Source organism: Ovis canadensis, chromosome 2 (assembly GCF_042477335.2).
Source record: "Ovis canadensis isolate MfBH-ARS-UI-01 breed Bighorn chromosome 2, ARS-UI_OviCan_v2, whole genome shotgun sequence".
Taxonomy (NCBI): domain Eukaryota; kingdom Metazoa; phylum Chordata; class Mammalia; order Artiodactyla; family Bovidae; genus Ovis; species Ovis canadensis.
In genome coordinates this window covers 131917800-131989888 of record NC_091246.1, presented here as the reverse complement: position 1 = coordinate 131989888, position 72089 = coordinate 131917800, and the positions used below count along the sequence as shown (strand labels likewise).

The following is a 72089-nucleotide window of genomic DNA, read 5'->3' as shown; positions in this document are numbered from 1 at the left end:
CATTACTGTGGATAAATTGGCAGTGAAAATTCAATAGCATATCTTAGTTCTTTAAGTCAAGAGAAGATGCTAAATTACTCTCAGATTAAACTGAGATTTACGTTCTTCGTAAAACCTTCTCTGACCACCGTATTTCAAGCGGCTCCCATCCTTAGCACTTACATCTACCTTTCCCTGTTTTATTTACTGCATATCCTTAATTGTCACCAAAATTGTACGTATTTTTATTTATTTTGTTGCTTTTCCCATCAAAACTTGGGCTCCCCGGGAGAGCAGAGATTTTTACTATGTTGTTTATCTGTACCAGTGTGTACCCCATAACAGGCACTCAAACATTTCTTGTCAGAAAGAGAGGGAGGGGGGAAGGGAGGAAAAGAATTGATGCATGTTGCTGTGCCAGCTTAACAGTACCCACTGCAGGTCATAATTCATGCTCTGGCAAGTGAGCTGCAGTGTACATCTGCAGCCCTGGCAGACAGTGCCTGAGAGCGACAGCAGGGAACACTAGTAATAGGTCTGAAACAGGACCATATAGGACTCTACACAACAGAAAACATGAGCGTCCTTTTTAATTTCTGAATAATTTGCTTTCTCTTTTTTGGCCATGCCCACAGTTTACAGGCTCTTAGTTCCCTGAGCAGGGATTGAACCCGTGCCCCCTGCAGTAGAAGAATGGAGTCCCGGCCACTGGACCACCAGGAAATTCCCGCAATAATTTTCTACCAAAGTTATTTAGAAATTAAAAGTTGATCAAACATTCAGCAAGAGTATCCAGGATATGGTATTTTGCTTTCACTCAAGATATGAAAGAATAATGGCTTATGTGCCAATTACCCATTTATTAGCTCCAACTCCACTCATAATTGTGTCTATAAAAAGGAAGATGGGCAATTTACATACCTTTCTCTTGACAGTGGCTGTGATGTTGAGCTTTCTCAGTAGAAAGTGCTGTGTGTTGGAGAGCCCTTTCAAGAGGAAGGGTCATTTCTACTGGGCTTGGTGTGCTTCCAAGGCAGGCTGCTGCAGTTCAGATAGCCTCCAACAGTGCTCATAGCTTCTCCGCCACCTAGTTAGTCCTCATTACTCCAGTCCTTTTATAATTAATAAACTTTTATATTAAACTTTCCCACTCTTATTGTGTGGTTTATCTCCTGATGGACCCAGGCTGTCTAGCCTATAATTTACAGTCAATTATTTTAATAATTGTCCTTGTGGAGTGTTTCTAGCAGCAGGTCAAGCTATGTTATAGCCATGCACCTTATAACAAAGCCTCAAATGGCAATTAATGTTGTAGGAATATTTTTTGAGAGAATAATTCTATGAATATAAACAGTGTTCTGTGTAAGAAAGTAAGGGTATAAGCACAATGACCTGATTTTGCTAATGCTTCTTGTCTACAGAGTGGTGAATTCTTCAAAGTTAAAAAGAAAGCACATAAATGGTGTAATTTGCTATTGCTCTTATGTTTTCACCCACTCTTCCCATTTGTATATCATACCAGGAGGAGAGGAAATTGCTTTCAGTGCTTGAACTGAATTCTCACTGCCCTCTTTGCATAGGCCAGTTGTGCTACTAAATTTGTGAATCCACTTACTAATAGTTGCAATTACTGCTAATGCAACTTCAGGAACTCAGGGAGTAAATGAAGACACCTAATGTCTCACCACTAGTGATGTGTGTGTATGTGATGTCTATACACACACATATATATATTTATTTTTTGTAATAGCAGATGCTTGTATAAGTGCTCACAACCAAAGAGTTCCCTACATTTTCTCTAGAATTGGCATACAGCTTACTATGTATAAGTTATAGCATTCTCCCTTTCCTCTTAAAAAAAATCTGGTATAATAATTGCCTATCTTCAGTTTTATGACACTCTCACAGCATGTCTTAAATATAACTGATCTTGCTTTGAGAATATCACTAGCAGATTTTCCTAGTATTTCTTCAATATAAAAAAATGATTTTTTTTTTCACATTCAGGGACTCCCCTGCATGTCAAATACTGTGCTAGGTGCTAAGCATATGATGATAAGCAAAACAGTAAAAAATCCTTGCCCCCATGGAGCTTGCATTCAAAGTAACACCACTGTATAATAAGCAGACACATCTACATTGATTGCTCAGCCTTCTGCTGGTTAGATTTTTTTCTGTTTTGACATTTCTGAACCATGGAGGTCTTTCTTTACTAAGGAGATGTGGGCAAATTACCAAGGGCAGAATTTTCTAAGGATCTCCCAACACAACCACTCCTGGTTCTGCTAAAATAAATAGTAGCCTTAAGAAGAAACACAAAAACTCCTCCTCACCACCATCTACCTACAATAATAACAATTAATAATAATTACCAAAGTTTAAAGAGAACAATTTCCTAGTAATCACCAGAAAAAAATTGTCTATGGGTATAATTATATATTCTTTCTATTGCAGAAAGAATATTATATTTTTTGAAGTATAAATATTATAATTAAAATGTTATAAAAACTTTCTTCCCTAATGTGCAGTTTTGATCAAGCTACAGAAACATACACACATATTCCTTTATAGGCAGTGAATGTGTTTTATAACTGACTTTCAAAACACCTGTAATCTTTTAAAATATTAATCAAGCTGATAATTACGAAAATAAGAGTTGATACTCTTCTGTTCTGTCAAGGTATGGAGTCCTTGGATGACCACATCTGTATGGGAGAAACTTATATGCAGGTCAGGAAGCAGCAGTTAGAACTGGACATGGAAAAACAGACTGGTTCCAAATAGGAAAAGGAGTACGTCAAGGCTGTATACTGTCACCCTGCTTATTTAACTTCTATGCAGAGTACATCATGAGAAACGCTGGGCTGGAAGAAACACAGGCTGGAATGAAGATTGCCGGGAGAAATATCAATAAGCTCAGATATGCAGATGACACCACCCTTATGGCAGAAAGTGAAAAGGAACTCAAAAGCCTCTTGATGAAAGTGAAAGAGGAGAGTGAAAAAGTTGGCTTAAAGCTCAACATTCAGAAAACAAACATCATGGCATCCGGTCGCATCACTTCATGGCAAATAGATGGGGAAACAGTGGAAACAGTGTCAGACTTTATATTTTTGGGCTCCAAACTCACTGCAGATGGTGATTGCAGCCATGAAAGTAAAAGACGCTTCCTCCTTGGAAGGAAAGTTATGACCAACCTAGATAGCATATTGAAAAGCAGAGACATTACTTTGCCAACAAAAGTCCATAGTCAAGGCTATGTTTTTTCCACTGGTCATGTAATGGATGTGAGAGTTGGACTGTGAAGAAAGCTGAGCACCGAAGAATTGATGCTTTTGAACTGTGATGTTGGAGAAGACTCTTGAGAGTCCCTTGGACTGCAAGGAGATCCAACCAGTCCATCCTAAAGGAAATCAGTCCTGGGTGTTTATTGGAAGGACTGATGCTGAAGCTGAAACTGCCATACTTTGGCCACCAGATGCGAAGAGTTGACTCATTGGAAAAGACCCTGATGCTGGGAGGGATTGGGGGCAGGAGGAGAAGGAGACAACAGAGGATGAGATGGCTGGATGGACATGGGTTTGGGTAGACTTTGGTGATGGACAGGGAGGCCTGGCGTGCTGCGGTTCATGAGGTCGTAAAGAGTCGGACACGACTGAGCGACTGAACTGAACTGAACTGAAACTGTTAATTAACCGTCCTCACAAGAAAGTTGAAAGAATTAGCAATTTGATGTTTATAAACTTTTTTTGTTTGTATGGAAAATATTGCAACTATTATTACAATACTAAAGAAGTTGCAGTAATAGCACCTAGCTTAATAGTAAGTTCAATTTAAATAAAAAATTGAAGTAGATTTCCAAATGATGAGTAGCCTAGAAATAAAATTTTCTCACTATATAGTCCATATCCTTAGGATAGATCAAGCACTTATTTGTATCTTAAGAAGCTTTTCTTTTTCAGTAAGTACTAATATTTTCTACAATTCTCATTCATTCCAGACAAAAGAAGCCATTTGTTAAAACTTTGTTTAAGAAGAACATTTTCTTTTCAGTAGAGTTAAGAAATTGAGAAATCAATAGAATTCAATTCTGTGGTCTTTTCCTATTCAACGAGAAAGAATAGCTGTGGACCTTGTTCACAAGTAATACAGCAAGCTAACCAACTGCTTCAGTGGCTCCTTGACATTTCATATTCTTGGTGCTGTTGAGGGTAACTCCACTCAGATCAGTTAACAGTTGGTCTTCCCTTGCAAAACTTCAGAGGCTTCCCTGGTGGGTCAGATGGTAAAGCATCTGCCTACAATGCGGGAGACCTGGGTTCAACCGTTGGGTCGGGAAGATCTCCTGGAGAAGGAAACGGCAACCCCTTCCAGTACTCTTACCTGGAAAATCCCATGGGCAGAGGAACCTCGTAGGCTACAGTCCATGGGGGTCACAAAGAGTCGGACACGACCGAGCGACTTCACTTTGCAAAACTTTGGTCAAAGGAGTCTGGAGCAAATGGAGAGTCAAGATGTTCTCTTTTATTACCTGTTAACTTGATGTCATCTCCCCTAATCAATGGCTCTACAATTGAACTGCATGAAACTATGTTTTCTAAAACTGTAGAGTGCTATACTGCTAGTATTATTGTGTTGTTACTTCGAATTAGGAAACATTTTTTAGTCATTCTGGACATTCTTCAGATGCTGCTGTGCTTTTTCTGTAAAATATCTGTTGGCAGTACAGGATATATTGAGCCTCCTCTATAACACAGCCTTCCCTGATTCTGTAGCAAAGAGAATACTAGCCCTCTCCTAGCCCGTAGTTCAGGGCACGTCAGTATTACATGTGTATCTACAAAGTTATACAAACGAAAAACAGATTAGTGTTTTCCAGGGGTTAAGAAGGTGGTTGCCGCCTAGGGAACTAGGTGTGGTTACAAAAAGGCAACAGGAAAGATCCTGGTCAAAATGTAAATGTATCAAAGTTGAGTATCCTGGTTGTGACATTGTACTATAGTTTGGCAAGATGTTACCAACGGGGGAAACCAGGGAAAGGGTACATAGCATCTCTCTACCTTATTTTTACTTCCTGTGAATCCACAAACATCTCAAGATAACAAAGTTTAATTTAATAAAACCATTAACAAAAACCTCCAAGTACCCGACTTTATGAAGCTCACAACTTAGCTGGGGGGAATAGATAATTTTAGAATTATAGAAGTATATATTTCAAGTCATAATCTGTCAAGTTATAAGGGAATGCTCTCCTGAGCGATGTTTGAGATAAGTGCTGAAAGATAAGTAGGGTGTTGAAGATCTTCCAGAACTGAGGAAACAAGGCATGTAAAGACCCAGGGGTGAGAAAGGGCATGACACATTAGAATTTTCGTCTTTTAGAGCAGTAGATGGGATGGAAAGATTTTGATCCGGAGAACAACTTGCTCAGAACGTTATTTTTAAAAGCTCACTTCAGCTGTGCTGTGGAGTGTGGATTAGGGAGGGTAAGACTAACCAGGAAGCTAAATACAGGTATCAGATGGTAAAGCCAGGATTTGGTGAAGGCAGTGAAAATGCAAAGAAGTGGGTGCATTTGAAAGGTATTTAGGGATTATTATTCGCAGGATTGGATTGGATTGGTGTTGAAAGGGTTGGTGTTTAAAGACCACGTCAAGACTTCATTCTTTAGCAACTAGATAGCTGGTGGGGTCATTCTCTGAGATAAGTAATTAAATTTTACAGAAAAGGTAGTAAGTTTGGCTTTTTATATTTTATTTTGAAGTGCCTTGGAGATATTGAAGTGTAGATGTCCTATAGGCAATTGTATATGTAAATTTGGATGTCAGAAAATTATTTGGGTTGGTGATATGAATTGAGAGTTATTAGGACAATGGATGTGAATACTATTATACAGAGAAAGAGTTTAGAGTAAGACCAGACCATGAGATTGAGCCTAGGGAACATTTCTGGGGTAGATAGGGAAGGATAAGCTAAGAAAAGAGACTTAGCCACATGGTCAGAGAGGTAGGAGAGAAAGCAAGACAGTCAATTAGGGGGAATTTCAAAGAATGTTTACTGTGAACTAATGGTGCTAAAAGTTATATGAGATATAAAATGACAATGTCTTGGATTTAGCCTTATGGAGGTCTTTGGTGATGTTGGAAAGAGTTGTTTGGTGAATTAATGGAGGAAGAAGCCAAATAAGCTTATTAAAAGCTATGTAATAGGCTGAGTGACATAGAAGAGCGTTAGGATAAATTTCAGTTATTGAATATATATTATATATTGAATATTGAATATTAAATGATATTATATATCACTGAGTGAATAAGTCAATACATTGTAGCTACTATAATTTCCACTATTCAGATTAAAAAATTAAGTCCTAGAGTTCTTAATGTTATATAACTATTTCTGCTGCTTTCCTGAAAGATGATGCTGTGAAAGTGCTGCACTCAATATGCCAGCAAATTTGGAAAACTCAGCAGTGGCCACAGGACTGGAAAAGGTCAGTTTTCATTCCAATCCCAAAGAAAGGCAATGCCAAAGAATGCTGAAACTACCGCACAACTGTACTCATCTCACACGCTAGTAAAGTAATGCTCAAAATTCTCCAAGCCAGGCTTCAGCAATATGTGAACCGTGAACTTCCTGATGTTCAAGCTGGTTTTAGAAAAGGCAGAGGAACCAGAGATCAAATTGCCAACATCCACTGGATCATGGAAAAAGCAAGAGAGTTCCAGAAAAACATCTATTTCTGCTTTATTGACTATGCCAAAGCCTTTGACTGTGTGGATCACAATAAACTGTGGAAAATCCTGAAAGAGATGGGAATACCAGACCACCTAACCTGCCTCTTGAGAAATCTATATGCAGGTCAGGAAGCAACATTTAGAATTGGACATGGAACAACAGACTGGTTCCAATAGGAAAATGAGTACGTCAAGGCTGTACACTGTCACCCTGCTTATTTAACTTCTATGCAGAGTATATAATGAGAAACGCTGGGCTGGAAGAAACACAAGCTGGAATCAAGATTGCCGGGAGAAATATCAATAACCTCAGATATGCAGATGATACCACCCTTATGGCAGAAAGTGAAGAGGAACTCAAAAGCCTCTTGATGAAAGTGAAAGAGGAGAGTGAAAAAGTTGGCTTAAAGCTCAACATTCAGAAAACGAAGATCATGGCATCCGGTCCCATCACTTCATGGGAAATAGATGGGGAAACAGTGGAAACAGTGTCAGACTTTATATTTTTGGGCTCCAAAATCACTGCAGATGGTGATTGCAGCCATTAAATTAAAAGACGCTTACTCCTTGGAAGAAAAGTTATGACCAACCTAGAGAGCATATTGAAAAGCAGAGACATTACTTTGCCGACAAAGGTCCGTCTAGTCAGGGCTATGGTTTTTCCTGTGGTCATGTATGGATGTGAGAGTTGGACTGTGAAGAAGGCTGAGCGCCGAAGAATTGATGCTTTTGAACCGTGGTGTTGGAGAAGACTCTTGAGAGTCCCTTGGACTGCAAGGAGATCCAACCAGTCCATTCTAAAGGAGATCAGCCCTGGGGTTTCTTTGGAAGGAATGATGCTAAAGCTGAAAACTCCAGTACTTTGGCCACCTCATGTGAAGAGTTGACTCATTGGAAAAGACTTTGATGCTGGTAGGGATTAGGGGCAGGAGGAGAAGGGGACGACAGAGGATGAGATGGCTGGATGGCATCACTGACTCGATGGACGCGACTCTGAGTGAACTTCGGGAGTTGCTGACAGACAGGGAGGCCTGGCGTGCTGCGATTCATGGGGTCGCAAAGAGTCGGACACGACTGGGCAACTGAACTGAAGTCGCTTCAGTCTTGTCCGACTCTGTGCAACCCCATAGACGGCAGCCCACCAGGCTCCCCCGTCCCTAGCATTCTCCAGGCAAGAATGCTGGAGTGGGTTGCCATTTCCTTCTCCAGTGCGTGAAAGTGAAAAGTGAAAGTGAAGTCCCTCAGTCTTGTCCGACTTTTAGCGACCTCATGGACTGCAGCCTACCAGGCTCCTCCATCCATGGGATTTTCCAGGCAAGAGTACTGGAGTGGGGTGCCATTGCCTTCTCCAACGTATAACTATTAAGTATTTTTATTAAGTCAAGATTTGCACCTCTCCTCAACAAAATGCTACTTCTCTAAATGAAGACATTGTCAAGTAGGAAAAGAGTAATTTTTTCATTGGTTTTTCACTCTCATTTATTCACATAAACTGGGAGAGAATGTATGATCTTTGAACACCCTAGTAGTGTGCTTGTGCTTAGTCGCTCAGTTGTGTCCACCTCTTTGCAACCCCCATGGACTGTAGCCCACCAGGCTTCATCTGCCCATGGGGATTCTCCAGGCCAGAATACTGGAGTGGGTAGCTTTTCCTTTCTCCAGTGGATCTTCCCAACCCAGGAATTGAACTGGGGTCTCCTGCATTGCAGGCGGATTCTTTACCCTCTGAGCCACCAGGGAAGCCCAAGAATACTGGAGTGGGTAGCCTATCCCTTCTCCTTATTGCTTTAAAAAAAGAATTTAACTTGGGAAAATGTCAAAATACACAAAATTAGAGAATACTATAATCAGTTGGCCATCAACAATGATCAACTCATGGCTTTTCTTGTTTAAAGGATGTGCTCAACTATCCTCTTCTTCCACTGCTTCTGCCCTCCCTTATTACAGAGGATTATTTCAAGGAAACTCCCAGACAAAGCTTTCTGTAAAGTAAATCCTATTTTTTTCAGTATTGTCCATTTTTCCTGCTAAAACTTCCATGGGGCTTTTAAATATCTGATTAAACCTATCTAATAGTTCACATATAAAAGCAGGAAATGAAATCGTATTTATAATATATTTAATTTATAAAAAATAATTTATAAGACCTGAAAGTTATGTTTTTTAGAACAGTTTTACATTCATAGCAAAACTGAACAATAGGTATGGAGATGTCCCACATACCTTCTGCCCTCACACATGTTTAGCCTCCTTTTTTTATCACATCTCCCACCAGAGTGGTACATTTGTTGTAAGTGGTGAAACTACATTGAAACTTCATTATCACACCCTGAATCGATAGTTTACATTACTTTGGATTCACGCATGGTGTTCTACATTCTTTGGGTTTGACAAATTTATAATAACATCTGTCCACCATGATAATATCATACAAAATAGCCTCACTGCACTAAAAAACCTGTGTTCTGCCTGTTCACCATACTCTCCTATAGTTATATGTAAGTTTTGATGTCTTTTTACTTCCAACAGGTATTAGTGAGTGAGTGAGTGAAAGTCTCTTAGTGGTGTCCAACTCTTTGTGACCGCATGGACTATATAGTCCATGGAATCCTCCAGGCCACAAGACTGGAGTGGGTAGCTTTTCCCTTCTCCAGGGGATCTTCCCAACCCAGGGATCGAACCTAGTTTTCCCACATTGCAGGTGGATTCTTTACCAGCTGAGCCACAAGGGCAGCCCCAAAGAGGTATTAAGAACCATCTAATCGGTTAAAAGACAAGTGAGTCAGCTAAACTGATATATCTTTTGATGTTTGGCTACCCTCTTTCTGCCAGTTGTTTACTATAATGAAATCAGAAAACACTGGTAAGTTTCCAAATATAATATTGATTTTAGTTTATAAAGATGTAGCTTTGGCCATTACTGTTTATAGTGATCAGACAATGCAAATAACAACCAATTGATTTGCATTTTTTTCTGGACAAAATCCCTACATCTTAAACACCATAAAGCTCTTTTGGAGATCACTTGTCCCTGGGCCCTATGAAATCATGGTCTCTCCATATGCTTTATGTGACATCACAATCTACATCATGGCCTGTCCATGCTACACCAGCTGCCAAAAGCTCAGAGGATGGGAACATGAGTGCCACAGTGTTGCCTCTCTTGGCTCTCTTTTCAAAGGTGACAAACTCTATTCTTTCCCTAAATTCCTACCAAAGATGGATATCATTTTTCTTTGCTTCAGTGTCAAGATTCTTTGTTTTTATTTTTAAAGTAGACTAGGAGTGGGATTTAATAATTTAGGTTTATATACAAACATTGAATATTGATAGACATTTATAAATAGGTCGATGAGTATTTAGTGTGTATAATAGACACACAGTAGTTTGGCTGCAAATACATCAAATATATTGAAAATTAATACATTTTGAGGCTTCATGTCTCAAATACATTTGTGACTTTTTAAAAATTTGTGTTTAGAAGAAAGTTGAAATGTATATAGCCAGAAACTAATCTTCAGATTGGACTCTCTGTAGCCGTAGGGATTTTACCCAAGTGCTTCAGGGGTCATTTGAAGGCGATCATTGACAGCTGAGGGGGAGAGAATCCTGAGTTAGTGGGGCTTGCACTTTTCCTGTTTTTTTTTTCTTCCCCTCAACCAGAGTAGGTCTGTTGTAGGTATTAAGTATCTGCACAAAACCTTGTTAAATGAAAGATTATTCCATATAAGTCTGAAAATCAATGATCTACAAAAATAACACTTTGATGGAGTCATGTGTCACTGGAAGGCAGCATTCAGAGAACCACAAATCCAGAATAGAAATAAGGAACAGGTGTTCCACTTTGACATTTTATTTACCATGTTCAGAAAAGAAAGTAGGAAAGCAAGTATTGCGATTAAGATAATATCCATGTACGGAAGACTATGATGAACATGCAGTATTTCTAAAGATTGTAGTTTAACAAGAAACATAAAAAGTAAAATTGTGCTATACAATGGTATTCATTCAAGATAACCCATTTTATCTGATTTTATAGAAATTTCATTTTGCTAAAAAAGGATAAACAGAACTACAAATAGGTCTTCCATTTATAATATGTATAATAAGCACTTCTAATAGAATTAATGTGTAAAATTATTATTTTAAACATTTTAAAACATGAAAATTGCATCAAATAAGTTATATCAGATAATTACACTTATTCAATGTTTATATACAGTTTGTCATTAAAATTTGTTCATTCATTTACTTTTTCAACATAGTTTTGTTGGAAAGTGAGGAAAACAGAATAGAAAATATTACGATCCTGTCCTCAAGAAAATTCATTTAGTAGGGCTGAAAAGAAAACTTAAAAAAAAAAAAGTATCTTGTAGCAAATGAGTTGCAGAAATGATGTGTTGTACCTTTTGAGATGAAACGATTATTAAAGGATGGCAGGGCTGGAGCAAGTTTCATGGTGGAAGAGAGCTGCCACTTGCAATAACAGGAATTTGTAAATTGCAGTGGAAAGCAAAGAGATGCTAAACAGGGGTGCTGCTGTGAGCAAGGAGTATAATGTGAAGATCTTTCACAAAATGTTGAAACAGTTGCAAAGGGGAATAATGGGAGAACTGATTGGAGCAGAAAGCTAGGGTGAGAGAGTGAAGAGACTGTTTTGAAACTGAGGTTCTCGACCAACTCTGGTGAAGGTAGGGTGACCATATATATTCCTTTTAGGGTGCCTGTTGAATCAGCAAAAGAAATGCTCCTGCTGTCCTCTCTCAGTTTGTTTGGGCTGTTTGCTTCCCTGGCGGCTCGATGGTAAAGAATCTGCCTGCAATACAGGAGGCATGGGTTTAATCCCTGGGCTGGGAGGTTCCCCTGGAGAAGGGAATGGCTACCCACTCCAGTATTCTTGTCTGAAAAATTCCAAGGACAGAGGAGCCTGGCAGGCTACAGTCCATGGGGCTGCAAAGAGTCAGACATGCCTGAAGTGACTGAGCACACACACAGCAGAATACCGTAGACTGGGGGGAACGTATAAACAACAGAGATTTATTTCTTCAAAGTTCTGGAGGCTGGGAAGTCCAAGATGGATATGGCAGATTTGGTGTCAAGTGGGAGCCTGCTCCCTGGCTTACAGACAGCATTTTATTGCTCTATGCTCACATGACCAAAGGGATTGGGGAGCTCTCTGGATGGTTTCTTTTATAAAAGCGCTAATCTCACTCATGAGGACTTAACCCTCATGACCTAACCACTTCCCAAAGTTCCCAACTCTCAAATAACATCACACTGGGTGTTAGGATTTCCAACAGATGAACTATGGGAACACAAATATTCAGTCTATAGCAACTTCCACCCCCAAAGGATTCTGATTTTCCTCTCTCTTGTTGCCTGGGTGAGAATGTATACAGTGTAATGGGAGACACTATTGGTTGGCATGTGCTGCACACGTGAAGCTTGTGAAGCTGAAGGAAATGAGGCTACTGTAGGGAGTGGGAAGTCAGTGAGAGTTTTGGACAGCCGACTAGTGTGTACAAGGAAGGGAGCATTGGATAGTGGTATTTGGTGGGAGAGATTGAAGCCATGGCGTTGTTAAGAGTTGACTGCATTGTCTAGGCATTGAGGAGAGAGAAAGAACAGGACTTGGTATCTGAATGTTTGATGGAAGGGAAAATGGAAGGCAGAAAAAGCAAAATGGACCAGGCACTGTACTAAGCATATTGTAATTGTTAAGTCACTAAGTCGTTCGAATTGTTTGCACTCCCATGGAGCCTACCAGGCTCCTCTGTCCATGGGATTTCCCAGGCAAGAATACTGGAGTGGGTTGCCATTTCCTTCTCCAGGAGATCTTCCTGACCCACAGATTAAACCCACCTCTCTTACGTCTCTTGCCTTGTCAGGCAGATTCTTTACCATTGAGCCAACAGGGAAGCCTGTACTAAGCATAACCATCTTTCATAGTAGGTATTGTTTCTATTTTACAATCTAAAGAGATTTAATACAAATTGAAGTAATACAGGATTTAAGTGTATGAGCCGGACTTTGAATAAATGTCTGTATCATTTTAGACTCTAACATACTGTGATTTTGAATTTCTAAGAAGTCAATAGAAAAAGGGACAGCTGGAATGGGGCTGGTTTTAAGGTAAGATGATTTTATTTTTGAGGCTTGATGTGCTGGTAGATTGTTCATCAAGCATCTGGGAAAGTATCAGTTGGCTTTAGAGAGAGCTCGGGCTTACAATATTGGAGGTTTTTTTTTTTTTTTTTTTGGCATAGACATGACAATTCACGAGGACTCCCAGAAAGAACATAAAGAATTTAAGAAGAAGGAGGACAAAGTCTTGACTATTAATAATATGTGCAGGTTAGAATAAAATAGGGTCAGGTATAGAAAAACCAGAAAAAGATTAGAAAGTTAGGGGATAAAATAGGAAGTGTAGCCTCACCGAAAACGTGGAAAACACTGTCTAGACAAAAAGATGGTCAAAGCTGTTGACTACTGCAGCTATCAAGAAGACAGGCTTAATCTGGCCACAAGGAGAAAAATAGCTGGGGATCAGTAGTTTCATAAGAGTTAGATAGTAGCCTGTATGTAATGAATTAAACGATAAGGTGGTGAAGTTAGGGAAATAGATCATCTACGAAAATCTGTAGGCTCTTATTTTGAGATCTTGAGAAAAGGAGAGAAAATGTGAGAAAAATTAGTGCATGGTAGCTGGAGAATCCCAGGGACAGGGGAGCCTGGTGGGATGCCGTCTATGGGGTCGCACAGAGTCGGACATGACTGAAGCGACTTAGCAGCAGCAGCAGCTCGGAGAAAGAACAAGATATAGGAAAGTTTCTGTGAGAGGGACAAGTAGGCATCTTTATAACTTGGTAAGGAAAGAGACAATTAAAGGGTAGAAGACTGAAAAGCAACTGAAGGAAAATGGCTTTCTTAAAGAAAGTGTTTTAATTTGAAGAATACTAAAAAATAGTAAATAATGCCTATAATCAACTATTAAAAGTTATATAAGGTAAAATAAGGGCCCTTCTTAAGCCCCCTGATTTACAAACCCCTCTCCCATTCTACCTTCCCTGTTAATAGTTTGGGAGGAATGTTTTCTAGATTTTTCCTTTATTTAAATAAGCATCTCTGTCTCTCTCTCTTTGCATCTGTTCTCAGATGTATACTTTTTGTTAAGTTAAAATGAAATGATGCTATGTAATGTTTTCAAATTGCTTCTTTCACATCAACCATGGAGATTTCTCTAGATCAATACATACAGTCACATATCCAATCCATTTTGTTCTTTTTAACAGGTGCATGATGTTCTTTTATTTCACTAGATCATAATTTATATTGAAATCCCTTCATTGATGAACTTTTCTTGGTACCTTATTTCTAGAAAGGGAATCACTGGGTGCGGTGGCCTGCATAGAGCCTCCAAAGATATTCCACATTTTAATCTCTGGAATCTATGAATGTTACTTTTTAGACATCATTATTAGCTTAATCACCACAACTGGTTACCACCGTGGGAAGATTATCCTGGATTGTCTGAGTAGGCCCTAAATGTGATTACAGAGGTCCTGATAAAATGGACGCAGAGGGGGATTTTACTATACGAGGAAAAGACCACGGGCGACAGAAGCAGAGAGAAGCAGTGTCAGAGGTGGAAGATGCTATGCCACTGGCTCTGAAGCAGGAGGACAGGGCCAAAAGCTAAGTGCATACATAACATATGGTTAGCCTTCAGAAGTTAGAAAAGCAAGGAAACAGTTTCTCCCTTGGAGCCTCTTGAAGAAAGCAGTCTTGTTGACACATTGGTTTTAGTCCTATAACAATCATTTTGGATCTCTGGCCACTAGAACTATAAAATATAAATTTGTGTTGGTTTAAGCCATGAAGTTTGTAGTAATTCAGTATGACTGCACCTGAACATGATTACATCTACAAAGACCCTATTTCCAAATAAGGTCACATTCCTATATATTGGAGGTTAGGATCTTAACATTTATTTTGGGGGATTGAGTTCAACCCATTCATAACATCTGTTAAGAAAAAGTCACTTCATCTGTAAGTGGTTTTAAGCTTTGATTTCTGGAAACTTGTCATTTAATGCTGGAATTGTTACTACCTCACCCAAATTAGAAAAATGCTGGCTGCATTTGGGATTTCAGGAAAACCTCAGAGGAAATAGAGAGGATGGTGAGTATTTGCAGGATAGTGAGTTTGGTATGGATCAGAGAGCATCTCAGAATATACCCATGTAGCATATCACTTTAATTAGTAAGTGAGCAAAACTAAACAACACATTTTTCCCTTTTATTTACTTTTATTTTTTAATTATTTTATACTATAGTTGATTAACAATGTTAATTTCAGATGTACAGCCAAGTGATTCAGTTACACATGTACATACATGAATTCCTTTTCAAATTCTTTTCTCATTTCAGTTATTACAGTGTTGAGCAGAATTCCCTGTTATACAGCAGGTCCTTGTTGGTTATCTGTTTTAAAACTAGCAGTGTGACATGTCAGTCCTAAATTCCCAATTTAGCCCTCCTCCCTATCCTCTCCCCTTGTTAATCATAAGTTCTTTCTCTATTTTTGTTTTGTAAATGAGTTCATTAGTTTTTTTTTTTTCGGATTCTGCATATAAGCTATATCATATTTGTCTTTCTTGGCCTGATTTACTTCACTCACTATGATAATTTCCAGGTCCATTCATGTTGCTGCAAATGGCTAAACAACTTATTTTCACACACACATATTGATAATACAATGTGTTTGTGTGCACGCTCTTCAAATAGTATCTAAAGAAAAGCAGCACAGCCACTCCAGTGTTCTTGCCTGGAGAATCCCAGGGACAGGGGAGCCTGGTGGGCTGCCGTCCATGGGGTCGCACAGAGTCGGACAGGACTGAAGCGATTCAGCAGCAGCAGTAGCAGGGAAAGGTAGACAGCAGGGATGGCACAGGGAGGAACACACAGGCTTCTGCAATGTGGTGAGTTCACGGGTGTGTAGCATTAGCCTTCGTTATTTAATCTTTTGTTTATATTAACATATAATAAAACAGCAAGTATAAATTACGCTTTAAGTAAAATGGGCTTCCCTGATAGCTCAGCTGGTAAAGAATCAGCCTGCAATGCAGGAGACCCCGGTTCGGTTCCTGGGTTGGGAAATTCCGCTGGAGACGGGAAAGGCTACCCACTCCAGTATCTGGCCTGGAGAATTTGTACAGTCCATGGGACCGCAAAGAGTAGGACACGGCTAAAACTGTGCCTATATAACAAAAAACAAACAAACAAACAAAAAAAGCCATAGAGATTGTAGAAAATATGCTTTGAGAATGGTTTCATGCAGCTAGGCCCAGAAATTGACACTGGAAAGCGGCACGATCTGTTTCTCAAAGGCAACTTTTCCCGGCGGTACTTGAGAAAGAGCACTGGGTAAACTCTCGCTAACTATGAAAGCATTACAGTAACTTGTGTTACTATACGACTCAAGCACCAACAAATCAGGAGGCTCACAGGTGAGCAATGAAGTCCCGAAATCACAACTTCCACGTTGTTTCATCACTTTACCAGAGAAATTCTTTCCGCACAAGTAGTCTGAGCAAAGACTGCTGCCCTATGCCAAAAAGGCAGCGCCGGCGCCACAACAGGTACAGCGCATGTCCGGAAGTTACGCAATCCCATAAGGTAGCGCGGCCCTACCCGTGGGGAGAGTTTCCGCCATTTTTGAAAATCAGGAAGGTCCGGGGGTGAGTACAGCTGCTGCTGTGATGGCAGCCTTTGCCGTGGAACCCCAGGCGCCCACGTTGGGTGAGTAAAACACTACTTTTCCTCGCTAGCACTGCGATGCACACTGTCAGCTTGGAAGCGGGCACGTGCGAGACAGTAATCGTAGGGTCTTGTCTGCTAATTTCAAGCCGCAAGGAGCTAGCCCTTTGGCTCGCCCCTGGGTTCCAAGTCCGCCCCCTTCGCTAGGCGTCGCCACCCTGTAGCTACCAAGGGGGCTCCGGGACGCTGCGGGCTCCGAGGAAGTCGAAGAAACGGCGGTCTTGTGGTGACTAAGCCGCTTTGTATCCTCCCCGCAAGCCAGAGCTAGACCTGTCCATACCTGAGACTCCGCCGGCGCGGCAGACGCTATGCTGGGTTCCCGGATCCTGTGAAGCGGTGGGAAGGTCCTCACCTGTGAACACGTGGGTGGGCGGTGCCCTGGAGCGCGGTCACCTTTCACCGCTGTTCCATCATCTAGGCTTCTCATTACTGCTTGATTCCAGCTCCTCCCGGGATTCGCAAAAGGAATGTGTTTTTAATGGAAACTTGAGTTGTTCGATATTTAATTAACCAGGTGATGACAGCCGTTGAGATATTCCCTTAATAGGAAGCCATGAGTTCGCTTCATTTTCTTTATCTTGGGAAAATGACTCAATTGTAATGATTTTAAAAATCGTTTCCGTTATATAATGGGGGCATTAAAAAAAAATCTTCCATGTCAACCTTGGATGTCGATTATTGTGTGTGTGTGTGTGTGTGTGTGTGTCCGTTGAGTTGTGGGTTTTGTGAGAACCGTGGAATAGCTTGAAACAGAAAATAAACGGTCTACTATAATAGCGACGTATTTGAAAATTCGATTACAACTTTCTGAGTTTGGAAAGGAGAGCAGCACGATATGTCTGTGTAGAATGAGTTTTATTAGAATTGAAGGATATATGATGTTGGCCATATTTTGTACAAAATCAGTTTCTTTTGACAATAGAGTAACTTGAACTGTTTCACTATTAGTTATAAAAATCTAAATATATAATATTAGTGGAGATACTCAGCTACATTTAAAGATGGCCTAGGTATTTATGTCTTGTATTATTTTAGAGGTCAGAAAAATTTTCATTTCCAGTATGAAAGTCTTCTGCTTAACAAAAGCATTCTGGTGTATATATTTCTTGGGGTTACAATTATGAATGAACCCCTAGTCCGAAATCTGATATTAGCTGATGTTGTTTAAATCCTTATTTCTGACGAGGTATAAACATTTTCCCAGCACCTCAGTTCAGTTCAGTTGCTCAGTCGTTTCCGACTCTTTGCGACCCCATGGACTGCAGTATGCCAAGCCTCCTTGTCCATCACCAACTCCTGGAGTTTACTCAAACTCATGTCTGTCGAGTCGGTGATGCCATCCAACGGTCTCATGCTCTGTCGTCCCCTTCTCCTTCAATCTTTCGCAGCATCAGGGTCTTTTCATGTGAGTCAATTCTTCGCATCAGGTGGCCAAAGGATTGGAGTTTCAGCTTCAGCATCAGTCCTTCCAATGAATATTCAGGACTGATTTCCTTTAGGATTGACTGGTTGGATCTCCTTGCTGTCCACGAGACTCTCAAGAGTCTTCTCCAACACCACAGTTCAAAAGCATCAATTTTTCGGGGCTCAGCTTTCTCTATAGTCCACCTCTCACATCCATACATGACTACTGGAAAAACCATAGCCTTAACTAGATGGCTCTTTGTAGGCAAGGTAATGTCTTTGCTTTTTAATACGCTGTCTAGGTTGGACATAACTTTTCTTCCAAGGAGCAAGTGTCTTTTAATTTCATGGCTGCAGTCACCATCTGCAGTGATTTTGGACCGCCCCAAAATAAAGTCTGTCACTGTTTCCGCTGTTTCCCCATCTATTTGCCATGAAGTTATGGCACCAGATGCCATGGTCTTAGTTTTCTGAATGTTGAGTTTTAAGCCAACTTTTTCACTCTCCTCTTTCATCAAGAGGCTCTTTAGTGCTTCACTTTCTGCCATAAGGGTGGTGCCATCTGCATATCTGAGGTTAATATTTCTCCCAGCAATCTTGATTCCAGCGTGTGCTTCATCCAGCCCTTCTTATGGTGTTTCTGTGTTTCATCCAGCGTTTCTTATGGTGTATTCTGTGTAGAAGGTAAATAAGCAGAGTGACAGTATACAGCCTTGATGTACTCCCTTCCCTATTTGGAACCAGTCTGTTGTTTCATGTCCCGTGCTAACTGTTGCTTCCTGACCTGCATATAGATTTCTCAGGAGGCTGGTCAAGTGGTCTTGGTAGTCCCGTCTCTTTAAGAATTTTCCACAGTTTGTTTTGATCTTCTCCTTGCAGCAGAAGTAGATATTTTTCAGGAACTCTCTTGCTTTTTCAATGATCCAACGGATGTTGGCAATTTGATCTCTGGTTCCTCTGCCTTTTCTAAATCCAGCTTGAATATCTGGAAGTTCACGGTTTATGTACTGTTGAAGCCTGGCTTGGAGACTTTTGAGCATTACTTTGCTAACGTGTGAGATGAGTGCAGTTGTGCAGTAGTTGAGCATTCCTAGCACCGACACGACTGAGCGACTTCACTTTCACTTTTCTCTTTCATGCATTGGAGAAGGAAATGGCAACCCACTCCAGTGTTCTTGCCTGGAGAATCCCAGGGACCGGGGAGCCTGGTGGGCTGCCGGCTGTGGGGTCGCACAGAGTCGGACACGACTGAAGCAGCAGCAGCACCTAATGGAACACTAAAACGAATGGTTACTTCGACAAACGATGCTAGCTGAGTAAGACACACTACTTAACAGTTTAGGAGTAGAGACTTGGAAATGGAAATTTAAGACTTGAGGATCCACCAATATAACTCTCTAAGGAAAATTAGTCTGAGGGCTCAGTGGTCAGTGACAGTTTAATTAAGAGTCCTTTGGCTCTCCTCACTCTGGTTATTTCTATTGTATCACGATATGTATTTAGATGTGTCAAATTTTTTTTGACTTAATTTTTAGTATACTTGGCTGTTGTTGTTGTTTAGTCACTAAGTCATGTCTGACTCTTTTTTGACCCCATGGAAGGTTCTTCTGTCCATGGGATTTCCTGGAGTGGATCTCCATTTCCTCCTCTGGGGAGTTTTCCGAACCCAGGGATTGATCCTGTGTTTCCTGCCTTGGCAGGCGATTCTTTACCACTTCACCACTTAGGAAGCCCATATATGTTTTTTTTTTTTTTTCTCTTTTGGGGCTGGGAGATGGTACCTAAAACTTTGTACTTTGAGTTTATGAATATATGTTCATAATGTGCTTTAGTTTAGACTTTTGATTTGATTTTACTATTATGTTCTTTGGAAATATGTAGTAGTACCATGGTAACATGGTAATTAATTAGCACTTTGAAGTAATTACAGTGTAATATAGCTATTCACACCTATTTCAGTATTTGCTTTCTTTTCCTTTTTCATGTGCTTGCATTGTTACTATCAAGTTCAGTTCAGTTCAGTCGCTCAGTCATGTTCGACTCTTGGTGACCCCATGAATCACAGCACGCCAGGCCTCTCTATCCATCACCAACTCCAGGAGTTCACTCAGACTCATGTCCATCCAGCCGGTGATGCCATCCAGCCATCTCATCCTCTGTCGTCCCCTTCTCCTCCTGCCCCCAATCCCTCCCAGCATCAGAGTCTTTTCCAACAAGTCAACTCTTCGCATGAGGTGGCCAAAGTACTAGAGTTTCAGCTTCAGCATCATTCCGTCCAAAGAACCCCTGGGAATGATCTCCTTTAGAATGGACTGGTTGGATCTCCTTGCAGTCCAAGGGACTCTCAAGAGTCTTCTCCAACACCACAGTTCAAAAGCATCAACTCTTCGGTGCTCAGTTTTCTTCACAGTCCAACTCTCACATCCATACATGACCACAGGAAAAACCATAGCCTTGACTAGACGGACCTTTGTCGGCAAAGTAATGTCTCTGCTTCTCAATATGCTATCTAGGTTGGTCATAACTTTCCTTCCAAGAAGTAAGCGCCTTTAAATTCATGGCTGCAGTCTCTCATCTGCAGTGATTTTGGAGCCCAAAAATATAAAGTCTGACACTGTTTCCACTGTTTCCCCATCTATTTCCCATGAAGTAATGGGACCAGATGCCATGATCTTCGTTTTCTGAATGTTGAGCTTTAAGCCAACTTTTGCACTCTCCTTTTTCACTTTCATCAAGAGGCTTTTTAGTTCCTCTTCACTTTCTGCCATAAGGGTGGTGTCATCTGCATAGCTGAGGTTATTGATATTTCTCCCGGCAATCTTGATTCCAGCTTCTGCTTCTTCCAGCCCAGCGTTTCTCACGATGTACTCTGCATATAAGTTAAATAAGCAGGTGACAGTATACAGCCTTGATGTATACTGTCCTATTTCCTATTTGGAACCAGTCTGTTGTTCCACGTCCATTTCTAACTGTTGCTTCTTGACCTGCATATAGGTTTCTCAAGAGGCAGGTCAGGTGGTCTGGGATTCCCATCTCTTTCAGAATTTTCCACAGTTTATTGTGGTCCACATGTTACTGTCAAGGTCTGCTGTAATGAGAAATAAGAGGAAGAGTAATTATTGACAGCATTTGGATAGCATTAAACACAATTTTGAGGCAGTTAAAAGTTACAGTGTAGTTAATAAAGGCTGTATAAAATATCAAGTGTTTGAACTTTCTGAGTTCCATAAATCACAAATCAGCCTTGTCAGATAATTGAAAAATTAAATTTTCATAAGCAGAAATTGCAAATTTTACATGTACACAGTAAGTTTTGGCTATTGTACTATAATAATAATAATAACTAATATTTGTGAGTACTGATTGTATATTAGGCACTTGAGTTAAGTGCTTTATTTGCTATCTTTCTAATCAAAGCTGGGAGATGTGATTATGTCCATCTTTCTGAAAGATTTGAAACCAGGTCTCTTGACTCCAGAGCTCATGTTTTCCTTACTGTGCTATTTTGTTTTGAAATTAGAGGAAGTTATAGCTTCCTTATTTTCATAGTTGGAATAATAATATTACCTAGCCTGTAAATTGTGAAAAATAATATTGAACGGATCATCACAAAGTATCAGCTCTCCTCTTAATTGGTTTTCTGTTAGGGAGATTTATTGATTATTCCTAACTTTAAAATGAATGGTTTCAAAAAATTACCCAAAGCATATTTCTTAGTTGGTACGCTGTCATCACTGTTATTTCATATGTGCTTTAATGTGTGCATAATTACACTTGTATTACAGAAATGACATGGTTTTTGTGTATGGGGAAAGAAAAACAGGACATACAGCTAAACCTGTTGTGTCTAATTTGCTTAGACTTTATGTTGCTAGTGCATCCTGTCCTTGTTTTTGGTTGTTACATAGTAGAAACTGCCAGAAAGTCCTGTATGTATTAGGGACTTTTTTTTAGTCAATAAGCAAAAATTTAAAAATGAACATTGATTCTTAAATCTATGAAATAATGTAAACAGCTGTCAAATATTATTTTGTTAATGCAAAATATTTTCATATTTTTTTGGAAAAAATTTTAATGGTTTTTAAAATAATTTAACTGTGGTTCTGTAATATTTAACAATTTCTATTAAATTCTCAAAATTGTGTATACTGGTCCTTGTATCTTTTTGTTACCCATTATTACATCGAAGTCCTTTCTCTGTATTTTATTTTCTGATTCATTTAGGATCTGAACCAATGATGCTGGGTTCACCCACGTCTCCAAAGCCAGGGGTTAATGCCCAATTCTTACCTGGTTTTTTAATGGGGGATTTGCCAGCTCCAGTGACTCCACAGCCTCGATCAATTAGTGGCCCTTCTATAGGAGTAATGGAAATGAGATCACCTTTACTTGCAGGTAGGTAAATGCTTGGGCTTCCCTGGTGGCTTAGCCATAAAGAAACTGCCTGCCAATGCAGGAGATGCAGGTTGGATCCCTGGGTTGGGAAGATCCCTGGTTGGGAGAAGGAAGTGGCAACCCGCTCCAGTATTCTTGCCTCGGAAATCCCATGGACGGAGGAGTCTGGGGGCCTACAGTCCATGGGGTCTCAAAAGAGTTGGACATGACTTAGTAACTAGACAGCAACAAAGGTAAATTGCTTAGTGTAGTTTTAAGTACTATCAGTACATGTACTAGACTTTTAAAAAGAGTAGTGATACAGCTTTCACCTTCATCAACTAAAATTGAAACAGGTGTAAGCAATGTAATTTACTTTAATTCTAAGAATCTCTAAAAATATGCATACTGCATTTTATTCAATCTAGCATTGATTGTAACACTCACCATTAAGCACCACTAGGAAAGAAAAACACTAAATATGATACACCATTTTCCATTTTTTGTAAATTATTCCTATTTCAGAGATGTTAAAGTGGGTTTGGATGGGGGAGGGGAATATGGTCATTCAGCTTCAGCTGGATTCAGTTTAAAAAATTTGTCTTAATATAATAGCAAATATTCAGAAGAAGTATAATTTGTAAATTTGTAGATATGAAATTGACTTCTAGTCTTAGTGAGTTAAGATTCTCACTCAGTGTGTTTAGTGAAGGGACTTACTCCGCAAACTATGCTTTGCAGTTGCCAGCACAAAATATTGTTACGTAAATGAAACTTCTAATACAGGACTCTTTTAGCAAAGATAGATATTTTAAAAGATAGTTTGGATATTTTGACCATGGGTAGTGAGAGCTACAGAAATGGTTGAATTCCAAATGTGAGCTAATAAGTGTTTTAATAGATATTTAAATGGAAATTCTTCTTTCTTTAATTGTCCTTAAGGTATTATTGGGCTTCCCAGGTGGCGCTAGTGGTAAAGAACCCACCTGCCAGTGTAGGACATGTAAGAGACTTACATGTGGATCCCTGGGTAGGGAAGATCCACTGGAGGAGGGCATGGCAACCCACTCCAGTATTCTTGCCTGTAGGATCCCATGGCCAGAGGAGCCTGGTGCCCTACAGTCCATAGGGTGGCAAAGAGTCAGACACTACTGAAGCAACTTAGTACGCATGCATGTGCGGTGTTATTTGTGTTAAAGTGGTTTATAATTTTTTTTTTTAAAGATTTATCAGGGAGAATTATCATAAGTTATAACTGAAGCGATTCAGTTAGAAACATTATCTTGGCCAGATTATTTATTTTTACATATTTCAAGTGTATTATTTTATTGTTGTAGCTACCATATATTAAGTATTTATGAGCCAAGCATTTTATATGTTATCCTATTCTTTTATCAGTCTTAACAAGTAGTTGGTACTGTCTCTGTTTCCTAAAGGAGTAAACTGAGGCTAAGTGCAGCATAGAGCTTGCTGGAGCTCGCTGGTTAGTGACCACAGGCGGTCAGAGGTTGGGCCAGTCTCGTTCTATAGCCTGTGCTCTGGTGTGAATGGCTTTTGCTGCGCTGTCTTGACTCAGACATTAGTCCTACAGACGGTGTGGGCTGCTCTACCAGTTGGCACTGATGATTCTCTGACTTAAGAAGGCCTCTTTGTAGCCCCCAAAGTTGGTCCTTTTCCTGTATGTTTATTATGTACTTTAATAAATTTTTACTGTGAGAAACATGGGAATTTGACAGTCAAATTCCACATTAAAATATTATATTTTTTCAGGTATATACAAACTGGAGCTGTTTAATATTCTACTTTCAAGTGAGAAATAGGATTAAATTTGGTATTGAATTGTTAAGCATTTTGTAGAGAAGACAAAAGTTGTATGCATTCACTAAAAACTAAAATTTCTATATAGTCCTTCTTCTGGAAGCTTTTGTTCAAAGGGCAATCTATGAATCACCAATATTGGCATCACTGGCAGCTTGTTAGAAATAAATCATCTCAGGCTCCATCCCACACGGTCTGAGACAGAACCTGAATTTTAACAAGATGCCCAAGTGACTCTGTGTATTAAGGTTTGAGAAACATTGGGAGACAGGAGCTTAAGCCATTATTTTAAAAATATTAAAGGATCTTAGCAGATAGGTGGAAGATTTCTTTGTTTTCTCACCTGACTATGTCTCTTGTACATTGTTAGGTGGATCACCACCACAGCCAGTTGTGCCAGCTCATAAAGATAAAAGTGGAGCTCCGCCAGTTAGAAGCATATATGATGACATTTCCAGCCCAGGACTTGGATCAACACCTTTAACTTCAAGAAGACAGGTGATATACACATCCTCATTGATGACCATGCATACTCATTTCATGTTTTCATGTCGTTATACAGTGAGGGTCAGTAATTTGAAATGTTTCCCTGAAGTCTGTTTTAGTATAACTCTGTTGCATAGGAATAAGCATTAGGGACAGTTACCATAGAGTCTACTGTTTACTCTATGGTAAACAGTCAGCGATTGTTTAAAAAGTTCAATATACATAGTTTTGTGACTTAACAAATAAAGATCCAGGGTTTTATCCAGATCTCAGGTACCTTGTGATGATTTGAGGTCATTATTTTTAGGGATGGTTTTATTAGTATAAGACTAATGCTCTTTGGAAGGAAAGTTATGACCAACCTAGATGGCATATTGAAAAGCAGAGACATTACTTTGCCAACAAAGGTCAGTCTGGTCAGGGCTATGGTTTTTCCAGTGGTCGTGTATAGGTGTGAGAGTTGGACTGTGAGGAAGGCTGAGCGCCGAAGAATTGATGCTTTTGAACTGTGGTGTTGGAGAAGACTCTTGAGAGTCCCTTGGACTGCAAGGAGATCCAACCAGTCCATTCTAAAGGAGATCATTGCCGGGGATTCTTTGGACGGAATGATGCTTAAGCTGAAACTCCAGTACTTTGGCCACCTCATGCGAAGAGTTGACTCGTTGGAAAAGACTCTGATGCTGGGAGGGATTGGGGGCAGGAGGAGAAGGGGACGACAGAGGATGAGATGGCTGGATGGCATCACCAGCTGGATGGACATGAGTCTGAGTGAACTCCTGGAGTTGGTGATGGACAGGGAGGCCTGGCATGCTGCAGTTCATGGGGTCGCAAAGAGTCGGACATGACTGAGCAACTGAACTGAATACTCTTTTAGGGCTATTCACGGTTTACTTATTTTACTAAAAATACTTCCTTCTGCATGTTTATGAGTGATGGCTTAGTACGTTCCTAGTGTAGGTGTTCTGATGGTGATGTTAAATCGCGGCTGGTGTGGATGTAGGTGTTCTGCCAGTGTTACTTTCAGTTATGGATTGTAAGGTAGAGATTCTCTGTTTTGATGAGACTGATAGCACAAAAAAATGTCTAATACTTAAAGTGCCTGTAGTGTACATGCCCTGATCTCATGTATTGTTTCATTTAATCCTCACAATGACTCTGGGATGAATGAATCTCTTAGGAGCTTTATCTTATCACTGAGGAAACTAGGACACCAAAAGCCCAAGGCAATTAGTCTAGTTGAGCCAGATTTTAAACCCAGGGAATATTGACTCTAGAGCCAGTGTTTACAAGAACAATGTTGTGCTAATACTGCTATGATTAGTCTTGGTTGTCAGTTGAAAGGTAGTATGGATTTTTCTTTTAAATAGCAAGTTTAGGAGCTTTTACAGTTTTCTCTCTTATTACTGTTATGCTTAGTAGGATACAGAAACAAAGTGTTTCAGCTAAACTGGTAAGTTCGTTGTATAAAGATACTTACGCTGTTTGATTTGGAGGAATATTAAAGGCCTTTCTTTAAATCAAATATAGTATATTGGCAAGTTTAAGAAAAGTAGAAAAAGCTTTCAGTAAATTTTGATTATAGGCTTGATACACCTGGCCTACTGGGCCTATTTGTAAAGCAAAGCAAAATTAATTCATTGTGTTAAACAGAATACTTTCTCTTACCAAAAGGATTGGTTAACAAAAGAAGCCATTCATTACACACACAGTAAACAGTTTCAATTCTCAGTAAAGGCTTATTTGATTAATTTCAATATACTGTCTCTAAGAGAAAAGAAATAGAAACAATAGAACTGTGGAGAAACAATAGAACTGTGGCATACATATCACCAAATTGTGCTGAAACCCACATCCAGACTTGAATAGTGCTGGGAAGTCCAGAGTAACAGCAGTCTGGAGTCCCTTTTAGGGAAGAGAGTCCTGGGCGGTGTGTCCACTCCACGGGTGAGGTTTTTGGGGACTCCCGCTTATAGTTCCAAGCTGCAAAACAATACCGTCATCAGTTTGTGTGCAAAAATGCAGCTCTGGTTTTTAAGTTTTACATTGCTGTTTCTTTTACCTTATGAGTCATAAGACTTCTTAGATCCTGGGAGGCTGGCTAGGCCTCCAGGGGCTCAAGAAATTACAAACGCCACTCCCTTTCTTACCTAAAGTGCCACTTGATTTGCTGGTAACAGTTGGTTTGCTTGCTGGCAAGCACATAGTTTGACGTGGTGAGAAGTCAGTCAGAGGCCTGCTCTCCAGCTTCTGAAGCCTGAACAAGACTCCCTCCATTTTATTTATAATTTCCCTAACAGATGTACATGCCTACTCTAAAACAATTACTTGTGTGGCTTGTGTTATATTTGGACAGTATTGTGATAAACTTAACTAAGTCCACAATATTCTGTTGTATTCTTCTAAAGGTTGATAGGTAAATCTGATGTTTAATTTGGCATGAGGACCTCTGGCTTTTAAGTTTATGCCACGTTTCATTACTCCTCTGATAATACCTGGAAAGAAAAGGAGTTTATAGTTACTGCTATGTTCAAAATGTTTAAAAATCTTGTGAGCCATAATTTGTAGATAAAGCTTTTGACTTGAAAATTGCTAAGAATATTATTAAAGTCCAAATTAGTTTTACCCGCTGAGACTTTGGTCAGCCTCTTTCTACTCATAAGTTCTCATTAAGAATTGAACAATGAATTTGTATCCTCCTTTAATAATCTCTTGACATTTGGTCTGGTTGCTGGATAATAACCAGATTTTAGATTTTCTTAGTTTAATCAAAATCGGTTAAAAAAATTTTCTCTGTTTACTTCTAGAGAAAGAGTCTTTCTCATTCTCGATTAGCTATTATTGTTTTCTATTTTGTTTATAGAAAGATTTTTTAACTACTTGAATCTTTAATTTTCTCAGATTTAAAGGAACTAGTTTTTGTTACTTTTTATTAGTAGAGGCAGAGATAGGCTGTTGTTTACTGTGTAGACTGATTTGAATCTATACTATTTCATGATTTGTAAATATCAATTTAAAAATACAATTTGCCAACTTTCTATTTTTCAGTTTGAACTTCGATGATTTGAAGAATCACCCTTATATCTGTTATTTCAAATACTGTATTTTAGGTGCTAAAAACAAATAGCAGTGTTACTGTTAATGAAAATAGTGTCTTTTTACCTAGTGCAGCTTTTCTCATTTTAAACATTATAATACGCTAACGAATCTGCCTTTTTAGATTAGTAGTGTTCAACTTAAAAAAAAAACAACAACAAAACAAGCAAACTTAGAAAGTACTCTTCAATTGTGAGCTAATAAGAGGCATTGCCAGTACCTGGTAGACATTCAATTGTCTGTTGAATGAAGTTCTTCGACATTTACTGTGTTTGTTTTATGGTTAGAACTTTGCATTTGACCTGAACACTTTCTTCTGTTTTCGCGTAGGCCAACATTTCAGTAATGCAGAGTCCTCTCGTTGGAGTTGTGACAACTACTCCTGGAACAGGTAAGCAATGCCTTCCAATACAGTGACAGTTTTTTACTCTTTGAATGAAGATAGTAAGACCTTTGTTGGTAACTGCCAAAATTTTGTCTTATTTTTCAAACTTGGAGACTTTCTCAAATGTCAGTAACTTTCTTTAGGAAGGAAATATTTGTATATTGGTTCTTTTCTGAACTTACAGATAAGGTTATGATATTCTGCTGTGTCTCCTGAATTGTTAAAACTGTAATTAAAAACAAAAGTTGCAATTGAGAAGAGGAATGCAGACTGGATAATAAAGATGTATTGAGAGATATTAATGCATAGCTGTAAATATGAATGTCACTGACTACAAATAGCCATTGATTATATCTCATTTTTCTTTACAATTAATGGTATTTCTGTCACTGTCAGCATCATCATAAGCACAGCTTTTCCTGCATATTTATGTATTTATATTTATAATCTATCAAATGTTCATTCAGCAAATACTTGGCATACAGTCATGTACCAGGCCCTGGGAAACTGGAAAAAAATAGAATCTTTGCCTTTATGGAGCTTACATTTACTTATGAAATTTACATTTATAAGTAAAGTAAACAGTTTGTTAGAAGGTAACATATTTTGTGGAGGAAAATTAAGCAGCAAAGGGAAGTAGGAAATAAGGGCTTATATAACTAAGGTAGCGTATTAGTTTTCTTTTGCTGCCGTAACATATCACCATAAACTTAAAAGTGGTTTGAACAATTCAGTGTATTATTTTTACAGTTCTGGAGGTGAGAAATCTGAAATGGGTCTCAACGGGCTAAATTCAAGGCATTGGTAGCCCATATTAATTTATGGAGGCTCTGGGGAAGAATTGGTTTTCTGCCTTTTCCATCTTGTAGAGACTGGCCACATTTCTTTCTGGTCTTCTTCCTCCATCTTTAAAGTCAGCAACATTGTATCTTTCTGATTATTCTGCTTCATGTCAAGTCTTGCTGTTTCTCTTTTAAGGACCCAGGTGAAGACTTCCAGCCCTTCTGGATAGCCAGGATAATCTCCCTATTTTAATGTCATCTGATTAGCAATATTAACATCTGCAGTCCTAATTCTCCTTTACCACGTGATGTAAGATTCCTAGGTTTTAGGGATAAGGACATGGACAGCTGGGGTGGGAGGGCGTTATTCTGCTTACTACAAATAGTTATGGAAAACTAACATTTGCTCAAAAATGTTTCGGGAAAGTTTCCTAAACGGAGGAAGAAGCAAGTACAAAGGCACTGAGGTGGGATTGTGTCTGGAGTGTTCAAATACGTGTCAGGAAGTTGGTGTGAGCTGGAGTGAGGGAGGGGGTGAATACTAGGAGATGAGGCCAGAGAGGTAATGGGGGTTATTATATTAATAGCACTTGGTCTTTACCCAGAAAAGGTAGAAAAAAATAGGACAAGACTGCCCCTGTGAGTAAGGGAGTAAGGGACAGGGTGGAAGCAAGGAGATCAGATAGTTGGCTACTACCTTAACCCAGGTCAGAGATGGGGGTGGCTTAGACGGAAAACAGGACAGGAAAGGAGGAAAAGAGAAGCAACAGCAAAAACAGATGAAATGAAAGAAGCAATAGCAAGACAGTAGATTTAAATGAACTGAATGGACAATTATATAAACGAAAGGTGCCCAACACTCCTGTTTAAAGGCCAAATGGATGACAAAATAATAGCAAGTGACAAACAGATCTTTTTATCCTCCAAATCTTGATTTCTTCAAGCGGTGTGTGAGCCATCACTGGCAGTGCTCTTTAAAGTGTAGGTTTCTGGCTTGTTCAATGCCATTTCTATCATCTTCCTCAAAGTTCTTCCAGCCTCCACCCACTGCCCTATTCTAATGGCATGTCCACACTTACAGATATTACAGCAGCATTCTACTTGGTACCAAAATCTGTATTTTTAAAAAACTTTTGCTGTAACAAATTATCACAAACTTAATGGCTTAAAACAACACACATTTATTATCTCATAGTTTCTGTGGTCAGATGTCTCGGGCAGAGCTCGGATGTTAGCAGGGCTCTGTTCTTTTCTGGAAACTGGATGAATCTGCGTCCAGGTCATTGGTCATTCAGTTGCATTCAGTTGGAGGACAGAGGTCTCTGTCGCCAGAGGTTGTTTTCAGTGTCTAGAGGCTGCCCTCACTCTTTGGCTTCTAGTTTTCTTTCTGTCTTCAAAAGCCGCAATGGCAGATCAAGTCTTTTTATATGCTTTGAGTCTCTCTGACCTCTCTGTTCTCTTGTAGTTCTGATTTGACTTTTCTGCCATCTGCTGCTGTTAAGGGATCATTTGATTCTTTTGGTTCACTGCAGTGGCCCACAGTAGTTCTTTATTTTAAGATCAGCTGATAAATAACCTAATTCTATCTGTAAAATCCCTTCACAGCAATACTTGGATTAGAGTTTGGTTGAATTACCAATCAATCAAACTGGGGGACAGAAACCTTGGGGTGATGTCTTTAGATTTCTGACTATCACATATCATGGTGAAAAATCTAGGATGTCACCTCTATTTCAGTTACATACTTGAGGTGAAACGTTCTGGGGGAATTAGTTCAGGTTTTAGCCATCTTAATCTGATCAAACAAATAGGTAGGTGACAGTGCTTTGTTGTGTGATAATACCTTGCTACTTGACTGTTTGCTATAATAGTGACTGTTTGGCTGAGTCAGTAAGTGATTCCAGAGACTTTGGAAATGGAAAAGCATGTAATTTAAGTAATATGTTATCTTTTAAAGCATTTCTTAGTTCTCTAAAAAGTGTTATAATATTCTTATTGCTGTCAAGTAGAAGAGTACAGAGTTAAAGCTAATTAAACTTTCTTTTGTTAATCTATTTTTTCTAATACTGTAACTTCTATGAGGTTCTTGTAATTTTAGAAACCATATGTGAAAATATAAAAACTGTGATAGGAAAATATCCCTGTCATAAAATTGGCCACTGGGAGCCACTGCTGCTTCTCCTTTAAGTTTAAAGAATTTATGTATAGAAAGTCTTAATGGGGCATAAGTGAAAAAGAATGCTTCTTCTTGAAAAAGAATACTTTTGAAAACATGTTGTAGGTATGAGGACTATGATGCGTGGTCGATACTAAACAAGAAACTGAATAAAAGAGTTGAGAAAATTGAGGGAGAAAATGTAGACTTCTCGTTTTTTAAACTCTTACATTTAATGTTAAATACATGAAAACTTCTATAATTTGTAAATTTTAACTTTTGGAGGTTGACAGCTTTTATAAAGAGACATCACAGAACTTAATGGTATGAATTACTGATTTATGCTGAGGTCTTTGTACCCATGAGTTTAAAGCTCTGGGAGTTGGTGATGGACAGGGAGGCCTGGCGTGCTGCAGTCTGTGAGGTTACAAAAAGTTGGACACGACTGAGCGACTGAACTGAACTGAACTTGTATGTAATAAGGAGATTTTGGTTAGTTTTTAATTCTTCAACTGAGGTTAAAAATCTCTTAAAATCTTATTTCTGGTGCAAGAAAACCTTGGTCATACAACAAAGTAGGTAATCAAGATTAAAGAATTTCAGAAACTTTTCAATCATTATTGCCTCTGGTAAAGAATATTGAATGTTTGCCCTGTCTTTCCCCATCCTCACTGATTAGGTTTCTTCTGCTATTTAAGTATTCTTCTATTTTTCATCCTATTTTTAATTGCATTTTTTTTTCTTGAGAAGTTCTTTCTTTTACTTGTCACCCTTTGCAAGCAGTATAGCATTTACTTGTACTGAGCTAGAGTCCTTATTTGTGTTAGCATACTGTTAACAGGTTAAGTATGATATTTAGATTATAGCCATTTCTGGCTGCTTTTGTTGATGCCAGGAACTCAGAATTCTAATAGTGTTCCCAGAAGAGCAGATAAAGGACTGATTTTTCTGTGAGCAACTTTTCCCTGACACTTCTTTTTCTGATCTGGGTTAGCTGTTCCTTGTGTGTATGCCTGTAGAACTCTCTCTGCTAGGCTCTTATCTTACTCCATTACTGGGTTATGATCTTTAGGACAGAGATTCCTTCTATATACCTTCATTGTTTACCTATCTCAGGGCTGGGTATAAAGGGATGTCAGAAAATGGTTGACTGAATGGATTGATGGATGTAAGTTGTAGTGAGTTGAATGGTTGCCTCCAAAATGACATGTTCATATTCTAACTCCTGGAACCGTGAGTACTGCTTTTTGTGGCCAAAACGTATTAAGTTAAGGATCTTGAGAGGGGTGTCTCTCAAGGAGGGTGGACAGTTAAGGAGAGAGGAAAAGAGGGGAAGATAACCCTGGTTATTACCTGGATGCAAGTGCATCCTAAATCCAATCACAAGTGTTCTTAGAGGCACAGAGAAATTTGGCACAGACAGGAGAGATATGCAGAGGAGAAGGTGATATGAAGTGAGGCAAACATTGAATGAACTATTACAGCATGAAACTAAATAAATTTTGGTGATTAATTTTAAAAAGTTTAATTTTAAAAAGAACTTATAAAACTTGTTGCAATTTAGGGAAATTGATCAATAAAGATAATTTATTTTGCATTAAAAAAAAAAGTTAATGCCACAGGCAGAAATAGAGTCCCCCAAAGATGTCTGTGTCCTAATACCCAGGAGTTGTGAATATGTTACATTACATGGTAAAGAGAAATTAAGGATGCTGTGGAATTAAGATTGCTAATCATCTCATTTTACACAACAAGATTATGCTGGACTAATAGAATGAACCCAGCAAAATCACAAAGGTTCTTAAATGGCGAGGACCTTTGTGTTCTCTAACACAAAAGTCACCAGGGTTTCTGGAAGCTATAGGAACCAGCAAGCAAGGAATTGTTTGATTGCTGCCCTTCAGTAGGTGTTAGACTCTGCTGAAAACTTGTTCTTAGACTTCTGGTTTCCAGAACTGTGGGAGAATAAATTTCTGCTGTTTTAAGCCACTCAGTTTGTGGTAGTTTGTTACAGCAGACAGAGGAAACTGCTATATGTATATAGTGTTCTGAGGCAATGACATCCCAACACTGATGACTGGAATATTTGTGTCCCAACTTGGCGTGGCTTAGTTTTTCTTTAATATATTGAGTAAAATTAGCCTTAATCTAGGTTATATTAGTTTCTTATTGCTGCTGACACAGATTATCACAGATTATAGTGGTTTCAAATAACTCATTTATTATTTTAAAATTCTGGAAGTCAGAAGTCTGGAATAGGTCTCAGTGGGTTAAAGTCAGAGTATTAGTAGGACTCCATTCTTTTGTGGAGGTGCTAGGGGAGAATCTTGTTTTCTTCTCTTTTCCAGCTTTTAGAACTCCCCATGTTTCTTGCCTCATGCATTCTTACCAACTTCAAAGCCTGCAGTGGTTAGTTGAGCCTTTATTTCACATCATTTGTTTCCCCTCGCCATTTAAGGACCTTTGTGATTTCTGTTGGGTTCACTCTATTAGTCCAGCATAATCTTCTTGTGTAAGATGAGATGATTAGTGATTTTAATTCCATAGTATCCTTAATTTCTCTTTACCATGTAATGTAACATATTCACAACTCCTGGGTATTAGGACATAGGCATCTTTGGGGGACCATTTTTCTGCCTGTGGCATTAACTTTTTAAAATTAATGACCAAAATTTATTTAGTTTCATGCCAAAGTAGCCATAGTACCATTGATTGGTCTTTAATTTTAGTGGGATAATATCTTACGTTTTAGTCAAAGTACTAATTGCAAATTGTTTAAAAATAGCACATAGTACTTAAATGCAGTACTCTAATGAAATGCTGCAATCTTTAGCTTTATTCCTCCAGAACTAGCCAGTCCAGATCTTAGAGCTATTCCTTTTGGAATTTAGCTTCCCTTACCTGAATAAGTTGCTGTGTTAGCTATCTGTTGTCACTATGACATATTACCACAAGTTCAGTGACTTAAAACAGTTTGGATTTATTTTCTTGTAATTCCAGAAGTCAAAAGTCCAGAGTCAGTTTCATTGAGCCACAGTCCAGGTGTTGGTAAGACTGATACCTTCTGGAGGCCCTAGAGAGGATCCATTCCCCTGCTTTTTGGTTTTGTATTTTCCAGTTTCTAGTGGTTACCTATATTCTTTGGTTTGTGGTCCCTTCTTTCAACTTAAAAGTGTGCTGTATCACTCCAGTCTTTTTCCATCATCACATCACATCTCTTGTGAGGACACTGGTGGATGTATTGGGAGTCCACCTGAATAATCCTCCATAGTCTTCCCATCTCAGGATCCTTAATCCTAAATGCATAATCTCTTTCGCTATGTAAAGTAACATTCACAGGTTCTGGGGATTAGGATGTAGCCATCCTGGAGGGCCATTACTTAGTCGACTGTATATAATTATATTGCTAATTCTTGATTTTTATTTTTAAAGTTGCTATATTTATCTTAAGGTGATTGAATATAATTATCTCCCTTGCATTATCTGAATATAATTGAAATATATCAAACTTTATTCCTTTGTCAGTGTTTTATATTACTATGATTATATAGGTGCTGTTTAGTGTTGCATCAAGTAGTATAATTTATCCTTCCGGTAACATTTTAATTTTTCTTTAGTTAATAGTTTCTTTTTTCCATTTGTCTAATTTTCTATGTGCCATTTGCTTCCTTTGAGCAACTGTTCTGCTGCTGTGTCTTTTTAAAAATGTTCATGGATTCATTTTTGTTTGTTTTGTTTTTTTTCTCAGCTTCTCTTCTGGCTGTTTCCTATCTTATCTCAGAATTTGCCTTAGCAAGTTTCTAGAGTTGCTCTATTTTTCCTAGTTAACATGTTTTCTTAGTTTATTTTCTCATTTTGGTGAAGGACATATTTGAGTACCTTTCTAGGAAAAGTTAACATGGGAAATAAACTTTAAGACCTTGAGTTTGCAATGCTTTTTCTCTTCCTTATAAGCAGGCTGCTTGTTTGGCCAAGCGTAGAGTTCTAGATTGGAATTTTGGAGGCATCATTCCTTTGTCTTCTGGCTTCCAGAGTTCTGCAGAAGCCATACTCGGTGATGGCTCCTAAGTTGTTGTAGGGGCTTGGTTTCAAAAAATCTAAGATCTCTGTAGGGTTAGTGTTGTCAGTTTCACAAATCTGCCTTGGTCTGGGACTTTATTTTTCTGGGGAATTGGTGGATCCTTTAAATCAAGACACTTGGCCTGGGTTTTGGCAAACTTCCTTGTATTTGATAATAGCTTTCCCACTGTTTTCTGTGTTCTCTATCTCTCTGGAACTTCTGTTTTGTGAGTGCTGCAGAGATTTCTAAATTTCTACTTTTTCTGTGTTAGAGTGTCTTTTATATCTGTATTCTGCTTTCTGAAAGAAGTCCATAATCTGAATTTCCAGTGCATCTAATAATTTATTTTAATATTTTAATATTCAATAATCTTTTCTGCTGCTGTTCTCTTAAAGTATTTAAAATGTAGCATCCTCTCTTGTTTCATGGTTAAAATAACTTACCAGTGAAGTTCACGTTGGACTTTTATTCCTGTTCATATTGTCTGTTTCCTTCTAGATCTTTTTTTTTCCTCTCTCTCTCTTTTCTTTTTTTTTTTAATCTTACACCTTTTCTTAGTGAAGGCATATATATTGAATGAGGCACTAAATAGTTACTTGGAGTCTCTGTGTGTGTGTTGACAATGGTAGGAAGGGGGAAATTAGTGGAGAGAGGTTATTCTGTCTCTTTTTGGGCTTTGCTGTAGGAGCACTGGACAGTTAGAGATTTTTCCAACAAAAATGTATCTGATTTCAGCATATATAGGTCCTTTCTCTTAAATTTCCCAAAGAAAAATTCTTTAATATTTGGTATTAATGTCTAAGCTGTTCTGAATGTAGGAAGGGGGAAGTCTTCTTTTCAATATGCAGATTTTTGCTTAGTTATTGCATAGTTATTCTCCACTGTGACTGGGACCCACTGAGTCCTGAGCTATTGACGCTTCTTTACCTTGGGGATTAACACCTTGGTTTTATGGGGGTGGAGTAAGCTGCACAAGATGAGGAAGGGCTTGCCTTTTCATCTCTTATTATATACTCTCTTAAACTAGTTTTCCTTGATTTCAACCAGGAGTCTGTTTCACGCCATCTGTGGTCTCCAAAACCTTGGACTTTCCAGAATCATTGTTATTAGTTACCTGGCAAATGCTGGAGATGAATACTGGTATTCAGTTCGTCGTACTGTTTTGGATATTGTTATATTCATCTGGGTACAATGCATTTATCAAACTGCAAGTCTGAGCAGACAGTCCTTGCAGGAAGTTTAGGGGTCCCCAGGGCCACTTTCATCTCATACTTGCTGGCTGCAAATTCAGGCTTTCCCAGGCCTAGTCTAAGGTCTGATAATTCACTGGACAGATTGAGGATCCACTGAAAGTGCAGTGCTTACAGTTAGTTTTATTATGGAAAAGATACAGATTAGAACCTTCTAAAGAAAGAGCTACGTAGGCTGAAGTCTGGGACTGTTCCAAGCAAGAGCTGTGACGTGTTATCCTCTGGCCGTTGACACATGGCACTACGCACAGAGTAGCAAGCAGGGAAGCTCACGGAGCCTCCATGCCTTGAGTTTCCATTGGAGTTTCATCACATAAAAATGATTGCATCATTGATCAAGTGGCTAAACTCAATCTCCATCCCTTCTTCTGCCCAGAGGTGACCTTTTTAAATAACATGAATGGTCTTTATGGGTGGTCATTACGGCGCTACCTATTTCACTAGAAGTCACCTTGTTAGCATGAACTGTCAGGCTCACTTGAGGTTGAGGGGCCTGCCACAAATACCAGAAACACTCTCCTGGCTGGGGAAATTCCTAGGGTATAGGGGTTATCTCCCAGGAACCTGGAAAGGCCAAACATCTCTTTGGATTGAAACCACATTCTTTTTTATACTTTGTGCTACATTGTTTCATGCTAAGAAGGTAACAGCACTGCCAGGAACCTCTTTTTCTCCCAAGTTTCATATGCCATTATCTATTTAAAATTCCCCACTCTTTCTGTCTCTTTTCATTTAGGTTAGTGGTCTGTTTTGAAATAATTGAATCTGGTCTTTAATTAAAGACATTTTCATAAAAGATAATAAGTTCTTTTGCCCTCCACTTCCAGTCTGATCTTAAGACTGTTTGAGTAATGATTTACTAAGGGAGACACAATTTGATGTATACGTATGATAGGCATACTTTTTCATTTTACAAAGCATTGCTTGCAGGTACCAGAAGTCTGATTGAAAGGAAGTAAAATTACTGGACCAATGAAACAGTAACAAGGTGGGGGGCAATTATGCTAAAGTTATGTACATAGTTTTAGGTTATGTATTAGTGATTTATGTTTTTCAGAGTAGTTGATGGGGCAAAAGTTAGATTGCTTATTTGAGACTTAATTTTGATTTGTTTTATTTTTAAGGTCATAATGGTTGTCTTATTTTGATCCTTCATTTAATTTCTTCCTTGAAGGTTATTACATGATATAGCAAAGCTAAATTGTACCTTCTTAATGGTAATACAGGACATAAAATTTTTGAATTGGCTTTAGATTTTATACTAAAATGCCTTTTACCATCTCTTTTATTGTGTTAAAGGCATGTCTTTGTAGTAAGAACTAAACTTATTTAAGGTTATATTTTGTGTGCTTCTCCATATTTCCTAGCAGGAAAGTCGATAAGTTGATTAGCTCACTTATTAAAGTAGGGTGTTTCATTTTAAATCAGGCTTATTTTAGAAATATTTTATACCTATTAAATGCCTCTGTGGTGATGAAGAAAAGAATAATTGCTAGGAAAAGAAAAGTGGCCAAATGTATTACAGCATCCTGTGCAGTTTAACATTCTTTAAGTTACTTAACTTTGTATTGTCTCTCTTAAGCATTAATTTAATTTTAAAATTAGGTACATCTGTAGACTGAACCATGTAATATGCTAGAATCCCATGTCCGTCTTGGATATCCTTTTGTTTTCTCTAGAGTTAGTAACTGTTCCATACCTTCTTTTGCTTGATTACTGTTGTAAAAATATTTAAATATCTGTCTGTCAGGTTTCTGGTTGCTAAATTGTTTTTAGCCTGATTTCTTGACAACTGAACATAAAAAAATCAGTTTTGAGCATCTTCTCTTATTTTCTAGTAGGGGCTAGGATAGTGTTCTGAATTAAATAGATTTCTTAATTAGCCTAGCAGATCTGAGGTGATCTGAAATTATTTATTTTTTTCCATAAGGAAAGGCTATATTAATGTGTTAGATTAATTCTGACTTCTAAACTTGAGTCCAGATGATGTAAGGAAATTCAAGTTGTGTGGAATAAAGAATTAAGAACTTTGGAATTTGTAAATGATCATATTTTTCCTCTTTAGTTAGAATCACATTGTTACATTTCAGTTTTTACTTTATTGATGCCTTTGACTTTTAATTCTGTTGAGGCTGTAGTTTTGGTTTGATAACTGCTTGGAGGCAAGAGAATGGAAATCATTCTAGGAAGTCTTTTATTTTAGATTTGACTCTGAATATATTTGTGCTGTTGATGCAAAATAATAATTGTACCAAGTGCATCATTCATAGTATTGAAGTTATATCTTGTTAAAATAGTTAACTTTTGTGGGTTCTTATCTATCTAAAGTTGCATTTGAATCTTGAAGTAACGTATAAGTCTACTGTTACAGGTTGATTTATGGATATAATAAAATAGATGGAAACTAACATTACAGAGTTACTGAGCTGTAATTGACAGTCTAGTTTAAATTGTATACTATGTGCTGATTTGTTACACTGATATATTACAAAATGATCCTAGTGTTGCTGACACTTTTCATCATATTACTTAATTACCATTTCTTTCTTTCTTTTTTTTTTTTTGTGGTGAGAAAACTCTACTCTCTTAGCAGCTTTTAAGTATGTAATCTGGTGTTAGTGATAATCAGCATGCTGTACTTAAATCCCCGGAGCTTATTCATCTGTACCCTCTGACCAGAACAATTCCCCTTATCCCGTATCCCCAGGTCCCTGGTACCCACTGCGGGGAGTTCTGCTTTTTTACACTCCACATATAAACGAGGTGATGCAGTACTGGTCTGACTTCTTTCACTTACCATCTTGAATGTCATGCACTCAAGGTCCATCCATATTGTCACAGATGGCAGGACTTCATTCTTTTAAATGGCTGACTGACATTTCGTTGGACTTATGTAGCACATCTTCTTTATCCATCTATCTACTGATGGGCCTTTATTTTGTATCCATATCTTGGCTGTTGTGAATAGTACTTCAGTGAATGTGGGAGTGTAGATATCTGAGATCCTGCTTTCATTTTCTTGGGCTATATGCTCAGAAGTGGGATAGCTGGATCATATGTAGCTCCATTTTTAATTTTTTTGAGAACCCTTTATACTGTTTTTATTTATTTATTTTTTATTTTACTTTACCATACTGTATTGGTTTTGCCATACATTGACATGAATCCACCACGGGTGTACATGAGTTCCCCATCCTGAACTCCCCTCCCACCACTCTCCCCATATCATCTCTCTGGGTAATCCCAGTGCACCAGCCCCAAGCATTCTGTATCCTGTGTCAAACCTAGACTGGCGATTTGTTTCTTACATGATAGTATACATGTTTCAAGGCCATTCTCCCAAATCATCCCAGCCTCTCCCTCTCCCACAGAGTCCAAAAGTCTGTTCTATACATCTGTGTCTCTTCTGCTGTCTGGCATACAGGGTTATCATTACCATCTTTCTAAATTCCATATATATGTGTTAGTATACTGTATTGGTGTTTTTCTTTCTGGTTTACTTCACTCTGTATAATCAGCTCCAGTTTCATCCACCTCATTTGAACGGATTCAAATGTATTCTTTTTAATGGCTGAGTAGTACTCCCTGATGTATATGTACCACAGCTTTCTTATCCATTTGTCTGCTCATGGACATCTAGGTTGCTTCCATGTCCACGCTATTATAAACAGTGCTGTGATGAACATTGGGGTACATGTGTCTCTTTCAGTTCTGGTTTCCTCGGTGTGTATGCCCAGCAGTGGGATTGCTGGGTCATAAGGCAGTTTAATTTCCAGATTTTTAAGGAATTGCCACACTGTTTTCCATACATACTGTTTTTCACAGTGTGTGTACCAACTTATATTCCCACCAGCAGTGTATAAGGATTCCCTTTTCTCCAAATCCTTATCAACCCTTACCTGTTCTGTTTTTTTTTTCCCCTAAATGATAGCCATTGATGAATAGCCCTGAGATATTTCATTCTGGTTTTGATTTGCATTTTCCTAATGATTAGTGATGTTGAGCACCTGTCTTTGTACCTGTGGACATTTGTATGTCTTTGGGAAAATGTCTGTTGAGTTCCTCTTTCCATTTTTAAAAAAAATTGGATTGGTTTTGTTTTTTGCTGTTGAATTGAGTCCTTATGTATTTTGAATATTAACTCCTATCTGCATATGTATTCCTTATCACTCTTCTCTGCATTGTGTGTGTGTTTTTTTTTTTTTAAACAGGATTTTGTTTTCTAACATACTGGGTATTTGCTTGTCCCTCTTCCATGAGAATTTAAGCTCTGTTAGAGATTTTTTTTCCTCCCTTTGGTCTAACTTGGTCACTTTCTATATCTTTAATACCTGGAATGATCCTTAGTGTACATTTAAAATCTCTGCTTCCCAGAAATATGTGGTCTCAATAGGACAGAGCTTCTGAGATAAAATGAACATGTAAAGTGTTTAGCTTGACATGTTGGACATGAAGCACTCATTAATTGTAGTTGTTGAAGGATGAGAAAAAAAAAAAATAGAATCAGACATTTCAGATAGAAATATCCTGAATAAGAGAAAACTGCATTCACATCTTAGGGACTAGGGTAGTACTGTTTAGGGGCACACTAGAAAAATAAGGTTGGAAGTATATTGATGCTTTTGAATTGTGGTGTTAGAGAAGACTTTTGAGAGTCCCTTGGACTGCAAGGAGATCCAACCAGTCCATCCTAAGGGATATTGGTCCTGGGTGTACATTGGAGGACTGATGTTGAAGCTGAGACTGCAGTACTTTGGCCACCCGATGCGAAGAGCTGACTCACTTGAAAAGACCCTGATGCTGGGAAAGACTGAGGGCAGGAAGAGAAGGGGATGACAGAGGATCAGATGGTTGGACGGCATCACCAACTCAATGGACATGGGTTTGGGTAGACTCCTGACATGCCTCCTTCATGGGGTTGCAAAGAGTCAGACATGACTATGCGACTGAACTGAACTGATATTGTGGAGACTAAGGCATTTGGATTTTGTAGTGTCTAATGAGAAGTAATTGAGTATTTTTAAGGCAGAGGTGCCATAATGTAAGTGGTGGGTTTGGAAGATGAGTCCAACAGAAGTCCTTGAGGTTGACTGGACATCATTCTGGTGTAGGTTTAACTGGAAATTAATGAAACATTTAGAAATTTGTAATAAATGAATTTGCAAAGTCATAAGTTACACTCAAATTTTAATGGTTTCCTCTCATTGTATAGTAGTATATAATTATGATTTGGTTACAGTGTATATTTTGAATTATTTATGGAATTGCCAACTTTTAATATACTTTTCCATTTAGAACTAAAGCTTTCATTTAAAATAAACCAAGATGTTTATATTGGTAACTAACTTACTACATATACTAATATAGGGCAGAGTATGTTTAGTCCAGCAAACATTGGTCAACCCCGAAAGACAACATTATCTCCTGCCCAGTTGGATCCTTTTTATACTCAAGGAGATTCTCTGACATCTGAAGATCACCTTGATGACACTTGGGTGACTGTGTTCGGGTAAGGTTTCTAGATAATTTACCTTTAAAGCAACAACGTTTTCTAATGAATATTATCAAATATATTAAAAAAAACTAAAATAGTTGCACAGCAGACACTCATTTATCCACCTAGATTCACCTAAATTCATCTTTTTTGTTATTGTTGGTACATTTCAGGGTAAGTTGCAGACATCAATATATATCACCTTGACATTTCGTCTCTTCTTCTCTTGACATTTCTTTCCCTTCTCCGAGGGATCTTCCCAACCCAGGCATCGAACCCAGGTCTCCCACATTGCAGGCAGGTTCTTTACCAGCTGAGCCACAAGGGAAGCCCTTGACATTTCAGCATGTATATTACTTTCTGATTTTTAATAGTTTTTCCATCATTTTTCTGTTTGCCTTTTCTTAAATTATTTTCTTTTCAGTATGTTTGCTGAATTTTGGAAGAGGGTTGAACCACTAGACTTAGGAAGCCCCTTCCTTTTTTGGAACTGAGTCTATGCTTATATTGGACTTTACCAGTTTTGAACTAACAAGTTGAATTGTATTTGTATATATATGCATACTATGTCACAGGATTGGTACTTACTAACTATAGAATATCGAACATTAATAGAAGCTGTGCATGACAGTCCTAGATGCGTTTGAATAGGTTTTTAGATCCAAAAAAAAAAGTAAGGCATCTTAGAAGTCATACTGCATCACTCACAGATGAAAAACTGAAGGGATTTAAGTGATTTACTCAGAGACTTATATCTAGTTATCAGTAAAACTTCAGCAAAAACCCAGGTTTTTTATTTTCAGGCTATGATTGTTTATACAATACTACATAAGGTTCGTTTCTGAAAGTGTGATGTCATACTGTTGCTGAACCGTACTTTACTTAGTTTTGGGGTGAAAAATACAAAAACATTAGAGCTTGAAGGAAGAGCAATGCGCACAGTAAGTATTAGTGTACTTTATTCAATTTATTTAAATTCAGAGGGATGTGTAAGATTATAGTGGAGTTTTCCTTCTCACCTTTTCCCCAACAGCTACAATTTTTTTCCTTGTAAGGTAGTTACTGCCACCTGTTTTTTGTGTCACCTTCCAGAGAGAGTCGTTATTGCTGATTCTGTTTAGGTAAAAAGCGGGGTCATATTGCTTTTCCTTGTTCTCCAGAACGCCCACACTCAGCCCTACGTCCATAGCCACTGGGCTGACTGCTGCTGCTTTTTTTTTTTCTCTGTTTGTGTTTAAGTTTTTGTATTCTCTCATGACGTACTTGTCTGTCTGTTTTTGAATGTATCTGTCCACTCAAGTGTGCTTTTCAAGCTTAGTAGTAATGGTGTCACTTTAAAGCTTCTTCAGTAGTTGGATAAATTAATTGAAGTATTATACTTCTGTTAGTCCTTCATTTTTAAGACTTATCCTTTCCCACCCATGTATTTGCTGTTGGTTTTATATTTTAGTAACCCTGCTTATGAGTTTAATTGCAAGAACAGAAACATTTTCTTCTGAGGGATAAAATATCATCTTTTGATGATAGGGAAGTACAGCTAAAAAGTACAGCTAAAATACATTATATATGTTCTTCCTTTGATAATTTGACTTTTTCCTTCTGACTCAGGGTCATCATGAAATAACATTTATTGTTTTAGGGTAATGATTTTTAAAAAATTTTTAATTGGAGGACGGTTTCTTAACAGTGTTGTGTTTGTTTCTGCCGTACAACGGGTGAATTGGCCTTAAGTATACATATATCCCCTCCCTCTTAGGTAGGGTGATTCTTTGACAGGATATTGGACTGTTTCTCCTCAGAGTGGTCCTAGACCTTAGATTTATGTTTTATTTCTCAAGTGCCTCCTTCAAGTGCAGACATTATTTCTGTCTCTGGTTTTGATAGTTTTTAGTTCTGCTTTGCAGTCACCCCGACTTTTTTGATGTTTTCATTGAAGTTAGAAACCTTACATCCAAACTTACATAACATAAATTTCCAGTCTTGAATGTAGTATTTTAGTCACATAGATATTAATATATGAAGTTTCTTATTTATTTTTGTGACTCACATTTTTTCCTTTAAGTTTCTAATTCAAGCTCCAGATAACTAAAGTTATTGGTTAAGGAAACTCCAGATTTTCAAGTTGAAAATAGCTTTATTATTTGAACTATCAAAGTTATATCTCATTGTTATAGTCAAGGCATTCAGCACTTTATGAAGAAGAAAGTAAAAATCACTTAGAATTTTCCATACAGAGATAAGGCCATTTAAAATTTTGGTAGCCATCTTTTTAATTGATTGTTTACCATTGATTCCGGTTCTGAGTTTTTGTTTCAGGAACACATTTTTGTATTTTCAGGTGGTGCTCAATATATATTGATATGACTCTATATAATGTAAAGTTCTTTGCTCTATAATAACCATAGTAGTCTATCTCCACCCGTGCCCCCCCCCACCCCCCCACCAAGCATATATGCACATACACATACCCACGTAAAGTAAGTTATATGCAGAACTGTGACTTAAATTTTAGAAATTACAGGGGTGGAATTTGGAGATGGAAAGAAGCAGCTGAGTCAAAACTAATTTTAACATAATTTGCTTTTGGGTGATGGGCAAATGAATAGATTTAACTAATAGAGGAAAGCAGAATGATCAAGGGTCTCTTATTAATGTACTAGACAGCTGGGGGGAGTTTATCTTGAAACGCTTGTAAGTTAATTTGCATCCGTCATTACTGAAGTTGATTGGGCAAGTTTTTTTCCCCAGGTTTCCTCAGGCATCTGCTTCCTATATACTATTACAATTTGCACAATATGGGAATATCTTAAAACATGTGGTAAGTCTTAATTCTTTACATTCAAGATTTAAGCTGAGGAAAGATAAGTTTTTCTTTCTTTTTTAAAATTTTCAAAGGGTATATCTGTTGGAGTCTGACAGGCTAGCAGTTGCATAGTATTTGATAAAAAGAGATAGAGAAGATAAATAAGTGAGAGTTTCAGGCTTCCCCCCTTTTAAAAATAGTTAACAGTCTCTTAAAAAAGATTATGACAAATTTTCCAATTTGAGCTTGTTTTTATTGGGGTAAACCAAAGGATATTTCTGACTTCGAGTTCTTAGAGTTTCTTTAGTTTTACAGAGAGCATTTTTTTTCTTTAAATTACCTTGCACAGTAAACTATAAGTAACAAATTTTTTTTTTATTGCTAGAGATTGACTTAATTCCTACAAAAAAATCAGATCTATGTATACAGTTTTAAAAAAATTTCATAGCAAGTGTAGATAAGACCTTTTTGTAAGAAACAGTTATCTTTTGAGAATTACTTTGCTCGTAGAGAATATTTGCCACATATTCTTTATATAAGAGATTTAAGAATTAGAGATATGAAATTGTTTAAAAAGAATTTTTGTTGAATTCTAGTATACAGCTTTTTACAGGGCATCAGATAAAAAGTAGAAGCAGATTTATTTTTGTATGTTTCTGTTTTCTAATAGAAAATTTGAATTTTATATACTTTATATTTTAATTTAAGAGAAAACATCATTTTTTGCAGATGTCTAACACAGGAAATTGGATGCATATTCGTTATCAATCTAAACTGCAGGCCCGGAAAGCCTTAAGCAAAGATGGAAGAATTTTTGGAGAATCTATCATGATTGGTGTAAAACCATGTATAGATAAAGTAAGTTATTGCTGATGTAAGGAAAACAGCTTAATTTATATGAAGAACACAGAACTAAGTACTAACATTGGTGGCGTGTCACTTTGCTTCACTGTGCTGGTTCTGCTTACTTTTTAAAAACGTGATGGATGATGTTATAGCACTCTTTTATGATAAGTCAAAGATATTTAGTCACAATACTCTAGACATAATGTATCCTAACCCCTTCACTCTATAGGTACAAAGGTCAAGAGATCTTAGGTAACTTACCCAGGGTTGTTAAGGTGAGGCCTACATTCTAGGTCTTTTAACTTTTAACCCATTCCGTTTTTTGTGCAAAGCAACGTCAGATTCAGGTACTTTAAAGGAGCGGTGCTATTTCAGAAGGAACTGTTCCATATGAACGGTAACCGAGGGTTACCTTTTGAAAGACTGAAGCTTTTTTTTAATGTAGTATCAAATAGACTTATTTACATGTATATTTTTTAAAACTTCCTGAAAAATGCATTTTTATTTGGCTGTGCCAAGTCTTGGTCGCAGCACGTGGGATCTTGTTGCCTGACCAGAGATTGAACCTGAGTCCTCTGCGTTGGCAGTGCAGCGTGTAGCCACTGAACCACCAGCGAAGTTCCTAACTTCTTGTTTTATACTGAAATATAGTTGATTAACAATATTGTGATAGTTTCAGGTATACAGCAAAGTGATTCAGTTATACATATACATGTATTCTTTTTCAAATTCTTCCCACATTTAAATTGTTAAATAATATTGAGCAGCGTTCCCTATGTTATATAGTAGGTCCGTCCATGTTGATTGTCCATTTAAAATATATTAGTGTGTTCATGTCAGTCCCCGTAACGATCCCTTCTGCCCATCCTTATCCCAGCAACCATAAGTTGATTCTCTAAGTCTTTGAGTATCTTTCTGTTTTCTAAGTTCATTTGTATCTTTTAAAATTCCATTTATAGGTGATATGTATGATATTTATCTTTCTCTATGTGACTTACTTAGTATGAAAATCTCAAGGGCTGTCTGTGTTGCTGTAAATGGCATTGTTTCATCATTTTTAATGGCTGAGTAATACTCCATTGTATATATATGTCACATTTCTATCCATTCTTCTGTCAGTGGACGTTTAGGTTGCTTCCATGTCTTGGCTGTTGTAAGGTGAAGCTCTTATATTAGTCATTTCTGTTTTAAAATATTTAAATAATACTAAATGTTTATATGGGGCTTCCCTTGTGGCTCAGTAAAGGATCTGTCTGCAGTGCAGGAGATCCAGGTTTGATCTCTGGGTCAGGAAGATCCCCCTGGAGAAGGGAAAGGCTACCCACTCTTGTATTCTTGCCTGGAGACTTCCATGGACAGAGGAGCTTGGTGGGCTACAGTCCATGGAGTTGCACTGAGTTGGACGTGACTGAGTGACTCTCACATATATATACACACAGACATATATTTAGATACTTTTAAATAAACTGAGTACACTTTAAACTTTCTTTGTGGCTTGTAAAATCATGATCATTCTTTAATATATGTGAACTTCTGCCTACCAGGTACTGTTCTTGATACTTATATATATACATTAGTGCATGAATTAGACATGGCTCCTGTTACTATAATCTAGGATTGCTGAGTAGTTGTGTAATTATTACATTGTGCTATAACAAATCATCGTAGAGGCTAGAGGAAAATTTGGGGTAACTGGGTATAAAATAGCACTGGACTTTGATCCCCTACCCACCTCAACTTCCCTCAAAATTCTCTTGTCTTTCTTACTGATTTTCCATAGTGTTTGTTAGGAGAGTCTTACTCTTGAGAGTTGATAGTAGATATTTGAGGTGAGATTTCTGTTTGAGCATTAGATCTCATGCTAGCGAAGAAGCAGGTATTGTTTTATCAAGGCTAAAATTATTTGAAAGGTGAATTAGATCAAATAAAGTATGCTTCTTTTAATGATGTTTTGTTTGGATGTAATAGTGGATAAGATGTATTATGTTAATAAACAGAAGTTCTTTCTTACTCCAGAGCGTCATGGAAAACAGTGACAGGTGTGCTTTGTCATCTCCATCTCTTGCCTTCACACCACCAATTAAAACCTTAGGTACACCAACCCAAGCTGGAAGTGCTCCTCGGATTTCTACCATGAGACCTCTTGCTACAGCATACAAAGCTTCTACTAGTGACTATCAGGTATTTTAAGGACTGTGTGAAAGAACATACTTTAAAGGCTGCAGTGCATAGTGTGTTTGTTTACCTTTTTCATTGGGTTGATTTGTATGCAATTAAATGCCATTAAATATTTCCTATTGAAGTTGATTACCTTGATGAAACCAATAAACTTTGTGTTTTTAAATTTTCTATTTTACAAATTACAGTTTTGGCCAGTGGAAATTTATCTTGAATTTTCAAAAAAAAATCTTTGTCATTTTAAAAAACATTTTGAGAGTTGTTATTTTATTTTTTTCTAAGTTATGTTTGCATATATAAAAAGTTTCTTGTGGACATCTCTGGCATGGGAGAATGTTAAAACTCTATTAGGTGATAACTAAATCTGATGGTATCACAAACGAAGAACCTTAGATTGGAAGTAGTTTTGGTGATCAAAAGAAAACATTGCCCAGCTCCCATTTCAAAACTTACCATTTCAAAAAAGCTTAAAGGAAAAGTTCATTATGTTTATTGAAGAAAACTAGAAATATTATGACTCTCATTCAGTATATAATTGTCTCCTGCTTAATTAGCCAGGGGTTCTAAACTTGTCCAGCTACAGACACAAGTCCTAAGACAGCAAATAGACACTTTAATAGAACAGGTGGACTTCCCTTCAGATTTGGGGATAATTCTAGAACTGGCTTAATTTTTCCTTTTAGTTTTTTTTTTTAAGTCATCATTTTAAAGTCCTTATCTCCTGTAGCTTTAGTGTTCACTTTACTAATTGGGCAGCAGATACACTTTGCTTTGCTAAAGGAGTATAATTTTGCCATTCTTAAAAGCACATGGATCTTCTAACTAAGCCTGTGTTTTAATCTTTAAATAAACAATTTAGTGCTACAAATCCATTTTAATGTTTGGTGCTTTAAAATTAGCTGTTAACTCTAGAATGGACTCTGACACTAAAACCATAACCATACAATTTTACATATGTGTGTTTTTTTGATAGGTGATTTCTGACAGACAAACACCAAAAAAAGATGAAAGCCTTGTATCCAAAGCAATGGAATACATGTTCGGCTGGTAGTGTAGGAAGAGCTGAGACGCCAACTACAAAGGAGAAGACTGCCACACTAAAACAGAATTAGCAGGGTACTGCTGGATTCTTCGGTTAGTTATATAACCACTCTTGACAGTGTCGGATAGCTGTCTCATACTTCCTTTGGAAGCTTTTTTCTTTAAGAATATAGCATACTTGTAGCTCGCACTTTAAAAGATGCTTGAGATACATTTTAAAGAAACAAATCCCTGTATAGAAGAGTTTGGGCTTTCTGTGATAGTGTGTGATTAACTGCAAAAACTCATTGATTACTGTAAATTATATAATTGAGTTTGTAGTGAGCCTTTGTAGTCTTCTTAAGTTGGTGAGGTGAATTTCATGAAGGGTAACTGTACAGCTGCTTCTAACAAGACACAAAGATTATAATTAACAATTTGAATGAGGGTCTTTTATTAATTTAGATAGTATTTAATATTTTAATTATCCTTGTTTCTATTTGTCCTATCCTGGATGATCCTCTTTCAGCCTTGTAAAGCCAATGCAATCTTTTAAAAAACCTGAAGTTTCTTGATAATAAACTTGTCAATTATATGTATTGAGCAGTTTTTGAGAGTGATTTATTAATTAGTACAAAAAGTTTGAAGTCTTTGCAGAAATAGAGAAAATATGTCATGAACCTTCATCTGCCTATAATCCAGCTTTAATAACCATGTAACCACCACTACTTTGCCATGCTAGCTTAATCTCTCTTTTGTTTAAACTATATCTGAGATGTGATTTTTAATACTTGAGGTTATATCAAAGAAAGGATATTGCCATATGTAATTATCATGTCAGTATCTCACCTAAAAGAAGAATAATGTCTTAAGTTCTAATATCTAGTCCTTTAAAAAACTTTTCCAATTGTTTCCAAAATTTGTTTGAATTTTCCAGTTGGTTGGTTTGAGTCACTATTGAGACCACGTCTACCCAGTGTATTTGGTTTTGTCTTTGGAGTGTGTCTTGAAGTTTAGTTTCTCTGTTCTCCACCCTTCAGTACACCTTGACGTGTTGAAAGTACCATGTGAGTTGCCTCTGTAGTATCCCCCAGACAGAATTTGATCAGTAGTTTTTTTGTTTTACTTATTCTGTCATTTGTCCTGTATCCTAGACGTTATATCTAGAGAAGGTTAATTAGATTCTGATATCATTTTTTTGAGCAAGAATACTTGATGGTAGTATGGGATACTTTATGGTAAACCAGGGAACATTTAGTTCTGGTGGTCCCACTTTTAATAATCCTGAGGTTGGTCACTGGGCATGTGGGCAAAAGCTGGACACGATCATTGGAAAGCTCCCCATTAACTTTTTATATAGCATTTTTAAAAGCATGCATTAATGATACTTGAATGAATCAGTTATTAAGGTATGTCAAATGATGCTTTTCTTTCATTCCTATTGCATTTATTAGCTGTAATTCTTTTCATATGGAAGAACTTTGGGCCATCCATTAGGGCTGTTTGGTTATTGTGGAATACATTCATGCCAGGATGCCAGGATAAATATTTGTTTCCTTTATTAGTTTTTTTTTGGTGCCCTGGCAACCTCCACTGCTGTTCTGAGTTAAAAAAACAAAGTTTTTTTTTGTCCTTTTGTATCACTCTGTACTTATGGCTTTAAGTTTTTGTTTTTTGGTTTTTTTAAATTCACTGTTTCAATTGCTTGCAGACGTTGTCTTACTCAAATTATCCTCCTTGGCCAGTGAAAACCTCCTCAAGCTGGCACTTGTGTGAAAAGGAGGTTTTAATTGACGTAATATTTCACCACAGAACATGTATCTAGGTAGTCTGCATATTTCTTTATATAAAGAATAACTAAAATAACACCTTGTGTGGAAGGTTTTGATACCCTTTTTAAATTGCAGCAAACTACTTTGAAGACTTGTTCTCTGAGATGAAGGGATACTAAAGAATATGCTGGGATGGATGAAAATCATTTATCATTACATTTATAAAGTACATTTTACCTGAAACTTTAAAAATCTTTTCCAACTTAAAATAGGATTGTATTTTATATCCTGTTTTATTACATACAGGACTCAGTTATTCAAGGTAGAACTGGGTACTTCTCCCATTAAAACTTTTGGATTTGTATTTGAGTTACATTTTTGTAAAAGGGCTGTAGATTTTTGTTTTGAGAGGGGATTTTATTTTCATAGACCTCTCTGGAACATGAAGTTTTGCTTTCTAACTAAAAATATTTGTTTGCTGTGGTTGAGTTTGTTCTTTTTACCCAGTATTGTCTCTGACCTTTCTTCGTATATATCACATCATTTATTTAAAGAGAGCTGGGAAATAGATGACATATATGAGTATGTGTGTGTGCAGAATTGTTGGATGTTTTTGCAGATGAACTGCAGTTTTATTGTTTAGCCGTTAAGTCGTGTCCACCTTGTGACCCCATCGACGGCAGCACACCAGTCTTTCCTCTCCCTCACCATATCCCAGAGGTTGCCTGAGTTCATGTCCGTTGAATCAGTGATGCTATCCGACTGTCTCATCTTCTCTTTTTGCCTTTGATCTTTTCCAGCATCAGGGTCTTCTCCAGTGACTTGGCTGTTTGCATCAGGTGGCCAAAGTGTTGGTGTTTCAGCCTCAGCATCAGGCCTTCCAATTAGTATTCAGGGTTGATTTCCTTTCGAATTGACTGGTTTGATCCCTGTGCTGTCCAAGTGACTCTCCAGAGTCTTCACCCGCACCACAATTCAAAAGCATCAGTTCTTCGGCGGTCAGCCTTCTTTATGGTCCAGCTCTCACGTCTGTACGTGACTGCTGGGAAAATTATAACTTTGGCTGTATGGACCTTTGTCAATAGAGTGGTGTCTTTGCTTTTTAATACGCTGTCTAGGTTTGTCACAGTCTTCCTTCCAAGCAGCAAGCGTCTTCTAATTTCATGGCGGCAGTGATTTCATCCACAGTGATTTTGGAGCCCTAGAAGAGAAATCTGTCACTGCTTCTGCTTTTTCCCCATCTGTTTGCCATGAAGTGAAGGAACCGGGTGCCATGACTTTAGTTTTTTGAATGTTGAGTTTTAAGCCAGTTTTTTCATTCTCCTTCACCCTCATCAAGAGGCTCTTTAATTCTTCTTTGCTTTGCCATTAGAGTGGTATCATTTGCATATCTGAGGTTATTGATATTTCCCCTGGCAATCTTGATTCCAGCTTGTAACTCATCCAGCCCAGCATTTCACGTGACATACTCTCCATATACATTTAAATAAACAGGGTGACAGTATACAGCCTTGTCGTACTCCTTTCCCAGTTTCGAACCAGTCAGTTGTTGCATGTAAGGTTCTCACTTTACTACTTGACCTGCATACAGGTTTCTCTGGAGACGGGTAAGATGGTCTGGTATTCCCATGTCTTTAAGAATTTTACACAGTTTGTTGTGATTCACACAGTCAAAGGCTTTCGTATAGTCAGTGAAGCAAATGTTTTTCTGGAATTCCCTTGCTTTCTCTATGATCCTGCAGATGTTGACAATTTGATCTCTGGCTCCTCTGCCTTCTTCTAAACCCAGCGTGTACAGCTGGACATTCTTCATTCAAGTACTGCTGAAGCCTAGCTTGAAGGATTTTGAGCATAACCTTACCATGGGAAGTGAGTGCAGTTGTCTGCTAGTTTGAACATTCTTTAGCCCTGCCCTTCTTTGGAATTAGGATGAAAACTGACCTTTTCCAGCCCTGTGACCACTGCTGTGTTTTCCAAATTCGCTCACATATTCAGTGTAGCACTTTAATAGCATCATCTTTTAGTATTTTAAATAACTCGGCTGGAATTCCGTCACCTCCACTAGCTTTACTGGTAGTAATGCTTCATACTCCAGGATGTCTGGCTCTAGGTGAGTGATCACACCATCATGGTTATCTGGGTCATCAAGACCCTTTTTTGTACAGTTCTGTGTGGGACCTCTCCACTATGATCCGTCTGTCTTGGCTGACTCTGCATGGCATGGCTCATAGCTTCATTGAGTTACACAAACCCCGCCTTCGCCATGACAAGGCGGTGATCCATGAAGGGAATAGTTTTATTACTAACTATTTTTTGGCAATAAGAGTGAAGAAATGTACAAATGGGTTTAGGAGCTTAAGTTCTGCAAAGAAACCAATCTTAGTTAAAAAGATAGTAATCTGTAGCTTCAAAGTTTGCAGTTAAATCCCCTCATTCCTTTCTGAAATATTTTTGCCTTTTTCCCCCAAAATGTCTTAATTAGGTTTCATAAAGTGTTGTAAAACTAAGGAGCACTTTCCCTTCCATCTCTCCTGTTGCTACCCGATCTTAACTCTTTTAATGTTCTTACCATTCATTTGTCAAATGTTTACGAAGTGTTTATTTTGTCTTATTCATTATGCTAGTTGCTGGAGATTCAGCAGCATCTTTTTCCCCGAGATTCAAGATGATTCATTTATTTAGTGTTCCCTCCACTCCTTTGCCATTTTCACTCTTGTTTACCCAGAGTTTGGGTTTCCCAGGTGGCGCAGTGGTAGAGAGTCCTTTTGCCAATGCAGGAGCAAAAGACGCGGTTTCATCTCTGGACGAGGAAGATCCCCTGGAGTAGGAAATGGCAACCTACTCCAGTATTCTTGCCTGGAAGATTCCACGGACAGAGGAGACTTGCGGGTTACAATCCATAGAGTTGCAAAGAGTCTGAGCACGTACACACACACCCAGAGTTTACCCTTGTTTACCCTTCTTTAGTCTCACCACCGTTATTGGTTCTCCACCGCCCTCATCTTTCCCTACACCATGAAGAAAGAATAATAGAAAAAATAGAATACTAGAAAAAAAACAAACTGTTGCATTGTGATTTTTGAATCAAAGTTTAAGCTTGATGTACAGCTTTCTTCTCTTCTAACCTGCATGTAAAATAAAGGTTATGGCCATTAACAAATCTTGAGCTAGATGACATTGTGTTTTGATTTTTTTTTTTTTTCCCTTTTCAGTTTCGTGTTTTCTAGCCCATCTGTGTCTCAGATGTCCAGGGTAACTTAAATGGCAAATGCTCCCTATACTTCTTTCCTTCTATTCATAGTTCTAGACACTTTAATGTTATGACACTAGGGAGAAAGGTGAGTCTCTGTTTCTCCAATATCCTGTGAATTGGTTGGCAATAGCTGTGTGATTTAGGGCATGAAGACACTCCTGTGATTTACACAGTTAACCTTAAATATGCTGCTGCTGCTGCTAAGTCACTTCAGTCGTGTCTGACTCTGTGCAACCCCATAGACGGCCTCCTACCAGGCTCCCCCGTCCTGGGATTCTCCAGACAAGAACACTGGAGTGGGTCGCCATTTCCTTCTCCAATGCATGAAAGTGAAAAGTGAAATTGAAGTTGCTCAGTCGTGTCTGACTCTTAGCGACCTCATGGACTGCAACCTACCAGGCTCCTCCATCCATGGGATTTTCCAGGCAAGAGCACTGGCATAGGGTGCCATTATCTTAAATATAAATACCCTTAAACCTCAAGTACTTCCCAAACATTTTTTAAAAATCTCAATATGTAGGAAAAGACTAAGCATAAAATACACTAGTACATTGTAGGTTCAGTCATGCTTGAAAAGGGTTGCGATTTCTATGTGATGTAGAAATCTGATTGAAGTTAAAGTTCTTAGTAAGCTTGTAAGACTTCTGGATGTTAATGAAGCAAAAGTGTAGGTATTGTGACTCAGAGATTCAGCTTTGGAAGTTCACCTCATGTTAGTAAATAAGTTGAACCAAAATTATTTTAGCTTAAAATTTTTAACTAGATTGTTAAAAGGTAATATAATAATGTAAGGTGAAAATAATCCCTCTGATATTTTTAAATAGTTTTCCAAAGTGGGTATCTGACTATCTTGGTCTAATACTCATTTTCTTGACTCAGTGTTCTTATATTAATTTCAGTAAACATGCTGATAACCTATACAGTTCAAATTACTATAATACTAGCTGGTTAATTAAAAGGTAGTGTTTAAAGTTACTGGAATTTGCTTTTTATAATGATTAAAAGCATAGATTTTGGAGTGAGACTATTTTTAACTCCTGTGTCTGTCTGATAACTATATAACCTTGGATAAGTTACTTAACATTTTTTGTGCCTCAGCCTCATCATGTATAAAATGATGATAGTATATTTGTTATTGTATTGTTAAGATTAAATGTGGTTTACATGTAAATCACTTAGCATCTGGCATTCACTATGCATCCATTAAACATTAACTATTAATAGTTTATATGCTTGCTAATTAGTCTCATTAAAAAAATGAGTATGTGATGGATTAAAGATGGCTGCAAATTTTTGACATTCCTCCCTGTTGAGCCACAGGATCTATTTCTCCTTCTTGTGTCTGTGTGTGTATGTATTTAACTGATATAATACAGTGTAAGTGATGGTATGCCAGGCCCAGAACTAGCCTATTAGAAGATCAGCATCTTCCACCTTGGTCTCTTGAGCTCCTGATCTCCCAGGTGGGAAGACCCATTATCCCATGGGAGAGATACGGAAAGGGCCTGAGACCGCATGGAATGGGAGAGGGACTTAGCTCTCAACAAAGCCTTCTGTTGACAAGGCACCAGGTATGCCACTGAGGGTGTCACAGACTCTCAGCATAGCCTAGCTGCCAGCTCAGAATCACCAGGAGCCCATTCATATCATGGAACAGGAGAATTACCCAGCCAAGACTTACATGAATTCCTAATTCACAAGATCATGAGATATAAGAGTAAATGGTGGTGGTTTCAAGCTACTAAGCTTAAGGGAGGGAGGTAGGTTATGAAGCAGATGAAATAGAAGGTAAGAACACATTACACATGTCTTGCCTAAAATCACATAGATACATAGTGATAGCAATTGGACAGAAACTCAGACTCTTTAGAGTGCAGTGTTGTGGAATTATAGTGTATTTTCTTTAAAACTTAAGATTACTTGATTTTTAAATCATTTAATTAAGATGCATTGGAGTTGAGAAGTGTTTTAATGAATGTCCTCGATTCCAATTGTGGCTGTAAAAGTAGCTATTATGTAATAGAATATTTAAAAAGAAAGTGTTAAAAACTATACATGAGTTATTTTTGGTCTTATAAAATTTCTTAAGAATTTACAATATATAAAGCATCAACTCAGCATAAATCACTGCACACATTTAATTGTGCATATTTAAACATCATTAAAGTTTGATAAATTCATTTAAATATTCTACATTCTCTTTGTGCCAGCACTTATTATCTAGGGTTAGGCTTCCCTTGTGGCTCAGCTGGTAAAGAATCTGCCTGCAGTGCAGAAGACCTTGGTTCGATCCCTGGGTTGGGAAGATCCCCTGGAGAAGGGAAAGGCTACCCACTCCGGTATTCTGGCCTGGAGAATTCCATGGATTCTATAGTCCATGGGGTAGCAAAGAGTCGGACACGACTGAGCGACTTTCATTCATTCATTCATTCATTAAGGCAGAGGGAAATTGGGGGACACAAAGGCATCTCTTGCCCAGAGGACACACGTGGATGGTTTAGCTCCAAGTTTCTGCAGTCAGAACTCTCAGGGCAGTGTATGCCGGAGTAGAGACCCTGATACTGGGAAGAGACTCAACCTTTTTCTGGGATGTGTCAGTGAAACAAGTGTCTTTGGAACCTTTGGGTCATATCTTGAATGATCAGGTTATTGATTAATCAGTAAAGATACTTTTATAAATTTAAGCTGTCTTGTCTCTTCCTGGCTGTTTTCTTGTAAGTAGCTAAGTCTTGCAGAAATAGTTTTTGAAGTGTAATTTCAAGTGGAATTTAACTGGTTAAATTTTTTTATTGTTGAAAACATCCACTTGTGTTCCTATTACTTCAGAAAAATGTTTAACTCAAACTGCGGATGTGCTTCCATCTTGTGGCGACTGTGTGAAGTGTCCAAAATGAAGAAGTTTTAGAGTAAACCTGAGATAAAAAGGCATTGTTGTATTCACACTTTTGGAACTAATGACAGCTTCTTTTTTTACATCTTTGATTCTTTTTGCCTTTTTTGTTTGTTTTTTGTGTACTTGGTGTTAGTCTTACTGTTTATTTACTTTTATCACAAAAGATCAAAAGTATTTTTTAAAGGGAATGGACAGTTATAAATAAGTCATTTTTTCCCAGAATTTTCTTTTGAGCCAGGATAAAAGAAATATTGATCTTAATGAATTAAAATATGAAAACACTGAGTAATGTCATTGGTTTAAAAAGGATCAAGGTAGGGATCAAGGAAATAATTCATTATTTCAGACGGCTCTATGGCAGTTCACTTGACTTACAAAAAGAACGTAGAACATGTACATGTAATCCCATCCATCCATCGATATTTCGAAAACTTCGTTCAACTACCAATTCAAGTAATAGTTATTGAGCTCCCAGTGTCTACTACAGGGCGTCCCTGATGGCACAAGAGTTGCAGGTTTTATCCCTGGGTGGGGAAGATCTGGAGTAGGAATGGCAACCCATTCCAGCATTCTTGCCTGGGAAATCCTATGGACAGGGGAGTTTGGTGGGCTATAGTCCAGGGGGTCGCAAAAAGAGGGGGTTGAGCTGGACACGTCTCAGCAACTAAACAACAATGTGTTTAATCAGTAGTAGCCTTGGGTTACATCAGAGGGATAAAGATGCTCTTGTGGAACTAATACTCAGTGGAAAGAGACAACAGGAAATAATCATAGTAAATAAGTTACAGTTTAGTTGCTCAGTTGTGTCTGACTCTGTGACCCCATGGACTGCAGCATGCAAGGCTTTCCTGTCCATCACAAACTCCCAGAGCTTATTCAAACTCATGTCCATCAAGTTGGTGATGTCATCCAACCATCTCATCCTTGGTCATCTCCCTTCTGCCTTCAGTCTTTCCCAGCATCAGACTCTTTTCTAGTGAGTCAGTTCTTCACATCAGGTGGCCAAAGTATTGGAGTTTCAGCTTCAGCATCAGTCTTTCTAATGAATATTCAGGACTGATTTCCTTTAGGATGGACTGGTTGGATCTCCTTGCAGTCCAAGGGGCTCTTCAAAAGTCTTCTCCAACACCACAGTTCAAAAGCATCAATTCTTTGGCACTCAGGTTTCTTTATAGTCCAACTCTCACATCCATACATGACTACTGGGAAAACCAGAGCTTTGACTAGATGGACATTTGTTGGCAAAGTAATGTCTCTGATTTTTAATATGCTGTCTAGGTTGGTCATAACTTTTCTTCCAAGGAGCAAGTGTCTTTTTAAATTTCATGGCTGCAGTCACCATCTGCAGTGATTTGGGAGCCCAAAAAGGTAGTCTGTCACTGTTTCCATTGTTTCCCCATCTATTTCCCATGAAGTGATGGGACCAGATGCCGTGATCTTAGATTTCTGAATGTTGAGTTTTAAACTAACTTTTTCACTCTCCTCTTTCACTTTCATCAAGAGGCTCTTTAGTTCCTCTTTGTTTTCTGCCATAAGGGTGGTGTCATCTGCATATCAGAGGTTATTGATATTTCTCCCGGCAAACTTGATTCCAGCTTCTGCTTCCTCCAGCCCAGCTTTTCTCATGATGTCCTCTGCATAGAAGTTAAATAAACAGGTGACAGTATACAGCCTACTTCACGCACTCCTGAAGGGTAATAGGTGTTATATGGGGTAAAAAAAACACAGTCAAACACTGGCAGTCATGGTAGGCCTCATTAAGAAGGTGAGATTTGAGCCAAGACATGACGGATGAGATTTCCAGATGACTCTGGGTAAGAGCTTCAGCCAGAGGGAACAAAAAGGACAAAGGCAGGAGTTGTGTGTTCAAGGAAGCTAGGGTTGCATGAGCAGGGGGAGACTAGTAGGAAAAGCGATCAGAGGTAGTGGAGACTGGGATAACATAGGAACTTAGAGACCTTGATAAGGGCTTTCCCTTTTCTCTTTGTGGTAGACACTAGTGGTCCCCCGAGTCTGGGAGTCTGCTAGGGAGCTATGCAGATGTGATTAAGGATATGGACCTTGACAATAGGTAAACATGAAAAGATACTGAACATCACTAATCAAAAGCAAATCAAAACCACAGTGAGATACCACCTCACACCTGTTAGAATGGCTATTATAAAGAAGACAAAAAATGACAAGCATTGGCAAGGATGTGGATTAAAGAAAATCCTTGTGCGTCCTTGGGAGGAGTGGAAATGGATGCAGCCATCGTGGAAAACGGTATGGAGTTCCCCCCAAATTAAAAACTGAACTGCCGTGTGATCCAGCGGTCCTACTTATGGTTATTTATTTGAAGACAACAAAAACACTAACCTGAAATATATGCACGTCTATTTATTGCAGCATTATTTGTAATAGCCATGATGTGGAAACAACATGTGTCCATTGACATATGAATGGGTCAAGAAATGATGGAGGGATTTATATGTATATGATGGAATATTATTCAGCCATGTGGCTCAGCTGGTAAAGAATCTGCCTGCAATGCACCAGGCCTGGGTTTGATCCCTGGGTTGGGAAGATCCTCTGGAGAAGGGAAAGGCTACCCACTCTGGTATTCTGGCCTGGAGAATTCCATGGGCTGTATAGTCCATGGGGTCGCAAAGGGTTGGACATGACTGAATGACTTTCACTTTCTTTTCATGAAAAGTGAAATCTTGCCATTTGTGGCACCATGGATAGAACTTGAGGACAGTATGCTAAATGAAGTAAGTCGGATGGGGAAGACAAATAATGTATAATCTCACTTACATGTGGAATGTTAAACGAAACAAAACAACCAAGCTCACAGCCTGAGAGAACAGATTGGTGGTTGCCAGAGACGGGGTGTGGGGGGACACAATGAGTGAAAGGAGTCACAAGATACTGTACGAACTTCCAGTTACAGAATAAGTCATGGCGTGTAGTGCACAGCATGGAGTTAATAATACTGTGTTGCACATATGAAAGTTGCTGAGAGTAGATCTTAAAAGTTACCACAAGAAAAATAATTTTAACCACTGTGTAGTGATGGATGTTACCTCAGCTTATTATTGTGATCCTTTTCTATTACATACAGATATCAAGTCATTGTTATACACATGAAATTAATAAAATGTTATATGTCAATCTTACTTCAATTAAAAAAATATGTAATTGAAGTATAGGTGATTTACAATGTGTGTACAACAAAGCGATTCAGATATATAGAGAGAGACAGAGATACTGATATATTTTCAGATTCTTGTAGGTTATTACAAAATATTGAATATAGTTCCCTGTGCTGGACAGTAGGTCCTTGTTGGTTATCTGTTTTGTATATATACTATCGTGTCTGTGTTAGTCGTTCAGTTGGTTCGACTCAGTGCAACCCCGTGGATTATAGCCTGCCAGGCTCCTCTGTTCATGAAATTCTCCAGGCAAGAATACTAGAGTGAGTTGCCATTCCCTTCGTGAGGGGATCCCAAACTCCTAATATATCCCTCCCTCCCCTTTTCCCCTTTAATCATCAGTTCAGTTGCTCAGTCATGTTGGACTCCTTGCGACCCCATGGAATGCAGTATGCTAGGCTTCCCTGTCGATCACCAGCTCCCAGAGCTTGCTCAAACTCATATCCATCAAGTTGGTGATGCCATCCAACCATCTCATCCCCTTTAATCAATTTAAAAAAAAAGGCAAGCAAGTAAACAAAAGGGTATGGACCTTGAGTTGGGAAGAGTATATTGGTTACTCAGGTGGACCCAATTTAATCAATCAGTCCTTAGACTGCTCAGAGGATCCCCTCCTCCTCCCAAGTCAGAAATAGAGCCTCTGAGAAGAGCTGTCAGCTGACAGCAAGCAATTGGAGACAGTCCTACAACTGCTGAATTCTGGAATCAGCCAGAAGGGGTAAGAAAACATTCTCTCCTGAAACCTTGGAAAAGGAACACATCTCTGCTAACTTCTGGATTTTGGCCTTCTAAGGCTCAGATTCATTTGAGCTCTCTGGACTTCTGACCTGTTGGATCTGTGAGTTAATAAATTTGCACTCTTTTAAGCTGCTAAGTTAGTGATAATTTGATTTGGCAGTAACAGAAAACACGACAGCAATTGGCTCCTTTCTAGCAGAGGAGTATTATGATAGGACTTGCGTCCTTTTTACTAATTATGCAAATTTCTGTGCACAATACAAGTGGTTTTTTACAATTAATCCCTCACTAAAGTTAATCACCTTCTGACTTTGGTAGTTGAAGGCTGAGTAATTTATATCCTTAACAGCAGATACTGTTTTGACAGTTTGAAAAACCTTTTTACATTTTCTTAATTTCAGCTTTAATATATATTTATTTTCCAAGAAGTCCAGATTAATATGATCTGGAACATTTAAATAAAGTTACTTCATTCTCTTTGGGAAAAACGACACTATCTGTAGCAGAGAGTCAATTGTCTCTGAAGCCAGTCTTTACCACTTCCTTTTTAGCCCGTTTTTCACATTTTTTTTCTTCCCATAAAGTAAGTCCTTAATAAAACTGAAGTTACTAAAGGAATAAAAAGCTATTAAGATTGCCTTTAAACTACTGTCTCAATATTTCTTAAAATTGGTAGTATTTTCCATAGCATTCCGCTTTGGCTGTCTCAAGCAGAAGCAGCATATGCGTTTTTTGAGTCACTTCTCAGTAAATAACTCTTTTAAGTTTGTATAGAATAACAACTTACTAAAACCTAGTTCATTTGAGGCACCACATTTCAGCTTGGAACCACAGACCTTCTCCATCAGCTATGGATAAGAAATTGTAGTTCTCAAGAAAACCTCTAGGCCAACATGCAGAAAGGCCCAAAACGGGACTCAGCAGTTACTCAGAGAATGTTCTTTCAAAGAGATTTCCTCAAAATCATCTGTATTCAGTATATTAATAGTATACATATTGATCGAAGCTAGTCCTCTGTTGTGCTTTTGTGTTTCAAAATAGTTGAATAACTCTGCACTAGGAGGACACTAGCTTTAAAAAAATCATTTTGAAGTGGTAGAACTATAATAAGTAAACATTCTTAGGGACAAACTCCATCTCTTTGGAGAAGAAAGAATTTAATCCCCTTTCTTTGTGGTAAAGTGCTGGGCACAGTGGATATTACTGCTTCCACAGCTTTATAAAGTTAAAAAATATGAAGTCACTTTACTAAGTTTCATTTATGCATTGTAAATTGAACCAAACATCAGGCAATTGGTTTTCTTAAGGGTCAATAAAGCCTGGTCACACTGAATCTTTAGCATAATACAATTTCTCCTGGCAGCAAGTTTCTATTCCTACTGAAACCCTAACTCCAATGTAACATTGTCAGATTTAAGTTAAAACATTTGAAATATTAATGATCAGTATTATGATTCATTTAGGAAAGAGAAGTTAGTACTTTGCATTACTGAAAACCAAGGAGATTGAGGGCTTTAATGTAAAATTTAATGTAAACTTATTCATAATGAGTTAAGAAGCTGCATTCTGAGATCTGGGGGGACCCAAACTCTAGTCAGACCTAGAACATTCCACTTCCGCAAATTAAGACTTTATTATTAGGTTGCCCTTCTAATTCAGTCCTAAGAACACTATGATCAATTACCTATGCCAAAGGTACAGATTTATTTCAAGTTATTCTGACTAATGCTTTGACTTTACTACCCTTTATGGCAACCACATCAACCTGTTTTTGACAATTCACTCTGCTACTGTCCCTGCTGAACTCAAGGAGCCCGGTTCAGTGGCAGCAGTTCCTGTCTTTTCTGGCCTGCAAAGAACAGCCAGCTCAGAGCTTTGAAGATGCCTGGGTACCCCCCATGAGTGTTTATTACATGGTCTTGGGGAAAGGAGTGTCCTTTGGACTCTTCAGGAGATACAGAGTTGGGGGGTGGATGAGCAAGTCTACATGACGAATTCATTCTAGCATCCAGTCTGTCTAAGCCTTTGGTATCTTCCTCTTCCAGATTTTCCAGAGTATTATCTGGGGACCCTTTGGGGTTGCTGAGAGCCTTGTTTAGTATCTATGAACTCAAAAAACTTTTTTCATAATAATAAGACATTATTTTGCCTTTTCCATTCTTACGTGAGAACTCGAGTTCTTTAGAGGCTAAATATGTGATGATAATATCTCTATGATGGCTAATGGAATATGTGGTTGTGTGTTCTTGTGTTCTAAATTTGGTGACAGGGGAGTTCTCAGTGTTTTCTGAGTGTGAAGAGGTGCTGAGACTAAAAAGTGTGAGAGCCAACGCACTATAGTCTCTCAAGGAAGTTCTTATTTCAGCGTTATTTAGAGTGAGCTACCTTTGATTTAATATTTTTCTCAGTTGTATTTTTAATTGTACTGATTTCTGCCCTAATATTTAGCTTTTTATCCATTTTCTTTAGTCCCCCACCCCACCCCGGTTTCTTAACATAGACCCTAAGTCATTGGTTTCAGATATTTCTTCTTTTCTAATTTAGAAATGTATGGCTTGATGCCATACATTTTTCTTTAAGTATTGCTTTAATGGTATTCTATGCATTTAAAAATGTTGGATTTTAATTTTCATGTAGTTCAAAATATTTAAAAATTTCTCTCAAGATTTCTTCTTTGACTTATTTATTTAGAACTGTGCTGTTTATTTACCATATATTTGAGGATTTTCCAAACTCCTGCCTATTGATTTCTAGATAGTTCTGTTACGATTTGAAAATGTAATTTTATGATTTCTATTCTTAAGAGTAGATCTTATTTGCTTTATGGCCTTGAAGATGCTCTGTCTTGTATGTTTCATATACATTGGAAATAATTGGGGATAGACCATATATTAGAACGTTTCAGAATAATAATAATAAAAAAATGACGTATGCAGTGGTAGATAGATAACAAAAGAGCCCAATTATTCACCTTATATCCCCTTTGGAATGTGACTTTGCAGTTTCTTGCATTACAGAGTGAGGTCCATTTCTCCTCTCTTTGAATCTGGGATGGTATAGTGAGTTGCTTTGACCAATGGAGTCAATGGAAATGGTCGTGTAAAAGTCCTAAGTCTAGGCCACCCCTTGCACTCTTCTTTCTCTCTCTTGCAATTATCCTGCCATCACCATAAAAGCAAGCCTAGGTTAGCCTAGTGGAGCAGGAGAGAGTAGGTGGAACAAAGTTGAGACCTCCCAGGTATTTTGAATCCACTCAAGTTTGGCCCAGATCAGCAGAGCTGCCTGGCTAACCCAGCTGATGACAGGGATCTGAGTGAGGTGGGCTAAGACCTGACTGCCCAGCTGACTGACAGGAGAAACAGGAATGGTTGTTATTTAAGATTCTAAGTTTGGGGGATAGTTTATTAAAATGCACATGATAATTGATAATTGACACGTGGTCTAGGTCTAAACTTACTCAAAGCATGTTTACATGGAAACAGGTAAAAAAAGAGTTACAGACTCAGATAATTAAATTCAAAGTACAGTATTACAACTTTTGTGGTGACAGAAGTTCATAGTTCTTCACAAAGGCACATCTCTCCCTCATTCTACCTTTGATTACTTGCATCTATTAAAAAAAATCTTATTCAGTAATTCGTTTAGACAGAAACAAATGAAAGACTGTTTAGTCTAATGATTCAGTGTGCACGCTCTGGGGATAGAGTCTTCCACCCACCCAAGATCTGTATGATCTTGAGAGATGATACTAACGCCTACCACACGGAGCTGTTGAAAGGGTGAAATGAATTAATGTTTATCAAGTGCTTAGAAGAGTGCGTGGCAAGTAGTAAATACAGCTGACCCTTAAACAAGAAGGACTTATACTGTGTTGGTCCACTTAGACTCAAATTTTCTTCCACTAAATGCATACTGGAGCGGGATGCCATCTGAGGTTGGCTGAATCTGTGGATGCGGAACTGTGGATACTGAGGTTCCACTGAATAGTTACACCTCATCTACTGCGTGGAGGGTTGGTGCCCTTAGCCCAGAGGGTCAACTGTATTATAAAAGTAAATGTTAAGCAAGTTATTCTTCGTTTCATTAAATGCAGACATCCTGTTACTGGGAAATTACAAAGCTTATGCACTTAAATTACTTCATAAAGAAGTCAGTCTTCAAGAGTAATTTTATTAGTAAGTTTGATATATCTACTATGCTTGAAATATTTTATTCTGTTCCCAATCACAGCACTCAAAATGCTACTGAGACTTACTTGCTGGTAGAAAGACGGAGGAGGCAGTAGAAAAGTAATAGCTCTTACAGGTCAGTTCACAGAGCAAATGTACGTTCTGTTAGATGTTCTAAAGAAGTCTTTCTGGAGTGATTTTATTTTATTTATTTATTTATTTTTTTGGAGTGATTTTAGAATATAAAAGTTTGAGGTTAGCAATTGTGTGACTACTAAAAAAAAAAAAAAAAAAAAGCCCCTGAACTCCTTGCAGCTTTGAAAACATTCTTAAAATTTTAGCTTTGGTTTTTCTGCTGGGCATAATGCTAATTATAAGGCCCTTTTCTTCCTGCTAAAAATAGTGATTTGAGGCCCCTAAAATAGTCATTTACATTTTATATTAAGCTTGATAGATATTGCTTTAACTTTTTATTTTTTAAAACCACAGTTTGTGTTAAAGAGATTTTTCTAAAGTGTGAAAAAGTATTTTTATAGGGATTACACTGTCAAAGGTCAGAAGGAAATATAGTATAACTATATTGTGTAGGTATATGTCTGTACTTGTACTTTGGTTCTTTCCAAAATGCATTTGAAGTACCTAAAAATATACTATTACAGGATGAAAATTATTTAGAGGGAACACCAATTGAAGAACGTAAAAGGAAATTGTTTCTTCCTTTCGTGTATTCCTTTCTTTTTCTTTGCTTTTCTGTTTAAGAATATTTTTGCATGGAGTAGAAAATTAGATGTTATAGAAAAGTTGATATCACCAAATTTATAATAAGGAGACTATATATTCTAAGAAGTTGCTGACCCATTTGGAGGTTGAAGCAAAGCAGAATTTTCAGGACTAGAAAGTCATCAATAGATATGATATAATGCCATATCATATGTTAGTATTTATCGAATATACAGTTAACTCCAATTCATTGATTACTTTTTGGGATGAAATAGAATTAGAGCAAAAGGCTTGAGGAATTCTGTGGTCTCCTTGATGTAGATTGTATAGAACTCATCTGTATAGTGTACATATTTCTAGTTATAGCACTGGGTTATGTTTTCCAAATGTGAAATCTCCTCAGGGCAGTGCTGGACAGAAACTAACTCCGTATGCTGAGAAAATGAAGCGAAAAAAGGGTATTTGTTTAATTAGACTTGAGTCACAAAAAGCTTTTAATTTTTATCTTTCAGTAAAGACTATATAAATGATTTCACAGTAACTATTTTAGAAAATTTTAAAATGAATGTTTAAATGGTCTCACGCCTAAGAAATCAAAAGCAAATAAATTTGTAGGAAAAGGGAATGTTGGAACGGTTGTTTCCTAATCTGTTTAATGCGATTAGTTCTTGAAGAAGTGAAAGTCCATCTAGGAAGGATTTTGAAATTCTAGACAGAAAGTACTTGAAGAAAATAAGCACAGGAAAACATATGCAGGTAGTCTCTGGAGATCGTTATAGCAGCTACCAGGTGGTATCACAGTGTACCATAGGGTATCACAGATTTAGGAACTTCTGGTCTGGCTCCTGGTTTGTAAGGATGGAAGTAGTAGTATAGACTGATGAGGTACAGAGGGCTCAGAACATCCGAAATAGTCCGTAAGACACAGCCTAAGAGGGGGAACAGAAACTTTATAACCAATTGGGGTGTATGATTAATAAACGTTAACTTGGAAGGTTGAGAAGAATTTTGTTTGGCAGTATTATTGGGGACTGATCTCTTAAGAAAAGCAGCCATCATGGAATACAAATCCATAATTCTAAGAGGTTGGTAAGAAGGATCAGAATTTGAAAATATACAGACACTGTGAGGAAAGTTTAATAATAGGCATGTATGTGGCACTTTAGGAGGAGAGAGAAATGTTAGGAAGAATTTTAGGCAACATGCTGTGTGATGTGTTATGTAAAACTTGAGTGCCCCTTTCAGGAAAATCATGGGAAATACATAATTTCTCAAGGCTCATGCAATACTTGTTTTTTTGTTGTTGTTGTTGTTTGTTTGTTTCTTGGTTGATAAGCATGGCTTCATGGAAGCCCCATTATACTTTATGTGTCTACCTAGGGTTATCCAGAATATTTCCTTTTAAAGGAACTGTTCTTCCCTCTAAAAACTCAACATCCACATCAAAAATTCTCTAGGAAATGAAAAAGTTTTATCCAAAATTTGGAGACAAGAATATAACGTAAATTCATTTTTTAAAAAAGAGAATAGATCATTGTCACTTATAGATACCTACTGCCTAACACTCAATATCTAGCCCCGTTTTTATGGGCATATTGTTTGTTACTGAAATAAAACACACGTTATACAAACCAAATTCTTCTTGTAGTTTTCTAGGTAACTGATATCATAACCTTCTCTATTTTAAAAAAAAGTGGGAGCTATTTCTGTTAGGGACCAAATGACGGGCTCTAGGACCTGAGTCATGTTTACTGAAAGAGACAGGACATGCGCTCATCCTGCCTGGCCAATCATGTAACGCCAGCTACTCCTGTAACTGAGACAAAGAACTGCCTGTATATAAGCCGCCATACTCCTTTGTTCGGGGCTCTTGTCGGATTCCACTGTGCTGGATGAGACTTAGGCCCTAGTGCGCTAGAAATAAACTCCCTTCTTGCCTTTGCATTACTGTGGTGGACTTGCTCTCTCAGTCGGTTCGGAGATACGGGCTTGGTGCATAACAATTTCATCACCCCATATTTACCAGTGTAATGAAATATGTTCAATAATGTTCTCATTTATATCCTTCACCATCCACAGTTGTAGATTGAGTAGTATTGGAGAAAAAGTTCCTGGGGTCTAATAGAGAGGCATATTGTAGACTATTAGTCATGGTATAGGACAAAGCTCTCAGAAGCCAACTGAAATATAACAAGTGGCAAGCAAAATCTTCATCATTATTTGGTAATTACAGTAAGAATCATCTTTCTTACTTAATTTTCAAGGCCATCTAAAATCACGCCAAAGTAAGGATCAGTGGTCATTATTGCCCTGAAAATCCAGTACAGCCCTACAGCTCCCTTTCTGTAACATGTTTTATTATGTCTCCCTTACGCCCTTACGGGGGTTTGGCTTCCCTGGTGGCTCAGACAGTAAAGAACCTGCCTACAATGCAGGAGACATGGGTTCAATCCCTGGGTCGGGAAGATTCCCTGGAGAAGGGAATGGCAACCCACTTCAGTACTCTTGCCTGGAGAATTCTGTGGACAGAGGAACCTGGGGGGTGGGTGGGTGGTGGGCACAGTTCAGGGGATCACAAAGAATCGGACACGACTGAGTGACTAACACTTTACTTTTACTTTACAAAATAAACATAATGCCCTAATTGTAAAAGTGGGATAGAAGCCAACAACAAAAAAAATGTATTAATATACAATGTACACATATTTCAGTGTGTAAATCCAAAAGCACAAACACACTGGAAGACACGATGATGCCATGAGGGGCTCTCACATACACAGAGAAGCGTGCTGAATGCCGTAGCTAAGGAGGCAGACTGTATCGTACTGATAAACTGAGCAAGCATGCCTGATGATAGTATAATTTTCCAAAATGATAAGCAATTCTTGGTTAAGTGCCAGATAAAAATACTACATGTTTTGCTTGATTTTCTTAGTGCCTTCTGTGTGATCTTTGATAAAAGAATGCAAAAAATAGTTTTCAGTTCAGTTCAGTCGCTCAGTCGTGTCTGACTCTTTGCAACCCTGCCAGGACTCCCTGTCCATCACCGACTCCCGGAGTTCACTCAGACTCACGTCCATTGAGTCAGTGATGCCATCCAGCCATTTCATCCTCTAAAAATGGAATTAGTTTCTAGGTCCAAGTAATCATAAACAGGTTTTTACCTACAAAAATCTTGTGGTTTTTTTTTTTGGTCATTTCATAATTTGTGCAGTCCTGGTCCTCATATTGTGGTGTATCTGGCATGTCTAAAGGCCACTAGTGTCCCTCCCAATTATTTTGACAACCAAAAACATTCCAGTCCATCAGTTAGGTAACTGACATATTCAACTAACTGCCTAGTAACTACTTCTGGAGAAGGAAATGGCAACCCACTCCAGTGTTCTTGCCTGGAGAATCCCAGGGACCGGGGAGCCTGGTGGGCTGCCAGCTCTGGGGTCACACAGAGTCGGACACGACTGAAGCGACTAAGCAGCAGTAGCAGTAGCAGTAACTACTAAAAAACAGTCCTGTCTCAGCTGAAAACGTTGTTGGTAGGAAGAAGATAAATACAACAATTACTTGTAGATCTGTCTCCCGCAAACAATAGGCTCCTCTTGGTTTCAACCGTTACTTTTCTCGTTTTGACTTTTTCATAGGCTAGGTCTTTAAATATTGCATCCTCCATACATAGCTGATTTCTGAAACCTTCTAATAAAACCCCATCCCCTGGAAGTGTTTGTGAAAAAATTTATTTATTTATGGGTGCGCTGGGCCTTTGTTGCTGTACGTGGCTTTCTCTAGTTGAGGCGAATGAGGGTTAGTCTTTGTTGCAATGCATGAGCTTCTCATTGAGGCGGCTTCTCTTGTTGCAGAACATGGATTCTAAGGTGCGTGGGCGCAGTAGTTGAGGTGCACAGCCCCAGCTACCCTATGGCATGTGGAATCCTCCCAGACCAGGGATCAAACTAGTGTCCCCTGCAGGGACATTAGTCCAGGTGGAGTTTCAACCACTGGGCCACCAGGGAAGTTTTAAGTGAAAAGGTTTCATAGATAACTAGTCATAAAATAAAACTCGAGTGTGATAGGCAGGAAAATCACCCCCCAAAATGTCCATGTCCTAACCCCTGGAATCTATGATTATGCTACCTTACCTTGTAAAGGGGACCTTGCAGATGTGATAGAATTAGGGATTTCAATTATTTTGGATTATCTGGTTGGTCCCAATGTGATTACAAAGGCAGTAATAAGTGAAAGGGGGAGGCAGGAATGTGAAGCGTCAGAGTCAGAGACTGAAGATGCGGTGCAGCTGGCACTGAAGATGGAAGGAGGGGCCCTGACCAGTGCAAGGTGGTCTCTAGCAGCTGGAATAGGCAAACAAATATTCCCCTGGAAATTTCAGAATAAACACAGTCCTGCTGACACCTTGATTTTAGCCCAGTAAGACCCATTTTCTACTTCTGACTTCTGGAATTGTAAGTAATTATAATCGTAATTTTGTATTAAGTCATATACTCACTGATTCCCTTAACCTCCAAGTCACACAGCTGCATCCATACCCATAGCTGTCTCAGTTGCTGAGTAGTTCACTTCAGCTGGACTTTCACTGTTTGTTGGGATTCAGCACTAGTTCTAAACTGAATAGGCAAGTCAAATACAATGGTATTATCTTTTTCTTTTCTGAAGCAGGTGTACCTAAGAATGAGAAATATGGGCTGCTCTTGTCCCTCATTTCTAGTTATAGCCATTAGGAAATATTCAAGCATAATTTGAACAAAGTGACGGTTTTCTTTATAGGCAGACTTTATTAATAGCATTCAAATTAGCATCCTTAGTTTAGGGACTGTTTTGTTTAACTGTATCCTCAGTCCCTCACAGAGTACATAGCATTGAGTAGATTTTGAATGAATGAATGGGTTACTTATAGCTTGTCAGAGAATTACTTAGCTTTTAGTACCTCAGCACATCACAAACTTATTTCTCTGAAATTATTTAATGCTCTTCTCTAGGGTTTAGAGAGAATAAATATAACACCAATCAATTTGAACAATATGTTTCATTTACAGTCCTTAATTTGCTGGTAGGTCTCCTTGTCTGATTTTTCTTTCCCTTTGATCCTCTGCTTTTCTCCATTTTTCCTTTTCTGCTTGAAAAAATGACCCATTCTTTGGGCTGCAAACATTTCCTCTTAGTACTTGATTTTAAAGCACGAGAATTAATAGAAAAATTCCACTAATGAGATATAACATTAAAAAACTACAATAAAATATAAAATCTGGGGTTGTTATAGCCACAATATTATTAAGTTTCTCCTGCTATACAGTTTAAAAGTTGTTTGTTCATTATAAAAATTTATATTTCTACCTTGCCATTCAATATCATCTATCTCACCTTCAATGTATTTGTAGTTTAGCTTAGAAAAGTCCATGTTCCCCCATCACAAAAACACATTTAGTGCAAATGAATTGACTCCTTCTTTCATACAACAACTCTGTATGATTAATGAATTAGTCTATTAAACTTTGAATTGAAGAGGAACAATCAATGGAGTAAATATTTTTGATCCATTAGGTACAACATTAACTCTCAAGCAAGCCTCTTTAGTGAAGCTATATTTTCATATAATGTTTTCAGTGTGTTATTTGATAAGAAGAAAAGTTCTCAGTAGGGTCATGGTACGTAACTATTAATAAGCATTGAAGTCCTAACAACATTGGCTGTCAAACCTGATGTATTAATGTGAATTAAGGAGGTTTTCTTCTCCTAAGAGGAAAATAGATTGTCATAGGTTAAACAATGATCAGCAAAACAAAGGCAATGTCAGCTTGATAGAAAGCCTTCAATTTAGAGGACTGACCTTTAAAAGGGAGTGCATAAATAATCTCACCATAATCACTTGATGCACTATTTTGGGTTTACAGTTTATGTTGCAATAAAGCATATCTATTGATGTGATTTTTAAAAATTTTGCCCTTTGGGAAATCACCTCAGATTTTAAAATTAAAGCAAAAGACAGTAATGACAACAAAAGATGAATAACTAAAACAATCACAGAAGGAAATACTGGTTTGAAAAAGTCACCCTTTAAAGACATCATGGGAAGTCAAAGAATTTTCAACTCGGCTCCAAGTCACACAGAACAAGTAGAAAATAGCTGTTGGTATGGAGCTACTAAACCAATATATTTTTATTTTAGTTTAGTTTTCGGCTGTGTTGTGCAGTACGCAGGCTATTAGTTTCTTGACCAAAGAGAGGAGCTGCACCGCCTGCACTGGCGGCGTGGAGTCTTAACCACTGGGCCACCAGGGAATTTTTATCTTCAGTAATCCCCAGTTCCAAGTTGACCCATGGCTTCTGTTACTTAGAATTGTGCAAAGAGGACTAATATAACATTTTATTTTATAAAATAGCAAAAGTAACCCTTCTTCCATTCAGACTGAGCATTAGATTTAGTACCCCAAAGGAAAGGAGAATGCTAAAAGCGGAAGCCTGTTTGTTCTCGTTCTAGAACATGTGGAAAAGACCTATATCTGACTTCTTTTCTCCAGGCTGATAAATTTGTAAGAAACCAAAAAAAAAAAAAAATAGAAAGTAACTTTTGTTCATTCTTACAACAAGCGTGTAATGCTTTTGTAGTAAAATACGTAAACGGATACACAGGCAGAGACTGGCTTTTCTGGTCAAATGAAACG

The 72089-nt window shown here is 38.0% G+C and overlaps 2 protein-coding genes across 2 annotated transcripts in view; both read left to right on the top strand.

The window, feature by feature from the left end:
• Positions 1–3842, top strand: part of DUSP19 (dual specificity phosphatase 19) — a 21917-nt gene extending 18075 nt beyond the window's left edge. Inside the window, exon 4 of the mRNA XM_069577043.1 lies at positions 2660–3842. The gene's annotated coding sequence lies outside the window, so the exon portion shown is untranslated. The remainder of the gene's footprint in view (positions 1–2659) is intronic.
• Positions 3843–16362: 12520 nt separating this feature from the next.
• NUP35 (nucleoporin 35) lies at positions 16363–49278 on the top strand. Its single transcript, XM_069577040.1, has 9 exons — positions 16363–16513; positions 22160–22330; positions 24498–24625; positions 28037–28097; positions 41706–41847; positions 44581–44650; positions 45365–45493; positions 47498–47662; positions 48633–49278. The coding sequence occupies exons 1-9, from the start codon at positions 16474–16476 to the stop codon at positions 48708–48710; spliced, it is 984 nt and encodes a 327-aa protein (XP_069433141.1). The 5' UTR covers positions 16363–16473; the 3' UTR covers positions 48711–49278.
• The last annotated feature ends 22811 nt before the right edge of the window (positions 49279–72089 follow it).

Coding starts and splice junctions, on each gene's coding strand:
- NUP35 (XM_069577040.1), top strand. CDS start 16,474: ATGGCAGCCTTTGCCGTGGAACCCCAGGCGCCCACGTTGG. Junction 24,626..28,036: donor CTTTAACTTCAAGAAGACAG/GTGATATACACA, acceptor GTTTTCGCGTAG/GCCAACATTTCAGTAATGCA. Junction 41,848..44,580: donor ACTTGGGTGACTGTGTTCGG/GTAAGGTTTCTA, acceptor TTTTTTCCCCAG/GTTTCCTCAGGCATCTGCTT.